General features: G+C 42.6%; 1 protein-coding gene across 6 annotated transcripts; it reads left to right on the top strand.

Moving 5' to 3' along the window:
* Positions 1 to 13,271: 13,271 nt before the first annotated feature.
* On the top strand, positions 13,272 to 70,067 carry STRBP (spermatid perinuclear RNA binding protein). 6 transcript variants are annotated; one of them, XM_086625014.1, is made up of 18 exons: positions 13,272 to 13,297; positions 37,740 to 37,915; positions 41,244 to 41,461; positions 44,731 to 44,896; positions 47,523 to 47,667; positions 53,175 to 53,269; positions 53,682 to 53,777; positions 54,515 to 54,626; positions 55,133 to 55,230; positions 55,318 to 55,429; positions 56,066 to 56,191; positions 57,032 to 57,231; positions 58,941 to 59,099; positions 60,948 to 61,082; positions 61,983 to 62,123; positions 62,531 to 62,654; positions 64,698 to 64,742; positions 69,914 to 70,067. In XM_086625014.1, the coding sequence occupies exons 2-18, from the start codon at positions 37,913 to 37,915 to the stop codon at positions 70,006 to 70,008; spliced, it is 2,070 nt and encodes a 689-aa protein (XP_086481140.1). In that variant the 5' UTR covers positions 13,272 to 13,297; positions 37,740 to 37,912; the 3' UTR covers positions 70,009 to 70,067. The 6 variants fall into 6 exon arrangements, with proteins under 6 accessions (XP_086481140.1, XP_086481145.1, XP_086481141.1 ...); XM_086625019.1 differs by lacking the exon at positions 69,914 to 70,067 and adding an exon at positions 67,306 to 67,716 and having other exon boundaries at positions 13,273 to 13,297; positions 41,317 to 41,461; XM_086625015.1 differs by lacking the exon at positions 69,914 to 70,067 and adding an exon at positions 67,306 to 67,716 and having other exon boundaries at positions 13,273 to 13,297; positions 53,178 to 53,269.
* Positions 70,068 to 71,210: the final 1,143 nt, after the last annotated feature.

Here is a 71,210-nt window from a genome sequence, read left to right as displayed (position 1 = left end):
AGTTCAGGTAAGAACAAAAATTTGCATGCGCGATTTCATAGGAAGCAAATGTTTTAAAATGCTTATTAATCACTTTTATAGCTTTTAGTATCAGAGTATCCAGGCTCTTAAGTAATGATGACAACAGCGTTGACATCTGCATCCATCCAAAGATCCAGCAAAAGTGGCCTTCTGTCAACCTTCCTTTACCCGTTGCTCCAGCTTCTTCCTGTAACAGATCTGTATCCTCACAAAATTTTGGGAAGATCCCTTTATTTCTAAATCACACAAGTCTCGCCGCATCAACGGAACCCCTTTTCCAGTCTCTGCCACACCATTCATGGAACACCTTCTAAGGCAGTACAGCTTAGTTCTGCCCTCTGTATTCCATCTTGCATTCATGCAGTTGGGACCATTTCCTTTATTCAAACCCTGTAGACTCTTCTGCTTTTCAAGCATTTAAGCACTTGAGCTTTGCTAATGCATCTTTTTATTTGCAGTTCTCACATGTTTTTGCTGGACTAGACACATGCAGCATGTTACACAGCTTTAAAAAAAAGCATGTAAATAAATATCCTTGGACTGGCTCAACCAGAACAGCGTTCCCAGGCCGCATGTGGCCCTGGAACAGAGGCCAGGCTCATTGTGCTGCTACCTGCTGAGCACAGCCGCCAGCATTCCGGGGATTAGAGAAAGGGCACGACTGTAACAATGACAAAGACAGCGAGCGCTACTTGCACAGTGTTTAATGAGCAACACAGACCGTGGCATTTGGAGACTGATAGTTTAGGTTTGTTGTGGAGTTTTTTTAACCCCAAATTTTCATCACCTTTCAAATAATAAAGTGCCTGAATTAATCAGAGAGTCAGCTCTGAGAAAGCAGCATACAGGATTTCAAGCCCTTTTGCAAAACGCACACATGGATGCCTTGTAAGGCCAGCACGACAAGTCTTCGGCAAAGAAATTCACAATCACACTATACTTGCTTAGGAGTCATTTTGCCTTTACGGGATCTGAACTGTAATCAGAACACTGATGTCCCGTTACAAGAAGCAGAATTACAAGGAGAGAACAGAACCATTTTCACGATAGGGCATTACTCACAAACTGAAGGAACAGGGCACGACGGACAAAGTTCTAGTATCAGTTCTATTCAAGTTTTAGACTTCTGCAGAAGCAAAATAGAAGACCCAAGAAATAAAAATATTTATGAATTGAAGAAAAAAGAAAACATTTCATGCTTCCACTCTTCCCCTTTAAATTTTCCACAGAACACTGTTTTTGTAGCTGCCAATTCTGTGACCTTGCTGGAAGTCACCAAGCCCGAGATCAATTAGTAAGTACAGAAGAGAGAAGCAGCGCTGACTGCATTCTGCCTGTCCCTTGGGAAGAGCAGCTGTGCTTCAGGGTACAAGCAACATCAGCCTGGAAGATTGTTATCCAGTCGGAGTGCTGATACGCAGGTTGGTTACTAACTGCAAGATGCACAGTGCAGCAGAACTGAAAGGAAACAGGAAAAACTCCTTTTTCCTTTGACTTCCTCATTTAAAATTTTCCAGTAATTTAAAAACATTTTTTGTTTTGCACACAATGAAACCTTATTACACTAAATGATGTCTACAACAAACACACCACGCTGGCTTCAAACATAGAAATTACGAACGTTTGTTAGCATTCTTCCTACTGAAGTGCCCCATAGGAAATTATCCTTTAAAAATACTGCATACTCTTCACATATCCCATTTAATCACTCACCGAAGCTGGGAAAAGTTCGTTTGTACAGATTAACTGGTAATATGCAAAATAAAATAAAAGAAACCTTTACTGAATCTCAGAAAAGTTTTCCTGGCTTTTATTAGCAAAGGAAGAGAAACATCATCAATAATGTTTAAGCAGGATCAAAACGCCTACCATCTTCCACATACTTTGGAAAAGGATGCTGCTTTACCTGGAAAGGGAAGGGCAGTACAGAGGGTGGAATTTCTAGGAGGGGGTGAGAAAAAAAGATAGGAAGTAGTTTGCACCAGCAGTACTGAAGTCCTGAAACGAGATGAATCATTATTCTTCTCTACGACACGGACTGGTTTTGAATATTTTTAAGGAAGCTCCATAAACCCTCAGCAGATCACCATTATCCCCCATTTCACATACAGGACGAATCAAAACACAGAAGAATTTGGAGATTTTACCTGTCTTACACACGAAACTAGAGTGACAGAGAAGGATAATAGTCCCAGTACCTCAACTTCCAGTTGCATATCGGAACTACCACAGGAGTTACCAGAGAGGATAGCGTCCAGAGAAGCAGCAATGTGTACCCTCTGCTGTCCCCAAATGATGCACGACTCTTTCCAATCCACTTCAGACAGAGCTCTTGCACACGCTGCAATCTCCATTTTCTCTTTCACACAGAAGACCAACATAGAGAATTTGGAATTACAAGAGTTAGGTGCCATCTCTGCATCTACCAAAAGCTACTGCTACCTACTTTGTCTGGCTTGTGCTTCTGTGCCAAAGTAAAAGGTGAAATAAAAACATGAGAGAAAAGAGACTTTTACAAGTGTCAGGAGGTAGGGAAAATGGTAGTTGATATTTTGGAAGACGACTGAAATCGTTTATCCCACGCAATGAGGTCTCATCTCTCCCAGATTTTGACTAAATTATTAGTTACTGGTCTCCATTTCACTCCCTGCAGTACAGATTACCTGGATCACAGAGCAGTGACTTGAATAATAAAACTATCAAACTTGTAAGTTCTAATTTAACTTGGCTCTTGGGGACAGACTTTCTTCTGAAGTTGTTTACATCACTTGGTCTAATAGACATCAGGAGCACATTCTTACATATTTCAGTCCCCATTTCCAGTGACCCTCATGGTGTTCAGAAACAAATCAAATTAGCCACTTGTCTCTTATCAAGGAAAGAGGACCTATTTGCAAGTCAGCAGGAACATCCCAATGCTCACTCTCAGTAAAATTGTTTCACACCACCTTATTAGAGACTTGACAGGGGTCGTGCAGCACTACCTGCAAAGGCTGACTGATGACATAAAACACAGAACACTTTGGGGCATGGAGCAGAAAAATTTCAAAGACCAGCCCTACAGAACCAAATATATCTGGTTTTCTTAATTTTAAATACGAGCATTTTAAACGCTATCCTGAAAAAGTTATTGGGAAACACAATGAATGACAATGTGACTACACTAGCACTCCAGGAATGGAAAGCTAAGGACAGTGACTCAGTGGTTCCTAGCAAAGGGCCCTCACTGCAGAATGTCTTTAGAACATAAATGTGGGGCTTTCCACTAGGAAGATTCAACTGCTGACCGAGATATAGTTGTATTCTCAGCACTGCGTGAACTCCAGCTCTGTAGTATTTAAATCAGTACATAAATATTTCACACAGAATTTAGCCTAAAATAAGCCACCTGCCTGCTTACTACAATGTTACAACAGTCTGTGTGCTTGCCTTAATTTGCAGGCAACTATAATGCTGTTTGTGTGATCTACTATTCCGTAAAGCCTCCCAGAAGAAACCCGAGAGATCAATAGGCCTTAAATAAGTAATTAGAAGAGCTGAAATAATTTAGGTCATCAAACACCAAGTGGGATAAATAAAAAGTCATAGCTCCGTGAACACCTGCATTTAATAGAATTTTTACATTTATTTGTTGAATTAAATGATAGAAAGGCAGCACAACAAAGCGTAAGAGGCAGAATTGCTCAATACCATCTATGATAGGAAAGCAAAAAAGGATAACGATACATACTTGCATTAGAATTATTTGGCAGGTTAATAACAGAAAAAAAGAATAAAAGAATAAAAGAAACAAGATAATTTAACAGCCTTCAACTTCTCACTCCTAACGCAAGTGAATTGAGATGAAAAATTTGAAGGGAACCTTCTAATCTAAGGCATGAAGCAAAGACAACACACAGAATGAAAAATTTCTACACTTTAGATGTGTTACACTAGGAGAAAATGTATGCAAAATACACTCTCCCAAAAATAGAGGTACATTTCTGTTCAAATGTCTCAGGTTTAATCTATGTCGCCACATCTACCCTACTCAGTCCAGGATCCTGTCATATCCAGAGCAGTGTCTGTCCCTGCCTCACCCCATGATAAAAACTGCTTGTTTCCATGCTTTAAAATCCTTTACCGAATCTCCTCCAGGAGGCCTCCAACCTGCAGCTCCTTCAGTCTTGGCAGGGAGATCAGTCTTCCAAATTTTCAAATATTTTGTTCATTCTTTCATTTCTAGACTCCTGCTGATCCCTAGCTCCTGCTTCCTCAGAATAGATTATGGGAATAAAGTTTACTACCTTCCTTACCATGTCTGGCTGAAAGACGCTCTAAATTATAGCTGATTACAGTCTGCTGAAACTGACTTCTGAATACAGTACATCATGACAAAAGAGACAGAACAGATTTCAAAGAGCAAGTAGAAACTGTGATCCTGGTTAGAGGGATGTGCCAACAGCCGTTTGTCAGATCCAGGTTTTAGTGTGCTGGACCAAATCTGTTTGTTCTAGAACTTCAACTACTTTGAGTTGAACGGACATCAGAATTACAAACTGCTCCAGCCCCATTTTGAGATACTGGGTTTGGGTACCAGCACATTCAGGAACACACCAGCTTCAAGGTCAGTAATTTATTCCAAGGGTACAGCTTGTGAACTTTTTCAAAATGACACTGAATTCTGGCTGTAGCCTCACAAAATTTGTAATGAAGTTACAAACCTACCTCATTATAACCGAAGTTTTCATTATAGCAAGATTTTTCAACCAGTTTTCTGACCACAGTTCAAAGCATTTTATTTCTATCTAACAATTACTATTATTCCTAAAAGCTCTCCACTTTCTGTTGATGAAAATGAATCTTGGTAAAGCTTTTTAAAAGTTATTATCATTATGACTGTACTGCCAGTTGCACTCCGACAAACTCTGATTCAAGTTCTAGGCTTCAGGGTCATTGACAGACACTCAGCTACTGCTTCCATCAAAAAAACACAGGTCATCACAGACAAAAACAGACATGGGAAGGAGAAAACATGCAGTTAAAAAACTAATGAAAAAAACCAACCACCACTGAAAACAAAAACTTTTTGTACCAGAAACAGATTGAAAACAGAAAGAAAATTAGCATTTAGGAATGAAAAAGCCTATTCACTGTTGATGTTAAATACAACACCCGCAGAGATGGAAGCTGGGTTTATTTTTGATAGCAGCATAAACATTAAAGATAAGCCAAAAGCATTTAGAAAATATGGGTGCAGTACAAAGGCTCGTGTGATGAGAGATATTTTTCTTTTCATCTTGACCTGGAAAACCTCTTGTATGACAGAGACTCTTTTCAGTGGAGTCACAGTCCTGCCTAGTTACTCTGCCTATTAGTGATAAAAAGGCCACCCAAGCTGTTTCTACTTTGGCAGGATGGCAGGTTTTCAATCCTAAACTCCAAAGGAAAAGGAAAAAAAACACCCTAATATACCTAAGGACCTGCACTAAACTCCTGTCTTCCCTTATCTGGTCCAGTCACATGCTACCCTAAAACAATAACCCTTACAACTGTATCATCGTTTTTCTAGAAAGGACATACATATGCCCCCAAACATTTATCTACTTGCCACTGATATATGTGAAGATATTTATCTCATATTGAGATGAGAAAACATGCCTCATATCCTACTCACACAATGGACAAAACCGCTGATTTCCAGATGGGTTTATCATGCCTACAATCCCAGTAATGTCTAACTGCTAACCACATCAACCATAATCATTGTGAGGGTTATGCAATCAAAGGATCAAATCTCAAATGTGTATTATAAAGTACTAAGACTGAAAACTGTGGACACATCTGTGAAGTTTAGTCCTACTTTGGATGTCTGTTCATACAGTGCAGGCTTCTCTAGGGAGGAGAGCTGCAGACTAATGGTCAGTCTTTAGAACTTTATGCCATTAACTTGCAAAGAGAAACCTGCTGCATAAGACACTGCCAACCCCACGTGCTCAGCTACAACATGACTGTAGAACCTTCTTTCTGCCACCTTTCCTTGCACAGACCATACAGGCAGAGGTGCCCTGTAACCAGCTGCACTTCCTCATTCCTACGTGCACAACGGGTAAAAGCACTTCCATTCACAAAAAAATAAAAATGTTAAAAGTCCAGATGATATATCAACACCCCATTTCCCAAGGGAGAGATGTTAAGGATCAGGAGACTTCAGATGATCATTTGGGGCCTGATCTTTACTAGAAATTTTAATTAAATGCTCATTGAAGGCTGGCAATGTTGTTGGTTTCCAGGCCGCCTTATTGCATACGGAACGCTCTGTTGGGTCAGATGAATGCTCCTGTGGAGCCTGGTGGTGTGTCTCTGAAAGCAGCAACAGGAGACACCGCTTGGAAAGGTGTGAGCCTGGCCACTGCCCATGGGCTGCTCTCTCTGCTTTTCCCCAGGGCTCACAATCGTATTAGTGATGTCAGCAGGTATGAAGTCAGTAACTACCACTTCATCTCACTTCCCTTTCTGTGGGGACTGACATTGTACCATCAACAAGAGTTTGTTAGGCTCCACTAACCTGCACAAACACCTTGAGACAGGAGTTAAAACTACTTTATTTCTCCTCCACGCTGACAGCAGTGATCACGTGCCCTCTCCTACGTCAGTGAGGAGCAATATGGCAGCAATCCTGTCAAAGAGTTCATTCTCTTTCCCATTTGGGCAACACAATCCATATTTTGAGAAAAACATGAAATTAACCACAAAGTTTTAATTTCTTAGGAAACACTCCTGGGACACAGTGGCAATGAAATAATCTCAGCAGAAAACATGTCTGCATATGCACACTCACACTCTAAAGAAGCCTGTTTACTGTTGAGTTTTATCATGGCCACTAGTGGAAAAGTTTTAATTCTACATTCAGCAGTTGCCAGACAGGGACGAGAATACAACTACCAGAGACAGCCCAGTTTACAAAACAATTTAGATGCCAGGATGGCCAAGGCTGACTACATTGCATTGTGACCTGAACAGCCTCTATGAAAATAAAAAGACTGAAGCACTTCTGCTCACAAATGGTTGATGAAGCTGCAGGTTCGCTACAGACAACCCCACTTGCTGTGGAAGTAAGGAGGGGATGGACCAACAGGGTCACACCAAAGGGACCGTAATGCTCCGTGTACAGCAACTCACTTGCTCGTGTAAGGAACGCTGTGTACCGTGGCACTCAGCAAAACTAAGACACATCAAACAAAAAAGTGAGATCAGAAGACTAACAAGTAGAGCAGCACATATTCAGATATGCACTTTTTTTTTTTAACCTAGACCTTTGTTGTTTTTAATAATTGATACAAAGTAGCAAATGACTCACTAATTGCACTTCTAAATTGTAACCCAACCTGGAATCAATCACACATGGCATAACTTCTGTTTTATTTGAAGCTAAATCCACCACAGTACATGCAGTAGCCTCTCTAATAATTGCATTAGTCATAACCTGAAAGTATTTCCCACTTACTTGGTTCCAGTTTTGCTTGCTTTTCAAGCTGATCCTCATTCCTATCGCTAAAAAGATCTCTGAAATGTTACCCCACAGAGTCTGCTCTGGGACTTGCAAAGCACTGTAGTACATTTCATGGTGTGATTCCTCCTCTTTTAATGTCTAATTTTCCTCCAGTACCATTTTATCCCCTTTGCTCCAGTCCAAAGTCAAACAACTATCATTCAGGATTGCACCAGCTATTAGCACGTACTCTATAAAACTCTTAGTAACGAGTTAGGTACACAAAGAACTGCCAGATTTATGCATGTCATCTTTTGTTTTGCAGCACAGATTCTAGATTTTTAAGTATCCTCAACACTGGATAGTCATCTGCTCGATTCTCTCCCTTTTGTGCCTGAGATACACTTTTTTTTAAAAAATGAATACAGCTTGCAAGCATTTTTCAGAACAAAAGGCATCATGCCACAGATTAACCAGCTAGTAGCTGTGGGCCAAACAAAAATGAAGGCAGAATGGAACGCAATAAACAATAAAAGCTGGGATCAAGAATACACAAAAGGTAAATTCCAAACATGAACTCAGTTAACCAACTTTACAGGATCCTCACTAGGAAACGGACACGTTAGAGCCCACGTTGAAGTAAAACTCAGCAGCATTTGGACTCCCAGCCATGCAGCGAGAACCCAGGCTGCAGTCCCATCAGTCCCAGCATAAACAGGGTGTACAGAGAGCTGCCTGGTTCCAACTTGGTTATGCCTTCAGAAGATCAATACCCACACACAGTTACACCTACCACAAGCAAGGCTTATCTCCCCTAGCAAAGACTATTCTAGTACTGACACCATCTCACGTTTCTTTTCTCCCACTGTGAATCTTCTGCCCACACCCTGCTGAGAAACAGATTCAACTAAAATCTGCCAAGTTTTCACCGTCGATTTCCCTTCCTGCACCCCCAAAACCACTCCTTGCAATTGGCTCCTCAGAGTTTAGCCTTTGATTTTAATGCAGATTTGCAGAAATATTTTTGTTGACTCTGGGGTTTAATATTTGCACAGTCACCTTGCAAAGATAGGGGATTTTTAAAAAAATGCTTACCCTTTCTGCATGCAGCTTTAATCCACTCAACATCTATTTTTATGCTGCTTATAATATAACCTTTTAACTTTCAACTTCTGCCCTCTATGTTGTTAGGTTTTTTTGCAGAAGCCAGATGACATCATGACTTTCCACTTTGTTTTCAGTACCCTTTGGCATTCTACCTCCCTTCTTTTCTCATGTCTTCTCTCCACATACGGAATTAGAGCATGACAGAAGAGTGGCTCTAGACACTGTTTTATGTTGTATGGAATTGTTTCCGACTTTGTTCCTGTCATTAAAGACGAGTTGCTTTTTCAAACTTCAAGACTTTCTACAAAACACTTTACATTTGCAAGTCATCTTCTTAGCTTATCACCTTTCTAAATCCAGGCCTACTGTGTGGAAAAAGTATTCAAGCACTGCCAAACTTGAAAGTATGTGAACAGCCACATTAAATGTGTGATTGGTCCCACTGAAATTAAAGTTAAGCACATGCAATTATTTGTTTTTATAGATTAAAAAGATGTAAAGTCAAACAAATTCCTTTTCAAATCTCCGATTTTTTGTTATCTTTACGTTCTTGTGAAGCTTATGAGACTAATTTCACATGTAAAGATAGCTTTTTCTATGAAGATTTTGAAAATACGTGCCTCATACAGAGTTATTTTTTTCCAATTCAAAGTCTGTCCTCAGATACCTTTGCACAAATCCCATTCACTTTAGTAAATGTCTAAAGGCAGAATTTGAAACCTGTAAAGAACTGGGTCGCTGGACAATGTTAAGTCTCAAACAGAGATTTCTTTTCTGAGTTATAACAAGAGAGAAATACCTCCTCCCTCAGGCACTGAGTGAATGTTCCCATTTGTCTGTAAACAATACCAAATACTTGAAATTTGATAGGATGCATTTCATCCCTGCTCACTTAGGACTTTTCCCTTTTCTATGGCTAATAGCCAGTTAGTCCTTAATGGAGTATTTGTAGCTGATGCTGGATCATCCCAGTACACCATCCCGTGGGCTGCCTCACTGCAGGTTTCAGTGCCTGCTTCACTCCAAGCTTAAAACCAGTAGCTATCAACAACTTTTTGTAAAGGGCCCCTCTGTTCTTCTGGGGTTTTTTGGTCCCCGTGGAAACTACTTTCACATGCTGGTCATATCTATTAGCTCCTGCCTCGCCTCTATTTTTTATTTAATACTGGTAATAAAATTTCTTTACCACAGTTATAGAATATGGTATAATCAAGTATGAGATCTACAAGCTGGAAAATCAGTTCAGGAACAGAGATTTCTTTTTGCAAACTAATTATATATTTATTGTGTCAGTAAAGATCAGGGAAATAGTCTTAGAAAACTTCAGTCACCACAACTGTTCTTTGGATTAGCATCTCAGAGCCGCACACTGCTCTCATATGATTGGTTTTATTCCGTTACGAACACTTGTTACAGCACAAGACCTACACAGTACTGAAAATCAGACCATCTCAACTAATCTGGCCAGCCAGGAGATACAAAGAGACAGGCCAAGCCACTATGCAGTATTCAGAAGTTAACTATCAATTCCCTTTCCACACTCAATTTTCCTAGAAAGTTTAGATTTCCCAGAATCACTTAGATTATCAATCTCTTTAAAAAAAAAAAAAAAATCCAAGTTACATACTAACAAAATATACTTTGTATTTTCAAAGATATTATCACCCTTTAGATTTGCTTCTGCTCGTGGCTATGAGAATAGCCCACTGGAATGAGCACAAGGCTTGGAATTCTAATCCAGACTATGCTACTTCTTGCGTGTGTGACCTCTGGCAAAGCGTTTCACCTAATTTAGTCTCTGCACCTCTACAGCCTTTGATTCCCTCAGCTGTCTGCGGGATGCTGGTAACATCCAAGAATACATGACAGTGTCTTAAATATTTCTATGAAAAGATCTGCAGGAAACACACATTATTTCCATCATAGTTACATATTTTTTTTTAAAAAATAATCATTTTAGGCCAGTATTTTGTCCCACAAAAGAGTATAATTATTGTTAATTACTTTAACTTTCATCAAGCTAACTCTAATTCCAGGTTGCTTGTGGCACAATTGGAGTCCCCATCTCTTACTGAGTATACTTAGAGCTACAAATTCAATTTTCTTCCTTTTTATTCCATGAAGCCTAAAGACAGATGTTAACTTTTTTTCCAAACCTCAGATGTTCTTTTCCTTGTTAAATTTATATCCTTGTACTGCAGTGCCAAAGCTCTTCCAATCCCCTTGTATTCTAAATTAATCCATCAATCCCCTTTCCTCTGTGTTTTTGCCCTTGGCAAATCATTAGCCCAAGGGAGAACTCGACAGAAAAACTCAAGATTTCACTCAGACCACAGCTGAAAATACCTTTCTTCTGCCTCTGCAAAAGCTTCAATACCTGAGATGCCATCTCTTGCAGATTTTTCTCTCCTTACCGTATTTCCAGCTTTACTACACAGCCACGATTTTCACAGCTGCCCCCTCCCATTCCACTGTTTCCTCCAGCAGCCTTCCTCTGGGCTATATTTGTACTGTGTCTCTGTTTGCTGTAATCAATTTCAAATAAAAATGTTCTCACATTAAGTCCTTGGACCAGTCCTTGATTTTCTAGCTATTATCTTCTCGCCCCTTCTCAAGGCCTACACTAGTATTTTAAGGCCACATAGGAGATTTAGCTAAACTCCTTCATTGCTTTGCAACCTCGTGACTCTAGACTTGAAGGCAGTAATTGAGATTCCTCAGATTTGTTTCTTCTTTCAATCCTTAAACACTGTGAGATAAAAGTTTGTTACAAAAGTAGAGCTGTGTCTGACTGTTCAGAACTAGGGTGACTCTTTAGCCACAGGCTTGCAAAGAAGTATACAAAACGTAGTTTAATTTGGACAAGCTGGACCTCTCATTACATGCAAAGTTAGTCATGCACACGTGTTTTCTGCTTCCACTCTAATGCTGCAAACGGCTCTTTTGAATGGAAGTCACTGTTCCACTTCAACACTGCAAATCTCCTGATCCCACTACCTTTTGCCAAAGTTCCCTCATAGGCCGCTTCAGCCCAGCATGTTGTGTACTGATTATTTTGGCACAGAGCTCCTCTGTCAACCATCTTTCATCTTTACAGCCCACACAAAATTAGCTCTGAAAAGCGTAAAAAGTGATATTAAGTAAGACTGCCATGGACTTGTATGTTGAAAGCAGAGTTTGAGAAAGCACTTCACCTAGAAAACCTGGCAGAAATTCTGAAGCACTCATGCGAAGGTATCAGCCCTTTGAACACTGAGGCAAAACCATAAAGGTTCTATGGAACGCACATCCAAAGGAAAAAACCCAACAGACTCAACCCTTCCTCCTCCTACCTAATGGCTGCGGCACGCAAGCACTTCTCTGGAGAGCCTGTGCACACCGCTCCTCCGAGCGTCCTCTTCAGCTCCACCGCAGCGCCCACCTGCTCTAGAGCAGCCAGGTGTCTGGGATTAGGAAGAATTATCACAGGGCAGCTGACAGATAACTTGGACCCGTTTGTCTTGATGTCTACAAGAGAAAGACGGCGATCATTGTGGAGCCCGACGTGCCTCACCGCGCCACAAAGCCGCCTTGGTGTTCATGTTCTCAGACAACCGCTGAGGGTTCCACATGGAGAACAGCTACTCACACGGAAACACTACTTCTCGGCCCAACGTGGGAAACTGCTCTTTCTGCACCGCTTTGGATTTTGCAGTGGGATATAAAATCCGCCAAGGACGTGCCCTGCCTGGGCAAGGGGTGCCAGGGCCCTGCCTCACACCTCGCCCCCCCTTCCCCTCAGCCTTGCCCCATCCCTCCCTCCGGGCCCAGCGGCCGGGCCCCGTCCGCGCCCGCCCGCCGAGCACCTCCCCGCTCCTCCGGCCGGCGGGGACGAGGCTGCCCGTGGTGAGTATTTACACTCACGGCTCCGGGCCGCTGCAAGCGGCGCCGAGCGACGGCGAAGCCACATGCCGAGGTGCCCTGGCGCGGGGGCAGCGGCTCCTCCTCCCCGCCCCGAGCGGAGATGGGGCAGGGACGAGGCTCCTCACACACCTCCGCCTCCCGCCGCGCCGCCAGGCCCGGCCGCCCCTCGGCCAGAGATGGGGAGGGACCCTACCGCGTCGCTTACGCACTCTGCGCCCGACACGCTAGCACCTACGGCATTTGCGCAACAAGAGCCCTCTCAGGTGCAGCGCCCGCGTTGACGACATTACGGAGAATCCGTAAGAAACACTGACCTCTTTGAGGGGCTTTACGTAAGTGACGCTCCTAGGTGCAGGCTTGGCCGCTCCTAACCCACATAGCCGCAGGAGCTCTCCCGGCTGCAGCGAGCCTTTTCCCGGGGCGGCGGGTGGGATTACGCAGTTTACGCAAGGAGTAGCGGCCCCAGGTAGGAAACCGGGCAGGCCGAGCCGAGAAGCTTTACGTCAATTCCGTAAGGCTGCGCTGGCCTGCCTCGAGCAGGGAGGAAACGGCTGGTTCCGCGCCGCTACGGAACTGGCGCGGCGGCTCGGCATCCCCCTACGCAGTTGGCGTAAGGCGCTCTCTCAGGTGCAGGGAGGGGGCGGGCCCACGTTGCCCGGCAGCCCCAGCCTATGGGGGCGCTGGGCGCTGTCACGTGCCGGAGCCCCGCTCGCCGCTGCGGAGCCGGAGGAGCCGGACGGGGCCACGGAGCCGGGACGGGGCCGGGGGGCTGCGCCGGGGCCGGCGGCGAGCGGGGTGAGGCGGGCGAGCGGCGGGGCTGGCGGTGGGGGGGGGGGTCGGGGCGGCAGACAGCTCTCCCTGCGCGCCCCTGAGGGGAGGCGGGCGCCGGGCGCCGCTCCTCCCACTGCACCGGGCACTGCGGGCAGGAGGCAAGGGCAGGACACGGCGCGGGGGGCGGCGCGGGGGGGATGGGAGGCGGCGCGGAGGGGGGGGGGGGGGGGGTTGGGGGGCGCTGCTGCGCGCGCGGAGGGGCGCGGCGGCCGTTGAGGGCGGGGGGGGGTCGTCTGGGCGCCCTGAGGGGCCGCCAGCCCGCGGGCGGGGGCGGCGATGAGGGGCTCGGCGCCGCGGGGCACGCAGGCGGCCGCCGTTCCGCCGGTTGCGCGGCGCGTACCTGTCCGCGGTCGCGCAGGTGGCTGCGGGCGGGGCGGAACTTGCTCGGTGTGCGCGGGGGTCCCCCGGGTCGCGGGGCGGGCGGTCCCGTCCCTGACAGCCCGCCGCGGCCCGCCCGCGCGGCGCCAGGTGCCGTGAGGGGAGGCGTGCGCGGCGGGCCGGGCTCCCGGCGGGCCGGCTGCGGCTCTCACCGGGAAAAGTTCGCTCTTCCCGGCGCGGTCGGTGCGGTGCGTGGCTCTGCCCCGCTCCGAGCCGCTCCCGGGGCGGCGGTGTCCGCGGGAACGCGGCGGCTGCTGCGCGGTGCTCGGGAAACCCGCGTCGCGCCGGTGCCTGCACGGGCTTCCTGGTTTTGAGGAAAATATCGGTGTGTTGGTTTGGTGTGTTTTGGTTTTTTTTTTTCCTCTTTCATTCTGGGTTTGCTTTGTACTGGGTTTTGTTAATCGTTAACCCGCTGATTTTCCTGGAAGTGAGAACTGGGAAGAGAACTGGGGAGTCGTGCGCAGGGTCCTGAACAGAGCAAAACTTGAGTTTTGAAGCAAAATAGGAATTTGCATTATCTGGCTGAATGTCTTGTTGTTTATTTAAATGAATCTGGAAATGCTGCCGTGCGATTTACAGAAAGGAAGAAGAAAACATCCTGCTCCAGAGAGCATCCATGCACAGAATACGGCAGTAAAAACATTTATAAAATGGAGAGTCCTGGATATGACTGAATTATTTTTTTCCTTAAGCTGTGTGCTGTAGTTTGTTAACATTTCTTAAAAAGTTCTATCATACTTTCTTCCGAAAACTTAGAATTCTAAGTGTGGTTAAAGTAAAGAAAGACCTCAGTGGGCATTGTTGTCAGGAACATAAGGTAGTTCAAATCCCCAGTTCCAAAAAAATGTTTGTACAACTTTAACTTCATTAAAATAGCTGAGCTATTTAACTTAAATTAAAATAGCTGTGTGTTCTAGTAAGCATTTGAGGCCTGGCCTTCTAGGGTAAAGACAGAAGATTAATTTCTGTCATTCATGCAGAATAATTTGACATCCTTGGAAAGAATGGAGAAGGAAGAACTGTTTGCAAAACTTGATCTTGTTTTATTTTTTTTTAAAGACACGTTAACCATTTTTGAGAGACCCAAAGGAAACACCTGTGGAGGCAGAGAGGGCCTAATGTCTGCAGGAAGGAAGGAAGATGGAAAAGTGCTGTCTGTGCTTGGAGAGGAGGCCTTAAAACCAAAACTTTAGGAACGGGAAGGGAGGAAGGCCGGACAGTGTCGCTGTAGAGGTTGTATTGCTGTATTCCTTCATTTGCACAAGGTCGTTGCTCATAGTGTCTGAAAAGCAAGTGTGTTTTCCAAGAATTTAAATAGTCCACCTCTTAGGTGGGTCATCAGAAATCTGTAGAAGATGGATTGTAGTTACTTCCAGCTGGTGAAGCAATGAAGAAGAAATCTGTGTCAGCAGACTGCAGCTGGCTGTAGTTTCTACTAAATTCCTGGTCATTTTTGGGAAGTTGGGCTTGCCTCTGGAAGTTCTTGGCATGTGCTGTGTTTTACTCTCTAGAACTTTCCAGTCAGTTTTCTCTGCTTCATGTTGGTGGAGAATGAAGAGAGAGATGGGGAAAAGAGTGGCTGAGGATTGCTAATAGTAAGTAAGGTTTTAATATTTTTGGTTTCCTGTTTCTCAGAATCCTGTCATTGACTGTGCAAGTCTTGCGCTGCTTTAGCATTCCAAGTAGAGTCATTAATTCTTGCTAATTTTCTTATTCATTTTTATAAAGGGGTTTTATTTGTGTAGGCTGTTCATCCAAACTAATAATTGTTACTGAACTATTGACAGTATTGTCGTCTCTCCATAGAGAAGGTGCTGATGAAGTGCCAGTTCTTGTTCCAAGTGGTTCACAGGCTAAACGCAAGGTAGAAATCTAGGATTTAATTTCTTGGGGAGCTGGAGGGAGGTTCTGTCTAGAAATACTTGTGTGTTGGGGGCTGGGAGGAGTCCCAGGTGATAATTGGTAGGAGTGTTGCTGAAGAAGTGACCAAATCCAGCCTCTTTGTTTGTCCTAGAAGCAGGAATTATAGATGCTATTGATTTCATACCAAAGGTTCAGAAGCAAATGAGAACAAAGAGTAGGCAGATGGAAAGGTACAACAGAAGATGGCAAAGGCCATGCCATGCCTTAACGTTAGAGAAGTGGCTCAAGATTTCAAGGACCGTTGTGGTTTAACCAGGCCAAAACCAGGACGGTGACTCTTGTTTCTGACTTGTGAGCAGTTTTTTATCACGGATGTTCATTCAGTAACATGATGCTTAAGGTTGCAGAGCTTTCTTCTTTTGAAGCCCCTCCATTAATGTTCCTCAAAGGCCTGTGGGTGGGCTGGGATTTTTTTTTTTTTAACTGTGAAATCTTGTTTGGAGATTTTTTTTTTTTTTTTTAAAGTAGTCTAAGAAGCTGCTTTGTGTTGTGAAAAACCTCACTGTAGAATCATAAAACCTGCACTTTTTCCACGTTGCTTTGGAAGCAGCCGAACTTTGTAACTTGGCATGTAAATAGAGCTCTTTGAAGAGTACCTACGTCCAGAGCTGGGATGAGGGGAGAGGGAAATGCCCTGGCAGGTTAACAAGCCTTTGAGTGTGTGAGAAGTCTCTGTGAGCATACTTGTTGAAGTGTCTGTTAAAACAGTGAGAAGTTTGCGGAGTTTTGTCCTTGGTTGTGGTGATGTACGTACACCTACAAGTGGCCAAGGTGTCTAAGCAGAAATATGAAGCAGCAAAAAAAGTGGCAGTTTGTGTATTTCTAGGCTAGGCTGGGTGAAGGAGAGTACTTGTTGAGAGGAGGGCACCCAGGATGTGTTGGTCACCCGAGGGAGATGCTGGGTGAGTGAGAATGCGGAGGCTCAGTTGACACCTCACTAGGCTAACTTCAGCTCCTGGTGAGTCAAGATTTGTGGTAAGTCTGGCCATGCCAACAGAGGACTTTAGCCCAGCATTTTGATTTCTGTAACGTACTTTATATAGAGGCTGGGGGAGGGAGAACTCTTCTGTTCTAGCAACATACACGTGAGGAGCACTTGGCTGATGTGGTGTCCTGGATTTGCTATAAGCTGAGCGGTGTTGGCAAGTAAAGATTGCTTTACTGCTGTATGTGCTGCAGTGGTGAAATCAAAAGGAAAATTCCTGTTTAAAGCAACAGGAAAACCAGTTACAGATTTAAATGGCAGAAAAATACAAGTCTTAAAGTACATTTGTTGTACTTGCAGCATGATTTGACAACTAGAAACTTTGTACTTTGTATTTAAGGAAATAGAAGACTAAGCTGCCCTACCTGAAAATATTTGCTTATGTTTTTTTATTAAAAGTGTTAATTGATACAAGTGGTGAGATTAGAGACAATATTTTTTCAGTTGTACTTCTGCATTTCTTGGCACTTGTGTAGTTTTTCCTTCTTGTGTGCAAGTCTTTGAGCAGTGATGACAGAAAACATAGATAGTGGTGCATACACTGTGTCAATTCACAGAGGGATAGTGTTTCTATTTAACCTTTGAAAACTTTAATCCATGTCCTTGTAAGAAAAAGCAGGAATTATAGACACCATTCAAGTAATAATAACTTACTACCTATTCAAGTAATAAAGGCCATGGGTTGTTAAAAACCATGCCCTTGTTGTTTTACTTCATTGATTTTGCTGTAGCTATGCAAGAACTTTCTAACTCTTTTGTAGTAAAATATTTTCATAACGTGCTGGCAAATTAAAGGTGTAAGTGGATGTTGAAGAGGAATAATCTTGTGAAATCCAATTGCTAACTCATTTTAGGGGATGTCTTGGATTGTGGAAGCTTAAGTGATCCTGCCGCATGGATTGATTTAAATTAGTTCTTTTATGTTGTGCTTTGGCATACTATTTAAGAGCCTCAAGATGCTACTTGTGATTGACATAACAAAATGCAAATTATATGCTGTTTTACTAGACTCTAATTTATCTGTCGTAAGGTTTGTGTACCAATAGTACTAAGCTCTTCTTACAGTGATGTTTCTTTCATGTAATAGTTACATAGGGGAATTAAATTACTCTTAATTGTATGCTTAAAAATAAAATAAAATTGGGGTGTGTCTGGCTATCACAGTAAATTAGATTTTGCTACTTGGTTTTTTTTTTGTGCAATTGAAAAATTGAAAATTTTCAATTTTTCACTATTGAAAATTTGAATGTTTGACTATCTGGTTGGGAAGAACCCTCTTACTAGTGGGTAATCATGAGACGTCATAGAACTTGAAAAAATCTTAGAAAACAACCTATTACGATTTTAGACCTTGAACTTTGATGTAATGAGTGCTGAAGAAGTGAAACAATGATGGAAGCTGAACTTGACATTTATCTTGACAGTAAATGAACTCAATGGTGAGCAACTGATGTTGCCTCTTAAAATTGCCCCGTGGTTGGAGCAGAAAAGGGCAAGTGGATTCGAGAGGCTTTTGCTTCTCTGTTCCCTCTGTTGGGGAGGGAGACACTTTCATTAAACACATTTCTTGTTTGACTTGTAATACAGCAGATTTGAGAGTTAGCATAGTGTTTTAAGTATTGGGCCCTAAGGTGTCTTCAGTCTTCTGCAAGACACAGGTATGATGTTCCATGCGGACACGTTTCTCCCAAGCTATGGGATCAAGTTGATGATGACCCTGAACAAAGTCTTCCCCTAACACGAGTTCTCAGCTGGCGGTACCTGCCTTCCTGGAAAAGCAGAGACTGCAGGTGCGTGTGAAGCCCAGACACCCGGGCTCTTTGGACCTGGTTTGGGAGTAAGTGGTGCCTGTTTCTAGACACGAGCTTTGGCAAAGCAGTCGCTGAGGAGACTTGAGGCTTGGGAGCAGGATCTTGTGCACACAACGCCCAGTGAGATTAAACCATTTTGTGGCAAATCCTAGTGCAGATGGTACTGTGAAACTGATGGACCTTTTTTAATCTATGTTTCAAAGGGGGCTGGTCCTGCAACAGTTGGTTGTGATAAGTCATGGTTAATCTTGGAGGAGGAGTAAAAAATTTCATTACTTGTTGCAGGGCGTTGGGTGGCTCTGGTTTTTGTTATGTAGCAGCCAAAGAATTGTTACCATGAGCCTATTTAACCTCTTCCATAAACATGATATCTCTCTTGAATGTCCTCATATTTGCTTTTTAAAGAGAGTGTTCAAAATTCAGCAAGGAAACAAGCCAGCATGCTGCACCCCACTGAATTCAGTTGCCATTGTGGAAATAGGGGACAGTCTTAAAATTGCTAGCTGGTTTTTACCTGAATAAAGAAGATAGTTAACTTAAATGGTCTTTTTACAGCCTGCTTAGCGAGACATCGAATGGTTGCACTAAACGTGTCACCTGGAGACTGGGTGAAAGCCTGCAGTTAAGATAGTACAAATCAGCCGATTTAAAAAACAGATTACAGCTTGTATTAAAAAAAAAAAAATATACATTTGAGTTCTGTGCTGTATGGGAGTCAGCTGTCAGGAGTGAAGCTGTGCTGCGTTTCTGTTGCGGTGTGCAGCACCATCATAAAGGGTCCAACGGTGTAACCTTTCGGAGATAAGATGAATGGGATTGGGTTGTGGATGTTTTCATTAACCACAGAAACAAATAACATGTTACCAGTGGATCTGAAAGTGCTGACTAACGTGTGTTAACATTTAATCAATTCTGGAGCTGAATTTAAACAACAGCTATTTATGTGGCGTTAATTATCCTGTCCTGGGCATGGCAAGGAGCTGGTGAGAAGTGGTAGCAGTCAGCACAACCCGCGTGGCTGGTTTTTCCAGCTATGCTGTGAGGAAGCTGTGAGATGTTCTGATAGGTGTGTAACTGATGCTGAATCCGGGTGAAGACATCAGTTTTCCAGTACAAAGAAAAGAAGAAAAATTAGTCGTCTATTCCTGTGTTTTGGTACTTCTGTGCTGAAGGGGCAGCTCTTTGCATAGAGAAATTTGCTCTTTCTCGCCGTGGATGCAGTGCTCTAGTTTGCTCTCTGAGCCTCTGTGGGGTTAGTACTTTTCTACTTGTCTACTTTCCTTGATTTCTGCATGTATAATATGGCAATTTTTGAATATTTGCTGGAATGGAAAATACTCTGGAATAGAAGGGGGACCTGTAGGTGTAGAGCGTGTGTCTTCAGGGAGTGAAGTACTAGAGAATATGCGCAGCCACTGGGAAGCTGGGGGCTGTGGTATGATGAGACAAATAGGGAACATGGAGCTCTGAGGAAGGTAGTTGGAAGGAAGGGGTTGCAAGGAATCCTTAAAGGACGGTATGGGAGACTATGAAGTGCTTGTAGAGAAGGGAAAATCAGCTCCGTAATACCGTGTATTGTGGTAGTTGTGCACCCTAGGGCCAAGCCTGGACTGACTTTAGAGTAGGTTCATAAGAGAAATTTCAGGTTGGATCGTACTTTACTATGAAGGTGGATTCTAGAAACCTGAGTAGCTATTTTTTTTTTTTTTATATACAGAGACATAAAAAGTGTGCCTAGGTGGGGTCTTCTGTTAAAGTGAGTTAGCAATAGTTTAGATGAATGTTAGTTATGTAACTCCTCACCCTGAGACAAAGAGAAACAAAAATTTGTATGGCCTCAGTTCTTGGCTTCTGCCGTTCCTTTCCTGAACAGTAAGTGCAGTGAGAACTGGAGATTTTTTTTTTCCCCCCCCATAAGTGAACTACATCAAAATACTACCTGAGAACCTATTGGAGCTGGCAGCTGGACTCTAAAATGAAGGAGCTTGGGCTCATCTTATTTGCCTCACGAAGACTTTTGACATTGCTAGACTGAGAATCGAGACCTGAGATGTGATCTCCAATATCTGCTGGAATTATTTTGTAAACGCAGATGATACAGACACTTAGAAGACTTGGATTTCTACTCCTCTTCCACTTTGAACCCTAGTTTCTTTCCCTTTGCTCTCACAGCTGGTTTTAGCTCTACGGAAGATGAGAGGAAAACATAAATGCCCAAGAACTGATTCTCCCCACCTCTGCTTTGAAGAACGCCTGTTCCATGTCACGGATTCTTGGTGGTTGTCATCTTTTCAGGGAGCTAGAAGTGTTTAGTAAGCAGCTATTCAACGTCCTAATGCTTCATGATCTCTTGATTTGATGTCTAGGTAATTGAACTTAACAAATGGATTAGGGCTGCTTTGGTTGTCTGGTCATGCTGTCCAAGTCTTTAATCATATAGAGACTTAATTTGTTTCTCTAAAGTAATCAGCTGTGCCATTTGGGTGACCTTAAAGAGGGGCGAGTGCATCATTGGGCCTCTGTAGACTTGAAAGGTAGTGCTGTGCTGGGGAACCAGGAATGTTATGTTGTGTGCATCAGAGTACACCTCAGAATAATTGTGAGTGTTCCTTCTAAAACTGCAAACTGGTAAAAAGCCCAGCGAGGAAACTCTTCAGTACCAGGCACAGAGCAACACTGTGATCCAGCGAAGGTCTGATGATCAAACTGAAGATGTTGATTAGGGGAGCATTTGGCCCCTTTTCAGGTTCTGCCACTGATTCACCACACAACTTCATTTCTTGATGTCTGAGGTTCCTCTATAAAGATCTGAAATGTTTCCCTCTTGCAAAAGCTGTTATTTTAAAACCAGTAATAAATGCACTCTGGTAGATATGGTGACAAGTCTTCTAGAAAAGCCAGGAAGAAAGGCAAATACTGGGAAGGCGAGGGGGAGACAAGGCTGATAACTTCTTTGCTTCTGGTGGGTGAGGGTGAAATTGGTGACTGCCAAAAATATGAGCTCAGAGAAGTAGCTTGTTCTGCTCTGAGCCCACATCTGTACACACCTCCTCATCTCTACAGATGGCCAGGAGGCTGGAGAGAGAACACAGTTGTCTAAATTTGTGTAAGAGAAAAGAATCATGACTCCCACCTTGGAGGCAAACAAGAACCTCCTGTGACTGGGATATTTTCCACAATTTAAAAAATTTGGTTGAATTTTCAGTCTTAGCAAATTATGTGAAAACTGACACTGAGCGTAGTTGCTAAATAAATATTTTTTTATATTACTTTGTACTAAAAGATAGTTGGCTGGAACTGCTGTCTTTATTCCTTCCAAACTAGCCTGCTAAGTCTTCTTTGCATGCTTATGCTTTAAGAACTCATAAGATACTTTTCCACTTTAGATTTCACACTGCTTCACATTTTAAAAAAAACAACTATCACCGTCTAAATAGTGATGGTACTATTTGAATCAATCATGACGAAAGGCACAAAAATAAAACCAAAATATTTTCATCTTTGTGTTTCTTTTCTATAACATTAGTGTGGGAATAGGACTGTCTTTTGCGGGTTGATTGTTTCCGTGCAGGCTGCGTTATCTTTTGGGGGAATTCAGTCACTTTCCTTTTGCTAGCCCATGAGATAAAGGATATTGTTTAAAGCAGATAGCTGGGAGTCAGTGTTATGTAAGTGGTGAACTCTTGACCAAAAATCTGTTTTTTGTGGATGTAACCTCATGTAATAAACCAATAGTAAGAGCAGTTTAAAAAGTATATCTTTGACAGTTCTTTAATTAAGGTTCCCTGTTCTTTGCAGACGGGTGGAATACTGAATGTTTCTGAAGTGTGAGTGTATATATTGCTCCTCTCCTCCCCGAACACTGAGGAACCTGAAACTGGAGACTTTCTGACCCTTTTGAAAACAAACAAGCAATGTTGTTTAACTTCTTGCTATGGGTCAGGAGCCTGAGCTTCATGCCAAGTTTCAGTGTGAAACAAAGTCAGACTGCAGAGTTCAGAAAAAAGCTCTTGCAAAGAGCGCTTGTATGGAACTGCTGATAAAGCTGCGACTGTTGAGCCACCGTGACTTACTAAAGCAGATTCTTGAAAGGGAAATGAGGTATGGCCTGCCTTAAACACTCTTTAATAAATTACAGTTCCTGGTTGAAACAATCAGCAAGTGCATAGGTGCAGTAATACGGATTCTCCATTAGTATTAAAATAACCACGTTATAAATGAATCTGCTTTTGCTGTGTAGTTGGGTAGTAACATACCACTGTTTTGGTTCCTGTCGAGATGTTTCCCAGTGTGCTTTTAGTAATGCAACATAAGCATAGTGTCATTGTCATAACAGCATTCCACCCCTGGTGAGTAGTTGCAGGAGCACCATACAAAGATGCAGCTGGTCTCTCCCTTACAGGATGATGTTGGTCATCCTTCCAGCACCATGTCTACAGAACTTTCTGTGATGCCTGTGTCGAGTTCCATGAAATTTTGGAGGGGAACAAGTGTACTGAAATAATATTAAGGGTAAAGAGGATTCAGAAGAGTTTGCAGAGAAACAGGCAAATTCAGAGTTGAGTTAAGCTGATTGGGATCAGTGAGTTGCCCAGCGAGGTAAGAGTCCAAGTGAAGCTGTCAAATGTTCCTTCAGGATTTGGAGTATCCATTTACTGATGCTTCTGCAGTTACTGCAGGGTTTGAATATCATTGTACTGATACTTCTGCAGTTGCTGTAGAAACTTGGCTCAGGCTGTCTCCTTGCAGTTCTCCTTCAGAGGAAGAACTGCTCGAGGAGAGCTTGTCTGGGCATGGGACTCGGTGGTACGTTTATTGTTTTCTTTCACACTGTCATCTGTAATCTTAATATAATTCCCTTGGCTAGCTTCTTTTCTTTTGCTTGTAAATGTTTGATCTGTATGTGGTGCTCGCAGTAAAGGAGTTCTCTTGTGCCAGAAGAACAAAGACTTGCTTTCTGTTTGCACTGGGCACTGCTAATTTGCAGTAGTCGACTGGTTTTACTGCCAGTTTTAGCAGGTGCACCTTGTCTCAATGAGTCCTCTTTACCCTCATCATGCAGTACAGTAGCAAGTCTTGTGCACAGTACGTAGAAGACTGAATTTTGGCTGAGAGCTGAGGAGTACAGGGATTTGCTGTACTTCCACTCGCTTTTTCCTTGCTCTATTTCCGTTATTTGTGCTCCTCTTGTGTTGCAGTTGGACTAGATGATTGTTGTAGATCCCTTCCAACTGAAAATATCCTATTCTAACAAAGTTTGGAGTATCTCCTGAAAAGGCTTTTTGTGCTTTGTGTTGATAGATTGCATGGTAGTTCAAGAATATGCATGCACAAAATATAGTCTTAAGTTTTCTTCATATTTCAGAATGCTGGAAGATCAGAAAACTTGACAGTCTTTATACTGTGAAAGGACTCTGCAGTGTTTGTTCATTCACAGTGTGTAGAGAGAAGGTTGTTGGTGTGGAAAAGATTGAGAAATGGTTTTTGGATGCTCTTGTTGAGAAAGAAAAATACCTTTTAATTTTGTCATGAGGTTGCAAAGTTGCCGTTCTCTTCCTGATCCGTAAAGAATGGGGAGGTTGGAGGGAAGGGGCAGAGCAGGCAAAACTCGTGCAGGGTTAGTTAACAGGGTCTCCTGTGCTGTTCCTCCACGTCGCAGTGCCAGTCTGCAGTAGCACAAAACTAGGTTTGCTCTCGCCAGTCTCTCCATAGCAGTTGGGTGCTGCAGCACGAGAGCAGCTTGCAGATACTCCAGCACAGAAGGGATTACACAGGGTAGCTGTAAAGACTAGTATGGGGGAAGGAGAAGAGCCAGTAGCTTTTAGACTTCTCTCTGTGTTTCTGTGCTCTACAGGAGACAAAACTGCTTGCCCGGAGATCCAATGTCCAGAATGCATGAAGCCCAAGGGGAGCAGTACGTGTTTGTTATGTGTGTGCATTTGCTTTTCTCTTGTTTGTTTCTTAGGCGCCTTAGAGGAGATGGGGTTGGAAGAAGGAAAAGGTAGTATGATCAACAGAGGTGAAAAGTGGCCTTTTGGCAGAGTTGGGCTGGTTGTAGGGATCATCATGTTGAAGCACACGCTCTGTAGTCTCCTTGTCAACAGATCTAGGATCAAAGTAGCCATTCCAAATGAACTCACAGCAACGATAAGCTGCTATTAAATGGCTGGAGCTTAGTGTGGAGAAGATGGAAGAGGTACTGTGTGAGGTGTGTGATTTGGGCACCAGCAGGGGAAGTGATGACTTATGCACTCCTGGTCATCCTGGAGTTGCCAGTTTCTCTTCTGATTTCTAAAAGAGATGCTGCTATCAGACTCTCCATCATTTTCGTTTAGTTTTGGTTGTTTTAGATGGCTACCTAATATCTAGTATGAAGGCTGTTTTTTTTTGTTGTTGTTTTGTTGGTGAGTTTTTTGTTTGTCTTGTTGTTTTGGGTTTTTTTTTTTCCTTTTTAAGAGAGAGAGAAGAATGAACTCCCTTATCCTCTGTAGCCTGCTCCTATGCCATGTATGGCTTTAGAAACGCCAAGCAGCAGAGACAACTGCCTTTGTTTTTTCCTTCAAAACTGAACGATATGCTAGAATTTAATGTCCAGAGTGAGATCCTTGATGCTGAGGAGGGGGCTGCTTTATAGAATGGGGCTGCAAAGCTTCCTCTTATCTTGCAGAACGGTTCAGGTCCCTTGTTAGTGTCCTGAGATGTTCTTATTTTTCTGGCTTCTCTTCTTCCTGAGAACAGACTGTGTGTGTCCTGCTGCCTAACAAAAGAGGGACTCCATTGTCCTCTTTTGAAAAATACAAGAAAGGTTCCTGAGTCCATGTCAGTTTGACTTTCAAAAGTGCTCAAAAAAATTGATGTCCGAAAATAGGACACATTCTGAATTAGATTCCTGAGTTTAATCACACCGTATTCAGATATTGAATTGCTAATTTGAATCTCATGAATCTACAGGTAATTGTAGTGAAGCATTTACCATGCCAGTTTGCCAGGCTGGCCTGCCAAGGGTGGCTGTGGTCCTGTTAGGCAGAGACTGAACAGCAAAAGCAGCCAGCAGTGCAGTGTCTGTTCAAATGAAACTGAAGAAGCCAAAGGAAAGCTAGAAAGGGGGAAAGAGCATGCTCCAGAGCTGGGTGTGTATGGTAAATGAAGAACTTAACTACTTTTCCAAGTCCTGCCACTGACTTACTGTAGCATTGGGCAAGTCACTTAAGCCTTGGGGCAATGGGGTCTCTTCTAAATGCAACCAACATAACATTTACAGCGATTTCAGCAACTGGAGAAATAACATTTATGAAGTGCTTTGAAATTCTTGTGTGTGTAGCCATGGTCTGGTATTTTTTTGCTAATAAAAGCACGTTGAAGCTTGATAACCACAATCAAAATGGAAGAGACTGACTAACATGTTTTAGTCTTTGCTGTTCAAGTCCTGCCTGAAAATTGCCATCTCCCACAGCTTAGCAATGGAGTGTTGGGTAGTACTGTCTGATTACTGGTAGATGGAGAAGGAGTTTCCCAGGTTTCTTTGGTTTGTAACCTCTGAGCTATTTCATTCAATTTATTGTTCGTCGCGTTGCAAAAAACCTTAAGCTCTTGAGTGACTGTAGAGGCAATGTTGGTGAACTTGTAGGGACTTCCACCAAACAGCTTGGTGACACCTGCATGCTTTGGGGAGTATCTAGTTGCAGTATTTAAGAATGAGATCAGAGAGTCTAGAAACGCCGTATATTCTCCCCATGGTAAATGGAGAAAAATAACCACAACTGCTTTGAATTAATACAGTTACATAAGTAGTGTTATTCAGCAAACTTTGCTTATTCTCCAGTGGAGATGACTTTGATTCCTCTGTTAGCTTTTAATATTCCGAGAGGAAAAAACGTTACTTGAGTTTTGTTCTTAGCAGAGATAAATAGAATGTCCCCGTCTCTTGTCTGAAGCCATCTTGTGTTGAAAGGCATGATTTTTTTTTTTCTCCTAACAGTTTTACGGAGTAATAGGTCAGAATATAATTTGGATTACAGAAGACACATGCTGGGTCAGTTTAATGTCTGCCAAGTTCTAGTTTGCAATTTCTAGAAAATTTAGAACAGAAAGATCTGAGTGCCTGCAGAAATCATCATTCTAAATTTAACTTGTGGATTTTGTCTCGATAAAGCATGAAACTGTCTGGTAGTATTTGTCCACTGAATTTCAGGGACAACGTTTTCTTATGGTGAGAGTTCTGCACTGGTCGTTCTGGCATTCTTTTCCTGGTCCTACATTATATGAATTCTAAATGATTTAGAGCAAAATACAAAGTGAAAGTGTGCTAGCTAGGTTTAATTACTTCCTTTTTGTTTCTCTCAGTACAAGCAAAAAGCCTTTGGAGGAGTGTTCTTGCACCTTGTTGCTTTCTTCTTTCATGTATTTCTGTAGTTAATTACTGATGAACTAACTTCTAAACATGATTCTTACTGGCCTTGCTTGCAGTAAGAGTAGGAGTTTCCAGATACCACTGAGAAGGTCCAATCCAGAGACTTTTGTTTCCCCAATAGAGGAGCCATGCAAAGTGAATTGAGCTCCTAAAACAGCAGAAGCAAGTGCTCTTTCAGAGCACAAAGCAACAGATCTAGGTGGAGGGTTTTGTTTTTTTTGTTGTTGTTTTGTTTTTTAAAAGGATTTTTCTCACTAACATGAAAGTTCCAGTTTTTAAGAGTTGAATTTTGTTTGAACTGTGGAATAAACTGAATTGACGGCATTATAATCTGTCCTTCTCTTACCACTGAAAGTATAGTTTTAGGCTGTGAAAACCAAGCGGGCTTTTTGTGCTGACGAGCAGAGTTCAGTGTTGAGGTGCCTTTGGTTCTTGTCCTTGCTGTGGTGTCCTGCAATAATGGTGGTGGTGTGCCATGGGCGCAGATTTACGTAGGTGGCTCAGCAGGCGATAAAAACGTTAAGACTCTCATCTAGCTTTGTGGTGACTTCTCACTGAGGGATGGAAGGTTTTGTATCCTATTACCTAGTTTAGGAGAATACCAGCAATTTCCATAGTAGCTATTTTTTAATTTTTGGTGTTGATCCTGTCCTCTGCGCCTTGAACTGTGCACTCTCCTACCCTGTCAGGTTGTGGCTTTCCAAGTGCACCTTCTTTTGAAAAAGAAAATAAAACAAAACCCATCGACGCCACTTTTAGGAACAGCAGGTTTCCTGTTATTGGAGGAACTGAAGTGGGTAGACACAAAATGCGGTTAATGGCCCAAAATAAACTTAGATTGTTTTTCTCTAGTCGTTCCCCTGATAGTAATTTCCAGTGTTACTTTTAGCAAGTGTAGCGTACGAAGTGAGCTTTGGGGAGAAAGTGAGATTTTTGTTGTTGTGGATCGATGTCCCTGCGAAGCCGAGCGCGCCCTGGACGCTGCTGTTGATGGCACAGTCTGCTCTGCTTCCCTGGGAGGAGAGCGGCTGTGCTCCCTCTTCTCGCCGGAGCTGCTCCGCTCGCTGTCACACTAACCACCTCCAGAGACTCAGTGAAGAGCAGGCTCCTGGACTTGCCTCCAGGACCCTTGTGTTTCACCGTTCAGAGGTGCCTTGCTTGCTGTCGGCAGGGAAAACGAGGTCTGATGTTGATTGCTTGACCGAAAGAAAGCAGCAGGGAATGGCAAGGGCTGAGGAAGCCTTCTAACAACAAGTGCAGAACCACAAGTGTGTCTCATGCTGTTGTGAGTAAAGTGGCAAATGAGGGATGACATTGTTACCTGTGAAGAGAGATTAAACTCATATATAGCCCTGTATGAAATCTAAAGAAAAGAGAGCAAACCACCAAAGTTGTGTTCGTGTTCTTAAAAATGACGTCCAGGTGGGACTGGCAGATTTATACCAATATATAAAGAAGAAGAAGAAGAATAGCTTCTTCTTTTCCTCCTAGATTTTATTTGGAATTCAAAAGATAAAGAAAGATTGAATGTAACTTCTCAAGTTCAAGATCAGTTACTTATGCAGTTGTGTTCTCTAAGACATTGGAGAATATAGTGCTACAGACACCTCAACATAATTTTGCTAACTTTTTTTATTTCAATATTATATTAAAAATAAGGAAGCTAAAAGAGCTGTGGAATTCATTACTCATCTTAGGAAGGAGATTCCTAAGGATGAGACTGACAGAACTTACACGGGGAAGTTAATTTTGTAACCTAGCTTGTGGTCTTCAAACTGAGCATTGCCACCACTGATGGTCCTGCTGAAGTTGTCTTTTTTTCCTTTTACATAGCTGTGCTATGCTTTGCTAACCGGAGAGAAGAATAATAGATGAGTTTTGCAACTGAGGTTGGCAGATCTGACAGCACATGCATGCAGTGTAGATCTGCTGAGGCAAGAAGATGCTGGATTAAGCCAATTTAAAGTATTTTTAGACTCCTATGGTTTTCCAGGGACATAGGATTTTTTTAGTATTAGTTTTGTAAATCTCTAAATATATTTGTGGCTCTTGTTCTTCCTCTTAGCCAAGCTGGGACTTCCTGCTACAAAATCTTGTTCAAGACACAAATAGTGGACTTAAGTCACTAATGTCTCACCGAAAGCTCTTTCTCTGCCGTGTAACGCGTTGGTGAGGTGTTGGTTTTTAGTTTCATTATGGATATCGTTGCTGGCTTTCATGCCTAAATAAACTAATTCAAATCTTTTGGTAGGGTTATCTTGCGTTTGAAGTACATAATTGTGTTCTGAAGCTGAAAATTGATGGCAGCCAGAGTACTCTTCCCTAGAGAGATATCCCCATTGCTTCTGTTGCAGGGGTTCTTGCACTATATTCTGAATCAAATTTTGTAGCTTCTGCCTGGCAGATAGTATTTCTTCCCTTCTTCTTACTCCGAATGCTTCCATTGCTAACACTGATTCCTTGGCTTGGAATACCCTTTTTTTTGGAACATGTGCTTTTCAGAAACAATTCTACTAAAAATCTCCCTTTTCCCTCTTTTCTGTGTGAATGACTTATAAAATCAATTTCAAGTCAGTCTTGTGGAAGAAATTGATTAATTAAACTGCAGGTTCCATGTTGTTGCAGCGGAGGGTGCTGTGCCTGCGGCGAGCCCTTGCAAGGGGATTGAAGACCTGAGCGGTGCAGCAGCCAGCGGACAGGAATCTGCTCCTCTGGGCTGGTGAGACTGTGCAGGTCATATCCGCAGCGTTGTGAAGGAAGAGAAGAGTGTTTCAAAAGAGGCTTTTCTTTCTGAAACAGCCTAACATCGCAGTTAGGGATTTTGTTTCAGGTGCTTCCGTGGCATTACGTGTTGTGACTTTGAGCTTCAGATGTCCCTGGAAACAGTAGTCTAAGTCACAGAAAAATGAGAGAGAAGCAAACTGAAAATAACAGGGTTGGATGGATGAGAGGTGGCAAGAAAAAACCCTTAAAGAAGCTTTAATAACCTAGAACCTTTGGCAAGATGTTCTTTGACAAGGCAGCCATTTATACAGGAAGTACAAAGTTCACCTGAACTTGTTCAGTAGTCATAGTGGAACTAAAACGTGGTAAAAGTCTGATGGAGAATGTGTATTGACTGAGAGCACAAGAGCTCTTTGCACCATACTTGCACAGTCTAGTGGTCTTCTCTTCCAAATCCTTTTAAATCTTCTTTCTGTAATTAAAAAGAAAAAAAAAAAGTCACTGAGACAGCAAGACTGACATACTAGAAAATGCATTTAAGTGGAGAGTCATGAATGTTTAAACTGGCTGAAAGGCAGATGTGCACAATAGCCAGTGTGGATTTGCAATATTGCAAATGCCAGCTTTACATATTGACAGCAGGGAAGAAATTCTAGGGGAGAAACTGTGCATGAATTTCACCATTAAGGGTTGCTGGAATTTTAGTCAGAATGATAGCATTTATTCTTAAAAAATTCTTAATGCTTTGAAATGGAAACTATGTAAACATTAGAAAAAATGTGAATCTCAAATATAGTATTTACATAGTAATTCTTTCTTACCAAATGTGTTTTATTTACAACACAGAGGTTTAAGATCCATGTTTCATCTTACCAAGGTATGTATGAGCATGAGACACAGAACAGGGCACAGCTAGTAGAGCAAACTTGTTGTACTGTTGCCTCATGGAATTGATGAGAAGTGCAAACCACCAATACAAGCAGATCTAGTTCTACTGTAGTACAGTTTGTTCTCCGCTCTCTTTTTTTTTTTAAAAAAAATTATTTTATTCATTACCAACATAGAGAGGGAAGGCTGGGATTTCCAGCCTTTTCCATGTGTACGCCTTTGGCCTCACAGTTCTGTAGGAGGCACGTTCTTCCTGGTGGAAGAGTGACGTCTGAGTGGCCTTTTCCCCATCCTAGTTGTGTGTGTCAAATGGAGTTAGCTGGTCGGCTGCAGCTTAGGTCAACCTGCAGACTATGGGATATGAATCATAGCAGGAAAGAAACTGGGGCACTGCAGCTATTTCAGTTAAGCTGAAGGATGCTGGAGGAGAAATGTCCCTGTTCTTAATCTCTTAAACGTTGTGGCTGCTTCCCACTATGGTTCTGGAGCAAAGAAAGCCTCACAGGTAAGGAAGTGGACCCGAATGATATGGACATGGAAAGTTCTCTAGGAGTTTGAGGGTCTATAAAGCTTTAGTGTTGAGATGTGAGAGCAGGACAAGGCTTGGGTGGTGAGAAGCCCAGCATGGCACTAAGCTGTACTGTGTGGTTGAGGAGGTAGAACTGTGATTCTCTTTTGGAGAATGTGATGTAATTTCAGGCACAGATCCAGAATTACGCTTAAACCAGCTCTGTCTCTGGAAAAATGACATTGCAGATGGTGAGTTTCATTTCGTGTAATGTAATCCTTTTTATTAATTTAGTTAATTCTTCAACTGTAAATGAATGTAGTCTGTGTTATGAATTTCAGATGATTTTGAGTGTGGATGTTTGTGACTGTGTCACAAAAGAGTGCGTACTGCAAAGTAGCATCAGGTTTCCATTGTCCAGTTTAGCCAGAAGAGCAGGAATGCCTCCGTTGGGATGTTGGAACTCAGAAATCTGTTCAGCATTTCACAGACATTGAGAATCCAGTGGTGGTTTCTGACTTGTCTCAAATGAATACTTTGCTATTAATTATTTATGTACTATCTAACCTGTGATTTGTTTTTATTTATTTTTTTTTACTATACCTGCCAAAGAGTTCTCTCTTCAAGATGTTTTGTTTCCTGTAGTGCTCAGTTTTACAGGCAATCCTGTTTTGGATGTTTCTGACTGGTTGAGCAGGAAATACATTAAACTGTATTAATGTTTGTGTGTCAATTTGTTATTTCATTGTCAACAGTCAGTTTTTAATTCTTTTTAGCACATGATATGTCTCTACTCAGTCTTACATCTTGATTCCCACACCAAGAGATGAAGGGATTTTCCAAATTATTTTGTTAGAGAGCCTTTGTAGCAGTAGCTGTGACTGGTGCACTGGGTGCTGTGCAGGTGCCAGGGAACATGAGGCCACATAAAAATCTGGAGGGATGTATGTGTAAAAAAAAAAAAAAACACCTTGAGGGCTTTAACTGGTGTGCTGCTCTGAAGACCACTTGGTGAGTTTGGTGGTGTATCCTCCTGTCCTCAGTAGTGAAGAGTAGCTTCAATGCTAAAGGAGAAGGATTTGTATTCCTTCCAAAACTATTTTTCTTTGTTAGACATCATAATTTGATATCTGCAGTTATTTTTCCTAATGTCTATTTCTTTCTGAGATTGAGTGGTGTGGTTCTATATAAAATACAGCGTTTTCCTCTTCAAATGAGTGTATATATGCTCCCGCTGTGACACTGTGTTCTTTTTTTAGCCTTCCTGCTAGGCTAGTGATGATTTCCCCTTAGACCATCTTTTCTTCACCTTCTTTCCAGGAGCTAAAAATATGAGCTATGCTCAGCACACCCCTGTTTCCTTTTACCTTAACACATTAATCTGGATCAACTGATTGTTTGGCTTTAATTCTTCAACTTCTTTTAATTCCTTTACTGGTGTGATTTATTTTGGCTGCTTTTTCATTCCTTGCTTTACAGTCTGGAGGGGAATCCATGTGTTCACCCGATTTCAGTTGAGTGTGCTTTGTTGCATCTTCGAACCGAGGGTCGCCCAGTTCTCTGTCCGTGCCCATCCTCCACGGTGCAGCTGAATTCTCTCCAGCAGCTCTTTCAGCAGCTTCCCGTGTGCCGAGAAGTGGGCACTGTGAGCGTGGTCAGAGCTCCGGGAGGTGACTCGGATTCCTCCGTTCCAGTGGGCACAGGTGCTGTGATTCCAGATCTGTTTATCAAGTGTGTGCCTACCCTGTGTTTGGCACTTGTTAGAGCTGGGTGTTGGGGGTACCTGACAGAGGCCATTCCTAAGAGATTTCTGAGCACAGGAGCTTTTTCTCAAAAATGTTGAGAGAACTGAACAGGCAGGAGTATTACGAGAATCAGGTGCTTGTTGTGTGAAGTTTAAGAATTTGTGAGAGGAATTACCTTTCCAGCTTTTAACTGTAGTGTTGCTTTGTAATTATTCATTTGGCTGGAAGATTCCAGGCTTCTAAAGGCTAACCCAGATGCAACTTTGCCAGGAATTGCATTACTTAGAAAACAGTAAAACTCCTGTGAATAGACAGTCTCCAGGTGAAATCGAATGCTGAGCGTCTTGTTGGAAGCAGTCTGAGTCTTATTAAATATGTATCCCAGTGCTACAATTGCAGTCCTTTACGGAATGCTTATATGACTGTGAGTGGTAAGGATTTCTCTTCAGATGGTGGTGAAGAATGAAGAAACCAGTTCTCTACACACACAGGGAGTTTGGATTTAAAATACTAAGTATCTGCACAAGTAGAAGGTCAGTCATACTTTGCAGGTTTCTCTGCCCCGTGCTCCTCACCAAATCCTCATGAATTGTATTTCTTATCTGTTCCCCTCGCTTCGTTGATACTTTTAACATGAGGGAGAACTATTTTGATATTTCTCTGTCAGTTATTTTGACATTAATCAACACTGCAGATCTTGTTTTGTTTGGTGTCTGGGTACATCATAAAAAGAGTTGCTGAAAGAGTTCAATTATAATATCAGCGTCTCTGCCAAATGTATTGAGCTGTTCTGAAAAGCGGCTTGTCTTTTCTGACCCAGATACACAGTTTCCAACTGTGGGAGATGCTGCCAGAAAGGCTCTTGGCAGAAGGCCAGCAATAAAATAATACTGCAGAAAAACACAACATATTTTCGGCAGCGCTTTGTGCGGCGTGACGAAAAATTACCTGTCTCCTGAATGCAAAGCAGAAGTTAAAAATAAACTTGCAATTTCAAGTTGCAAGCCTCTTGTTCTGACTTTTTAAAGGTAGCCAAAAAGGACAGAAGTTCCAGTTCTTTGCTGTTACTGTGTCTGATACACCTCAGGCTGCGTTGGATACTCACTGGTTTGTTATTAGCAACCTTTGCTGTCCTTGCTGCTCTGCTAACAACACAAACTTCCAGCGATCTTAGGGTGGTGTGCACTGTAAACTGTAGCTCTCATGGGCAGATACTGGTGTAAGGGTAGATTAGGAGGGTGGAGGGTGTTTTTAATGCGTCAGCTGAATGTTGTTGCCATTTGCCTTCTTGATGTAGCATTTAAAACCAATTCTCATGGTGTTCCACTTGGCCTGGCCAGGCACCTAGCAGCAGATCGTTGAAGTGAGGGTTTGGAGGGCTGCAGGCTGGCGACCCTGGTTTCCTCTTCTCTCTTGCACCAGTAGCGTTTCTGTGCAAGGTACCGCTTCGTGCTGCCAGGGGGTACCAAGGTGCCAAATGTAGTTTGTGCCTCCTTTCTAGGGGCTTATAGCTCCCGATGCCCACGTTACGTTTCAGTCCCCATGGAGTGAACGTACCTGTTTCTCCTGCTTTTTCACTTTTCTGTTCACAAGCACTCCGAGGCAGCTAAGCATATTCATTATTTCTGGCTGTTTAAACGTCTGTCTCTTGGGAACACAACTGCCAGATGCAGGAATATATCCTACTGCGAAGGCCTCATCTGAAATTCTTTTCCTTGTTTGTCTTGTGCCAAAGCATAAACTTCCTCTGTGAAGGATGGGATGTTTAATGGAAACATTGTTAGACTGTCGTGGTGTTTTAATAACGTTTCTAATGTGTCAAATCCCCAGTGACTGTAAACCCCATTGCGGGCTCTGCTCAGCTCCTCTGTGACCTGGTTTGGAGACAGCAAATATTTACTCTTGTTTTACACTTTAGGGCCACATGATGCAGAGGTAAAGTGATTTTCTCAAGGTCACCAAGGGCTTGGTAGTGCTGTAGCTTTTTCCTAGAAATTTTCTTGCAAGTGTGGGTGGCAGCCCCTGGGTAAGGTAACCGTGCATTTTAATATTGTGCCTTTTAGTCTGGGCGTCAGCTGTTACTTCCCTGAGGATGCAGGGACAAATATCCTGCTACAGCCTGGTAGTGAAATGAGGCTGTTGGATTTATGGAATTGCTGCTGACTTCCCATAATGCTTTCTGATGTGTTTGGTGCTGAGCTATGTTCTGCTGCCTTAGTCCATATGGTTGGGGCAGACTTGATTTTAGTTTTCCTTAATTTAATTCTGCACGCTGTCAAATGCACTTTGTTCTTTATATTGTGTCTGCGCTTTTATAGTAAACTCCCTCCTCTTTAGTGCTTTTATTGAGAATTTTCTCTCCAAGTCTGAACTGTATTGGGTTTCCACTCCTGTGTGCGTTTCTGTGAAATGTCCTTAGGGTGTTAATGACTTGAAAGACATTGTATGTCGGCTTCAATTCAACTTTCAAGATTTTTTTTACCCAGCTTTCTGAGTTTTATAATAAAGATCTTTTGTAATTCAACTGTGTATGCCCTGACCTCAGCCATTCACCGCTGAGAAAAAGGGCAGGTAGAATTGAACTCGTAAATACCTTCATCCAACAACTTTTACTTGTCACTGCAACTTGAACCTGTTTTGAAAACAAGGTGGTTACTACCTGCTTAAGGCAGAGTATTGAGAGGTGTTGGTGCTTTTGCTTCATCTGTCCAGTAGAAGATTATCCTCATCATAGTTGTGAAAGGTTTATTTTCAGTCTGTTTCGGGTTTTCAAAGAACACAAAAAAGCACTCAGCACCTCCAGAATTGCACCCTGAGGTAGTACCTCTGTTTCCAGAGCTTGTGAGCCAGTTTGCAGACTTGCCCTCTAAACAACAGTCTGCTCAGCCATTTACCGGAGCACTAGAATTTGCTCAGCCATCTTTGTCCATCTGCTTTCAATACACTGTACACACTGATAAGCAACAGCTTGCAGTCATCTTCGGAGGGCGGCCAGGCTGGAGTGTTGCTTGGAGTCTGGAGACATTGGACTGGGCATATGCTGAAGTCAGCAACACATTCCAGTGCCCTTCTCTCTGCCTGGAATTGCCAAGTTAAAGTTAGCAGAGAAGATAGCAAACTGAAAATGTGAAATGTAGGAGTCACAGGGAAGAAGAGGCTGTGAAGATAGCTGGAATTTAGTTTGAAGAGAAAACTAATTTGAAATAGGAGATGTATTTTCAGATCATCTTATCTAAAAGTCTCTCTAGCTTGCCATCTGCTGACTCAGAAAGCATATTATTATTATTATTATTATTATTATTATTATTATTATTATTATTATTATTATTATGGAAAAGCAAAACAAAAAGACCACGTAAAGAGTCAGTTGCTTCCGGAGATGGTGAAAGGTTATTAAGTGTGGAAGAGCTTATGACTAGCTTATAGAATAAATAGTGCCAAAGCAGTAATCTTTGCTTATTTTTCCTCCCAGCTGCCCCTTCTTGGCTTTCCGGATCTCTTGAGAGAAGAATCTGGTCCTATGAAAAAACATCCCCTTCGCTGACCACTTCTGGGAAGCAATTTATAACGGTGTTCATACACCTTGGTTGGGTATCTAGCCATCGTGATAAGAAGTGAGGTCCTTCAGGGTTTTCATTAGCTTGCTGTTCCCAAGTATTTGTAGTATGACTGCATCTGGCTCTCTTGGGGTTTCTTCCTTGGCAGTCTTTAGCTGCTGGAGCCGACAGGCCCCTGCACAGTGTTCTTGTCTGGATGCTTTTTGTTTTACCCAATTCTACGTCCTAAATTCAGTGGTGTGAGAACAAACAACTATTAGGCAGTTGCTGCCAAAGCTGTTGGTCCTGTAAACCTGCTTCATTTCTTCTTAACTAGCAAAATAGCGAAGCAGGATTTGTTGTTACCTTTCCCCTGGCATGTTCAAGTCTCTACGGGACACAGCATTTTAATTATTCCCTGTCACACCCCTGAGGTTTAAGCATCTACTCGGCTTTCAAGTCATTTCGCCCATCCCTCTACTGTTGCCAAACATGCTTTTAATCTCTAACAATGTCAGGATTCTCCGACAGGCAATAAGCAACATATTGCTAGAGAAGGAGGATTGACATGTAGGAGAAGAGGAAAGCATTTGAGTGTGTGTGTCAGTCTGCAGAAATTTACTGACTGGGTTTCCAATTGCTTCAAAACGTTGCTGAAAAGCTGATGCAACAATATGTGCGGTGAAAGGAAAACAGGAATTTTCTGCAAGGAGTAGGGTGTCTTTCTTGCCATGCAATGAGCTTATGCTTTCCTCTCACGTTACCTGCTCCGTTATTCTGCTCCGCTCTTGTCTTGCAGAGCGTTTATTCGCAGTTCCTTCTGCTGCCAGTGCTGGTGTTTGTTTCCCAGTTTAGTACAAGAGGACTGCTCTTGCAGAGGCTTTGAAATGTGATGTGCTGTAAAAAGCAGTGCAAGGGCAGAAGAGACGATGTGGATGATTGTAGCCGAATGGTCTCATAAGTCTTAGGTCTTCAGTTTGTTGTAATGCCCTTGTCTTTTTTAAAATAACAACAATTATTGCCACCTGAAGTTTTAGTTCTTGTTGTACAGCATCTGACACATGCAGGATCCAGGGCTGCACTGGGGATTTCAACGGATAATTACTTTTTGGTAATTAAATATAGTGTGTTTGATTCCTAATGCGCATGCGACATAAAAATAAGGCTTCTTGAGCTGGTTTCGTGTAGAGCACGTTTGAGATGTTGGATTTCTCATCTTCCTCCTATCGGCAGCTTAGATTGCCAGGTGGCTGGCAAACCACACTGAGATAAGCTCTAACTGGCATGGGAAAGACGTTATATACGTGTGGGCACATTACAAGAAGTTGCTTTCCACAGTGACATCTGCTCGCTCAGGAATAAACGGTTCAGTGACTGCCTCCCCATCTTGCAGCCTGTTTGCTTTAACCAGTGGTTTGACTCAGTGTGCTACGTTGAACACGTGTTGGAATTAACATGCCATTTCTTCTGGTTTCAAGTTGTTTCTCTCTTTTCGCAGGTGAATTACAGAAAGTGACTCCCAGAGCATCTTGGCCTTATGAACTCTTGAGCTGTCAAGGGACTGAGAGGCTTATGAAGAGGTTCTGTCAGGCAAAACAGTGCTTAGCAAAAACACCAAGGAGGAGGGAAAAGGAGAAAGGGAGGGAGAGAGAGCTGAAACACTAACAAACCATGGTAGGTGTTTCTCATCTTTCACAGGGTTGCATTAAAAATTTTCTCTGCTGACAGTCTTGCGTGGGGCCTGACAAAACCAGAGTAAAGGGATTTTCTGACCTTGCACTAAATTAGAGGTGGTACTGCATGCTTTGAGCAAGGCAAATGAGGTTTGATATATTGTCAGCCTCTTAAAACCAGAGAGTTGTCTGGTGAGCCTGCATTACATGAATTATTAAATATGAACAAAGGGGATGCTCATAAGGTTTTCTAATAAAACTGGCATTAGCAGGCTGGAGCAAACAGCATGGGTGACCTTGAACTTGCAGATTGCATAACCAAATGCTGATACTCCCCTTCCACCTCTTCCTCACAAAAGCAAGTGTGGATTATTCATGTTTGTGTGTGTGAAAAGCTGGTTGATTGTGGTTCTATGCACACTTTGTTACCGGTGGAGATGCGATGTGTATAGTCAAATATACTTGGTGTATGTTGTTTAAGTGAGGAGTCATTTCTAATTTCTAATTTGCCTGGTATTGTTTGCAAATTGGGAATGCCTGAGATGTTGAATTTGTAAAGCTGTGCAAGTATGAAGCATTGTGATGGTAAGATTCTGAAGATGTGTTCACAAAAAGGCAGAAAAACCCTACCCAGTTCCTGAAAAATATCTGCGGAGAGCAGTTGAAGCGTATTTGTATGTCTTTAGGTCCTCTAGTGTTATTACTGAGAGAAAGAAAATGAGAATAAACGCAATAAATTTTAAATACAGTTCTCTAACGTTTGTGTAGCTGATTGCTGCTACTAGGCTGTGTGTATATATTAAAAAAAAAAAAGAGACTTTTACCTGTTATAGGGCACAAAGGGAGGAAGAACGCTTGAGAAAGCAGAGTTGTCAATGTATTTTAAACAGCGTCTCATTTCGTTATTATTTTTGGCCTGAATTGTAATGAAGAATTGATCTTGTCTTTTAATTTAGGAGTTACTAATTTGTTCTATTTGACTGTTTTTCCTAATTGATATTTTGTGAGATAATAGGTGGTGGGGGTGAATTAATAACTCTGGCTTGTCAGTTCTCGCTGCTGAACTGCAGCTTCTTTCTGTATCCGTGTTGTGGATAAGCCACAAGAGGGACCTCCTGGAAGCATTTTGCAGCCTGTGAAAGTACTGGGGATGATGCTGGACTGATGAGTTTCTTTTGCCACCTGAACTTGCCACACGAAAGTTAGTGAAGGAATGATGTCCCTTCAGTTCAGCCTTTGATGGAAAGGACCTGGTGAATGCAACAAGCCAGGAAATCACGACCAGTTCATTAACAGGGATTCAACTCAGAGGCCTTTGAGATCCTTCGGAGGCCCTTTTTGTCCCTAAGAGTGCATGCTGTTACAAACCCATGAAGTAGGGGTGAAAATGAAACCTGCTTGAGGTATTTAATGTGTAGGAGGAGCAGAGGTTTCTGGTGGATGATTCCAGGTTCTGGGAGGCTTCCAGTAGTGATGTGTCAGTAGAGAATGAGATTTAGAGCTGCTCTTGCCAGAGGTCTGCGCTGTGCTCACAGCTGGACCAGGTCAATGTTTAGATCAAGTAAGTCTCATCTGGATGGTGTGTGGCAAACCGTAAGCTTCCTAGCACAAGTTACCCAACTGCTTAAGTTTACTTTCCTCAAAAGTGCCACCCAGGACTTTGAGTTTCACTGCAAACTTTTTTAATTAGCACTCTAATCCCTTCCTATTATTTCAGGTTTTTTTAGAAATTATTTTGGTCTTTTTTTACCAATTTATCTCTGTCCTCATCTTCATTCATGCCTTTGTAGATCCCTGTGCAGTTTGCTAAGCTGCTTGCAGCAGTATCCGTTGCCTATGACTTCATCTGCAGCAGTAACAAAACCATAAGGGAATGGCTATTTAATTATCTTGTTCTAAGGTGTGTTGCCATTGTCTCTGGCATAAATTGAGGAGAGATGGCTGCACTCAGCACTTTCAGAAGATGCAAAGTTCTATTTGGAGAGTATAAATGCCTTTTACAAAATAGGAATCTTCTGTGTTCTGCTTGTCTGCCCTCCTTTCCGCATGGTTTACTCGGTCTGCTCTCACCCTGGAATACTTATGTTCTAAATTTCCCTACCTGGAAATGAGGTTACCTTTTGGGATAAGGACCCTGGCTTTTTGCTCTGCTCTGAGCTATCCAGCTGCTGAAGGTTGAGACAAGCCAACAAAGACCGCTGAAATTCAGGAACTCCTTAATTTCCTGCAAGCATTCCAGGGTAGGAAAACCCCTCTTTTTTTTCAGCAGTAGCGCTCACAGCTTGTATCTCCATGAGATGTAGGCCCTTCAGGCAAGATCAGGGCCTAAGTGATTTCTCGCCAACTTTGAAAACTTAATCTTAAGTAAACAATCTAGTCAGGGGATGATGGAAATCAGAGATGCTTCGTAGTGAATTGAGTTGCCCAAGGTCCTGGATTGTCTGTTGCAAAGCTGGGAATGAAACTCAGGGTTTTTTTGGTCCCCTGCTTCAGCATTCTAGCCTTATGCTTAGCCAGCCAGACCATGCCCTCTTCTCAAAGAAAACTGAGAAAAACAGTGAAAATGAGAAAAAAGTAAATGGAGGGGGGGAAATTATGAAAGGACAAGATGCAGAAGCTCCATTTCTAGCCGTTACAGACAGAGTAATGCACACTACAGGTCCTGACCCTGTTTTGTATCCACCGTGGCTGTATGTGGGAGTACAGAGACGTGTCTAGTCCTAGACCTCAGTTCACCCTTTCTCTGATTTGTGACTAGTGCACGTAGTGTCACAACTCCCACTTACAATGGACGTACCAAACAGAAGACGAAATGCAGCTTGCTTAATTTTCAGATGTCTGTAGCAGCTAATCTGACATGTAGGCTAGACTCCGTAGCCACATGTGGGTGGGCGGGGAAATGCACCTCTAAAGCACGATTTATCCCATCCTAAAGTAGGCAGAAACGTGATCTCTGCTCCAGATGTGCCTGGTAGACATACACATGAGCTGCACTCCACGTGTGCCTATTCCTCTTAGTCACCAGTAAAAAGATGCTGGAATAGTTGAATTTAGGTATCAAATATTAGGTGCTATAAAACCCACCCAAAGTCTTACATGTTTTACCAGCTTAATGCCAATTTTTGCCCTGGTGTTTGTTTTCTCTCATTTTCTTGTTTAAATTTATTTAACTAAAGACAAGAAGTCACTCCTGCAGGATTGTAAGCAATGGTCATCATAAAATGCTTTCCTGCGTCTGTCAGGGAGGATTCCTGTTCAGGCAATGTTCTTCTATCGATAATCCAATAACTTTGTTCTTTTTTTCCCCCCTGTTTCCCACTTCATAACAGAGATCTATCCGATCTTTTGCTAATGATGACCGCCATGTTATGGTGAAACATTCAACCATTTATCCATCTCCAGAGGAACTTGAAGCTGTCCAGAACATGGTGTCAACAGTAGAATGTGCCCTTAAACATGTCTCTGACTGGATGGATGAAAAGAACAAGTCTACAAAATGTGAGGGTGATGTGGAAGCAAAGGAGGAAGCTGCTGAAAGCAATGCCAAGTGAGTTGAGCCTCATAACGTGCTACTGTGCTGCTCTGAACTGGGCTCCTTTTCTTCTAAATAACAGTCCTAGTGTTCCCTGATTCTGTTGCATATGGATGTTCGTAGAAGGAAGTGGACATATTTGGACTTCTTGAGGTGGGAGCATGCAGGGTGACTGTATCAGGTTTTAAACTGAAAATACAGTTTATTGGCTTAAAATGAAGAGATCGTGATTACCATTGTATTTATCAGTTGCTCCTAAATGCACGATAACATATGTCTGCAAATTCAAAAGGGAAATATCGCTTCCTAATTTATAATAATAATGTGGTTCTTAATTATTTCAAAATCTCTCACAAATTTTGAGAGTAGCATTCAGGAAATACGGTGTGCAGCCCTGCTGTACCTCACTGTCTGAATGTGCTTTAGAAACAAAAGTGTGCTGTTATGTTAACTGAGGAAATCTGTATGGGTGGGAGGAGCAGAAAGCATTCATGACTGATCTTGATTCCCAACAGTGTTGTGAATTCTACAGAAAATTCTTCATGTATTAGTGGTGTGTTTTCCACAGGTTTCTTTCTGAATGTTTAAGCTTGTCTTTGATTATCTCTAGGATAAGGTGGTGGGCTTGGGAGCTATTGAGAGAGACCGCTTGCTCTGCGTGAAGTTTAAATGCAGCACCCCCACCTACTCAGAATACACTGCTCCACATAGGAAATGTTCAGCAGCATGAAGACCATTGTATGAGAGCCTTGGAAAAGTAAATATCCAAATGGCCCTCACTTTGGTGCCTGTGGCTTTCTGTGTTCCCTAAGAAATATTTAAGACACAAGTCGGATCACTGGCAATTTTGTGTAAGGCTGAGCTGTGATATGTCACTTTTTCTGGTGTGAAGTGTATTCAAATAGAAATAGCAAAACACTTAAACTTATGAATATTTTTAAATAAATTAACGTATAAACGGTTTTAAGACAGTGTGATTATATTGACACCAGGGAATAATTGTAGTGGATTGATAAGCTGCTTCTCCACAGATGGACAGTGAAGTTTTGTCATCTTCTCACGGGAGGTATTTAAGCTCAGTGTTTTGCTGAAGAGCAGTCTTTCTTGGTATGCAGTGTGCTGTATGTTTTGTTGGTGACTTCCTAGCATTACTGGCAGTGCTTTTAGGTGTCTTCTGATGTGGGTAAAATAGGTGCAAAATGGATTCTTCAAAAAAAAAAAAAAAATTCCAAGCCTGCTTTTAAGACTATAAACTAGCCTTGCTTTCACACGTGTGTGTGCAGGATTTTTCATGCTTGTGGTCTGTTACAAATTTAGGAGTACAGTTTTTGTGAGCATCAGTGTAGTATTTATATATAAAAAACAGTTCGTTTATTTATCACAGAATGGTTTGGGTTGGAAGGAACCTTAAAGATCATCTAGTTTCAACCCCCTGCCATGGGCAGGGAAACCCTCCACTGCACCAGGTTGCCCCAAGCCTAATCCAACCTGGTCTTGAACACTGCCAGGGATGGGGCATCTACAGCTTCTCTGGGCAACCTGTTCCAGTGCCTCACCACCCTCAGTGTAAAAAATTTCTTCTTTATATCCAATCTAAATCTGCCCTCTTTCAGTTCAAAGTCATTGCCCCTTGTCCTGTCACTACATGCCCTTGTAAAAAGTCCCTCTCCAGCTTTCTTGTAGCCCCTTTAGGTACTGGAAGGCTGCTAGAAGGTCTCCTTAGAGCCTTCTCTTCTCCAGGCTGAACAACCCCAACTCTCTCAGCCTGTCTCCGTAGAAGAGGTGTTCCAGCCCTCGGATCATCTTGGTGGCCTCCTCTGGACCCACTCCAACACATCCATGCCCTTCTTATGTTGGGGGCCTCAGAGCTAAACGCAGCACTGCAGGTGGGGTCCCATGAGAGCAGAGCAGAGGGGCACCAATTATTTTACTACTCTCTTCACAAGCTAAAAGGGGCTTACACTGTAGAAAAATACATAACAAAATACCTTTATGCTAGTTACAAACCGTACTTCAAGGAGCTGCGTGTTTTTGTGCCTTTGCATCCAGATGCTGTTAAAGTAGCATAGTTCCAGGGTGGAAGCTGAGATGTTGTTTATTAGTTTGCTCTTGGCTATTCCAAGGATAGTGACTGGTTTGGGATTACCACTTTTTCTGTGTCATTCCTCCTTTTCTTCTGTCTGTTGTTTAAGCACCTGTCCCTGCCTTTCTGTTTAAAATACATAAATAAAGACAGTACAATTATGAAGATACTTCTGAGTGAAGCTGAGGATCTATGTGATGACCCTCAATCACAGAGTGCCTGGTTTTTGGGTTTGGTTTATTTGTGGTTTGGGGTTTTTTTGCTTTCTATCCAGTCCGTGCCTCTGGACGGTAAGAACGCTGCGAACGGGGCGCTGCCCCTCTGGCTGAGGTGTCTGCTGCCTTCGCTGGTGATGTGCTGTCTGGGGTTTCACAGTGGTGCTGTGCCACAGAGTGTGAAGTGCAGCACGTGGCAGTAGCTGGTGCTGAGCTGTCAAAGATGCATTTCTTGCATTTTTCTTGATGTTTTTAATAATCCTTGCCTACTGTACTGGTTTTGTTGGAGTCTTTCCCTCCGTACTCAGAATGAAAGTATTCTTATGTTGCTTTGAAAGTTGTTTACTCTGGCTCTTAAATGTTCCCCTAAACTCTAGCTGGAGAGTAAAAATTCGTAGTCGAACCTCTATTCCTGTAGGTTTTAGTGGTGAGACTTGTTGAAGGAATTGTGCCTGGAAGACTTTTTGAAATCAGAAGCTTTCCTGAAATGTCAGTCTGTAGTGTGGACTAAAACTTCAGAAGTTGACTGTATAATTTAAAGGTAAAGGTTTGAACATACGGATCAACTAAAAGAAATGTTGAAAGGGCGTGTGGCCGTGTTTAAAGTTGGAGTGTCGCTAAAAGACAATTCAGATCACGTCTGAAACCAGGACTTTTGTCAGAGAGCTCTTCCAGATTAATTATTCTCCTGTCTTGGTAGATCTGCAGATAGTGACTTGGGGCTTTTTTGAGCTTTGTGAAGCTTTGTGACTTGAGCTAGGCAACTTCTGCATTTGTTTGAATTTCAAATCAATGCTTCAATTAATTTTTTCGTAGGAGCTACTTGCATAAAAGGAGCCTATGCTTTTCGTTTTCTGATCAGTGATACACCACTTCAGCCCAGTCATCAGTCCCATCCATTTATCTCCTCACTGTGACAGGATAATGCAAGTATTTTGAATATGTGAAAATACCATTTTAATTACTCCAAATTGTTTCATTTCCAGGGATCAAGGTGGTCGGACCTTGTGTGGTGTTATGAGAATTGGCTTGGTTGCAAAGGGCTTGCTGATAAAAGATGATATGGACCTGGAGCTGGTTCTCATGTGCAAAGAAAAGCCCACAAAGACCTTGTTATGTATAGTTAAAGACAATCTTCCAGCTCAAATTCAGGTGAGTTAATTTAGGGTAGTCCTCTAACAATGGCTGATAGCGCTGCAAGGTGGGTTTCAGTAAAGGCTGGAATTTGTTCTGGGAAAAAAGGTGATAGAGATTAAAGAAATACTTTGAATCTAGGATGACATCGACGGAGTGTGACATGTTTAATGTGGTGACATGAAGCAGCTACTCACAAAATTTAACATCTTATTCCTGTTACTGCCTAATCCCCGTTTGTGATGTCAGTTTTCCTATGATGGCAGCTGACCTTTCCATTTGGTAACTAACCCAGCTGATTTTTGCTTTCTGGTCCAACCACTAATATGAGCTAAACTGCAGTCCCAGAAATCTTCCCATCTCAAGCATGTGAGTCGGTCTGTGGCGTTGTCCCTTGTCCCCCTGCCTGAACCTGCAGTTCTATGTTGCAGCTGCTTTGCTTCGCCTGGGCTGTCCCAAGATAAACACCTCTGCACTTGTGAAGTGAGAACAGGTCACTTCAGGTGCTCACTCCTTTTAGCTCACGTTAATCATGAGCTCATGATTCTTTTTATTGATGGCTGTTTAATTCTGGTGTTGATATCCAGTAGGCAGCGCTTGTGGCTAATGTCTGTCTCTTCAAAGCAGCTGGGGATAATACCTTTTTGACAGGGTTCTGAGTCCGAATGATCAGTCCAGCAGCCAGACTGACATACCCTGTTGCTGAGACACTGTGCCCTGAAGTGTTCCCCTGCAAGCACCCTTCCCCAAACTATGTCCAAACTTGATCTGCTTTTCTGCCTTGTGTTTATTTCCACATAGACAGTATGTTCTTGACAGCTGCTCTCACTGTTCATTTGTTCACATAAAGGGCTTAACGCGATAATGTGCCTGCGGATGTGGCCCTGTCCATAACTGAACATGCTAAGGGAACTATTGAGTAGTAAAGAGTGTATTTTGCTTCTTTGAAAACGATAGGGATGTATTGAGTAGTAAAGAGTAAATTTTACTTGTTTGTAGTGAGGCGTGAGATGAGAAGGGTTGAAAGTGATAAGAAAAGTTAGCATATGCTTCAAAAAAAGAGAGAACGGCATAACAGACGTAATTAAGAGATGTGAAGACTTCAATAAATTCAAGGGACAAGTAGGTAAGATCCATGGGGAAGCATTGTGCGGGAAGGGATTACAGAAGAGATGAGGTAAGAGGAATCTGACTTGTGAAACAAGCTACAACTGTCGTGGGTGTAAAAGGCAGTGAGGTTCTGCAGAGGCTCAGGTACAGGAGGGGGAAGGAAGGTGTAGGGCCACCAGTGGACAAAGAGAGCAAACGAGGTACAGAGATGTTAACAGCTTCTGCTTTGCTTCTGTGAAGGCTAGTAGTGAGCAGATGCTTAAACGTTTTCATCCCAACAACAAAGGAGCTGGAGGAGTGCAGATCACAACAGGGAAAGAAGTTAGAATATATATTAGATATGTTCTAACCGTGTGGTCTTGCTGAAACAAACTCACAAACACAAGGAGCAGCTTTAGGGCTCGGAACCATCTGGTTATCTTTGCACTCTTGGAGGGTGAGCTCCCAAAGGTAGAGATCGCTTGAGATGACTCTGATACAATGCACGTTAGTGGAACAAATTATAAGGCAGTTTGTAGTATTATCTACAAAAGAAATCTAAGCAAGAAATGAAAAGTTTACTGAAAACAATTTAAGAAGCCCCTCTGTTTATTGGTGTGCTGTCAAGAGAGGAAGATCAGTTTTTTTCAGGCGTTGTCAGAGATGTCTCCTGAGGCTGGTGTTAACGAATGAAGTGGGTGACAGTGGGGTCTTGTGTCCAGTGTCAAGTGCTGTGTGGAAAGGGAGGGAAAGAGATGGATGGACAAGTTGGAGAAAATCAGATGCATGAGAATGAGCACCTAGAAGACCAGTAATTAAAATTATCTGGTTTGGAAAAAGTCGAGACTAAATGCAGGTCTAAGTTTTAAGACATTAATGGTTATTTATAAAGGGACAGTGATTCAGTGTCTCACATGGCTACCAAAGGTAGGATGAGAAGGAACAGTAGCAAGGGGCAATTTTGTTACAAAATAGGTTATCTAAATTCTATGTGTGACTATGAATCAGAACAGACTCTTTGGAGAGGTGGTGGAATCTCTGTTGCTAGGGCATCGAAGAGTATCTTGGGGGGTAAGAGATGGCCAAGGTGTGTTTGATCATACTTCATGGCCGGTCCATGCACTAGGCAGCTGGTGCAGCTCCTGCACTGTGATCTCTCACCCATTTCCACCGACAGTTACGGCTGTGTTGGTCACAGTGCTTTTACGTTTAGAGGCAGCATTACTGGAGAAGTGTGTACTTACTGGGAAAAAAAGTTGCTGGTGGTATTTTGCACACTAGCAGCTGTGAAAGTCAGCTTCTATCTTCATTAAAAAAAAAAGTGTGATAATGTAGTGGGACTACTTAGTATTCTCATTAAATTTGCTGCAGACCTTTTTTCTGAAGCATGTTACTGGGATTTTCCTGTTTGTTTTTAATGAGGGAGGCAAGGCTGTACTTGTTATTGCGCTGTCTTGTAGGCCTCTCGTTAGCTGAGAGGTGTATGCACACGCAGAGATTCTGCAGTTTTTCAGTTGATTGGGAGATTCTTGAAATCTTTCTTGGTGACTTTCAGAAACTTACAGAAGAAAAGTATCTGGTGGAGGAGCATGTAAATGAGGCAGCTATTATTATTCGTAACACAAAGGAGCCCAAGCTAACTTTGAAGGTGATACTTACATCCCCTCTCATTCGAGATGAAGCAGAGAAGAAGGAAGGAGGTACACAGAGTGTTTTAACTTGTTTTCAAGACTGTTCTGTCTAAATGCCCTGACTGTGCAGCACAGGGTTAATTGGGAAGTAGGCTTTTAATTGTGCATCATGTACTAACTGGATTGGCTTTTGCCACAATAGATTACATTATTTGTGCCTTAAAAAGACAACAATCACTAAATTTTCCTGTAAATATGCATAGCTTTCATTTACAAGCAGTATTGCTACAGTGTTAACTTTGACATACAATTAGATCTTAGTCCTCCTTTCTTTCAGACTTGCTAGTTAATTCTTGAGCACCCCAGTGCTGCACAGTCTTGTTTTCAATTTAAGTCAGTCAAGTGGGATTGGTTCATAGTATCTCGAAATACTCATAAAATCGTTTCTCTTTTTACATAACAAAATCTCTCCTGCAAAGCTCGCAAGTATGTCGTCCTGGCCCTCAATTTTTGTTAACTGATGATACATATGTGTATGTTTCTAGCTTTAAGAATTTCCTAAGTGGGATACAGTTGAAGTTACAGTGCTATAATACAGCTTTTGCTTCTGAATTGAACGTTGTACCTCATGTCCTTAGAGCAAAATAGATATAGAAAACTGTACCTTAGTTTCTTTCTGTTCCTTCTCCCCAACTGCGCGACGTCCAGTATAGTTGTACGCCCCTTGTTAAAGGAGTGTCGACTGGTAGGAGGCTGGAAACAAACCAAGAGAAATAGAGAAGAGCAAATGTAGCCATACTTTGTTTTATTTTGAAAATCCTGTCAGTAACTCCTGCTTCCGCTTCCCAACCTATCCTACAAACTTTGCCACTGGATGATGTCAGACCTTTGACCAACTGGCCACTCTCTGTCATGACAACTGAGGCAGCTGGGCCCGCGTGGGCTAGGGAACTCCCTCGTGCTCTTTTCCCATTTCTAGACTTGCCACAAGTCCTTTGCTTCTCCCTTCTCCCACGTGAAATACCGACACAATGAGAAATGTTGGTCAGTTTGTCGGCGTTTTGAGGCAAGGGCAGGAAGGGTCCCTTTTCAAATGGAATGTAACACTTGGGCAGCACTTGGATGCAGAAAAATCTTACAAAACAGATGAACGGCAAAGATTTCCTAACTGCAATGTCTGTTGATTCTCAAATTAGTAACCATGCTCTTTTGCAAGACCATTAGAAATAAATGGCATATTACTTCAGTTTTCTCCCATAAGATGCTGAGATCAGCCCTGTGGTTGTCGCAGCTGGTACATGTTTGTGAGAAAGAGCACAAAGTGCAGAGCAAACTGTAACGCTGAAGGATTTGAAGGGTTCTCACAAGGGGATACAGTTTTGCACAAAGGCTTCTGTCCAAGTATTTTCTTGCAAAAAGTGATGCCGTTGTGGCAGTAAACACTGGGGACTCCTGAGTTCATCTCAAACTGAATGAGGATTTGAATTTTTATACTTTCCTATAATTAAAATGTAGGTGTTCTATTTTGTTTTCAGTATCTTAAAATATTTTCAAAATTCTATACTCATATTTTTAAATTTAAGATGGTTTTACTACCTCTCAGAGTGGCGTTATGCTCTCATTTCTGAGCAGCCGATGAGGATAGTTAGTAGGGTAATGGATCTTGGTTTAAAGCCTGGGTTCTTTGACTTTGATTCATCACAAATGAACAGAGACATTTATCATATTCCCTTTTCAGAGGTATGTGAAGCATTATGCAGATGTCACTAAGTAAATTGAAAGGTGGGAGGGATACTTTTGTCCACAATATTTCCAAATCGCTTTCACTTAGATTCAGACCAAAACAAGTTTCATATCCAGTATCAGGGGAAAAATACTCAGAGCAACTGTCAAGTGAAAATCCCTCGATCCCCAAAGAAAGTACTGCCGTGTTCAGTACTCCTGAATAACGCCAGCCAAACGTAAGCACACTTCCTAGGCAGTTTTAACAACTGTTTTGAGTTTATTCCGAACATTCTCTTGAATGAGGGAGCTCAAAACGTGTGTCCACTTGCCTTTCATCTCACGTGTAAGACAGGCCGTGGGGTTCCAGGCGCTGCGGCGGGTTTGCCGCGGAGCCGCTCCCGGAGCAAAACTGACCAAGGTTTCCGCGTGCGGTGTGAGCAGCACTAATCTGTCCTCTAACCCGACGGCGAGGTTGGGTGCAACGGGCCTCGTCACCAGTGCTCCCATCTGTTCTGTAGGAATGCTGTGTGTGCCTTCATGCCCTGGTGTCAGAATGTATCGAAAAACATTCCCGGATCTCTCTTCAGTCCCCACCTCTCTGGAAAAGTGTTCATGTTTAAGATGTGGTGTTTGTCCTATTTGTTTTTGCTGCTCGTTAGCAAAAATAAATAGCGGGCCAGTGTGTGTGTGCATTTCAGTGTGTCTCACAAACGGCTGTCCATAAAGCTCTGCTTTCTCATGTCGAGTTGAGAAGTCAAGCATCTAAAATTCCTGCGTTTTGCATCAGTTGAAAATTTAAACTTCTTAAGAACCTGAATTTTTAGTCATAGCATCAAATATAAATTGGGCTTTCCAGACCAGAACCTCGTAGCTTGCTAATCAGTTGTTACTACTGAGCGTACAGTAACAGCAAGCTTATCTAAAAACGAGCAAGGTCATTTACCAAAGTGGGGCTGAATCAGCTTCGCTGCTCGAGCAGCTACTGCGTGAACAGCCTGCTCTGCTGCTGCCTTTGCTGGGCAGGTGCAGCCAGTGATGCCCCAAAGGTGCCAAGTGCCTTTGAAGGGGCAAGGAGCCACAGATTTACTTTGCCTCTGCGGAGAAGACCACGCTCCTCCTATGGCTGGCTGCAAATGAGTGAAGTTGGCAGCTACTGTGGGAAGAGAAACCATACAGCAAGTGGGGAGAGAACTACTGAAGGGTTGGTTCTGTGTGCCATAGTGTGAGCTAGTGTCAGGGCTTTATTATTAACTGTTTATTAAACTCCTCGTATCAATGCCCTTGTCAAAACCACAAGGAAAAAAGTAAAGCTTTGCGATCGCATTTGAAAATTCCGATTGGGTCTCACTTTCCTGACTGGCAGAGCATGAAGAAACATGCCGTTCTCCTGAGGGTGTCCAAAGGGAGCCTGCTGCAAGCTGCTCGCCCTCCTCACTGCCTCTTCTCGTCATCTTTCTGTTTAATAGAATCTTGCACCTCAAAGTTGGCTGACTGCAACATCTGCGAAAGGTGCTCGGGGCACTAGTACTGAATTTGCAATTGGCAAAATTCTTCAAGAATTTTATTTGTAATTTAGACCTTTGGAAATAGCCTCAATCCTGTAGGAAGAAGTGAGATTCTAACTTGCTGGAAACAAATTAAGTCGTATGAGAATAGAAAAGCCTTTTCATTCCCCTGAATGACAGATGACAAGTATTCTATTTGTTTTGTAGTTTAAAGGGAAAAATAATTTACTGTGTCAATGGCTTCAACACGCTTTAGCAAAGCCTCGTACAGTACTGAGTAAAATCTCTAGGTGTAAAAAGATCCAGTTCATTGCCAAAAATTAATGATTTTGCAATCAGTCACCTTTGCCATTTCTAATGTTTTAAAATAAGATTCTGATCATTCATTGACAGTAGTTGTTTCTACAATACATGAGCTTTAAGCAGATGTTTATATTGTCCACAATAAAGTTCTCTTGCAGAACTACGTAGATGTATATTTAGGAACGTTTCGTGGCACACAATTGCTCCTAAAAATAACGAAACTGCAGAGGAAATTTAGAAGCAAATCCTGTGTTCCAAAGTGACCTTTGTGCTCATAGAAATCCAGTGCCTGGAGATTTTGCAGCTTTTATTTGGAAAAGAGGCAAAAGGAGCGATTAATCCCAATGTTGTAACACTGTTGATGGGGCGATAAGGAACAATGCAAATATCTGCTGCGAAGTTCATTGGGGTTAGAAAATAAGCTTATAGCACTTAAGGCTTCTGCTGCCAGCAGAGCCAGCCCGTGTGAACTGCAACCATGAACTGTCAGACAAGATACCTGGTTCTGTTCAGTTTTACACTGTTTGGGTTTTTTTTTTGGCTTTGGGCTCTTTTATCCACCAGAACATAATGTGCTTTTACCAGAGTAACCTCCCCATTGAATAGGAGGTGAAGCAACTTCAACAATAAAGATGCAATTGCACATGCAGCCAATATTATCCAAAGTAACCTATGAAAATGTACCTTGAGATGTTACTAATTGTACATACAAACTGATGGTACTTTTTCCTCCTCAATTCTTCTCATATTTTACACGTATTGCTGGATTTTGCTTATCTAGCGTAGTCTTCAATTTGGAAAGGATATTGTGTTTCATTCAGCCCTGCATAGGTCTCACAAGACCTGGAGAGTTGACCATTATGAATAATGAAAAGACTGTATTTCCAAAGTAATTATTTTGAAATAAAGAGTAATTGTCTATTCATAGGAAAATAGCATATTCAAGGTTTTAGTTGAGCCATGGATTCATTTAGTTCTTCCGATATGTTCTTCTCATGTCAGATAAAAACTGAAGTATTTTTAATCTGATTTCACAGATATGCAAAATCTGTCATTTGTAAGAGTTTCCAGAGAATCTGGATGCTAATAACTCCTAGTTAAAAAAAAATAAATTGGGAAGAAAGGACTGATGCATAATGTCCCTCTATAGAATCAGATGTGGCTGCTAAAAGCAGTTTGTTGCATGCTGGATAAAAAAAGAGGGGGAGAAAAAAAGAAAAGAAGCGTAAACCTGCACAGAAGATACCAGTGTCTTGTCTCTCAAATCCATCTTTGAATTTCTTCTGTGGATTTCAGTTGCTGTTGGGAAGATTTTTACCAGAGGGGACTACCTCTCTGATGTGTTAATCTGGGAGTTACCAAACTTACTCACTTCTTCCATATGCTCTGGTTATATGGAAGACTAATCAAACCGTAAAATATCTCACTAGCATTTCTTGTCTGTTTCTTTCATTGAATTATATTGGCTAGTGCTGTTCATGCAACAGTATTTCAAATATATTCAATATTTTTCTTTGGAATTCTCAACAATTGCATGGACATAACTTCACGTTCTACCTATTAAAATATTTTTTATACCCCTCCGAGAATAGCTTCCTCTTGTCAAAAGAAGCTTGTCTCTTTGAAATTCTGTGCCACTTTTGTGGAATAAAAGTCACAAAGAAGGGAAAGAAGAGGTGGGGGGGGCGAAAAAAAGCCCAATGCAACTCAAAAAAAAAAAAAAAAAAAAAAAAAAAAAGGAAAAAGTGCTATATAGCTATTTTCTGCCCTGAAATGTGTTCTACATTTTTAATAAGATCCCAGATTGTCTGTAGCAGTGGCCATCTTTATTATGACTATTATTTTACAAGGAGTGAATGCCTTTGCTTCTGTTGCACATGTGCACATTTACTACCTTTTAATGGCTTGTTGAAATTAAATAACACAGTGCACTTAAATTCTGGGAGTCTTATTATCTCATTGAGATGCTGCCGCTCTTTTTGTATTGTGACAGAAACCCCTTGGTCAAATTGTATCTGTCTCTTTTTATCCCATTTTTACCAGTAGATAATGTTGCGATGAAAGATCCTCCGGACTTATTGGACAGGCAGAAATGCCTGGAGGCCTTGGCGTCTCTGCGGCACGCCAAATGGTTTCAGGTTGGCTCTTTGTTCTTACCTTGTTGTTATTGTAGCCTTACGAGGTTTAATTTGAGATAGTTTTAATTTTAATGCCTCTTTAATCTCTGACTAGTCCCTCGTAGAGCAGAGGTGTAGCATTCCGAATTCAGTGCTGTACTGTGCAAGGGCAGACGTGGCAGGGAGGCGGCCAACTGGTCTAGAGTTGTCATGAGGCTACAAAAGCAATCTTGACGTTTTGCTTCCTTTTTTAGATGTGTCTCTAAATTAAATTATTTTACTTATATATAGCTGCTTTTATTTTGCATGAAGCTGATTAAGTAATAATAATGAAAAAAAAAAATCTATCCCAGGACTCTGTGCATTTAAAAAGAAAAGCAAAATTGAAGGCCAGGTTTTTGCAGGTGTATTGGAATCATTTTGTTTGTTTTAGGCCAGGGCAAATGGACTAAAATCATGTGTAATTGTCCTCCGTATTCTGCGGGATTTGTGCAACAGAGTCCCCACGTGGGCACCACTGAAAGGCTGGGTAAGTACAGAAAGAAGGGAAGGCCACACGGTCAGGTCTGGGATCTCCTGAGAATTGTAGCAGTGTCTGGATTGGAGAGGACAGTGCGTTGTGTGAAACCCCTCCTCAAAAAAACCCTCCTCAAACCCCCTTCCTTTTAGTCCCCACTAACTGTTACCTGTGTAGAAAAGCACTTATAGGAAGGAAAAAAAGACCAAGAGTATTTCTTCAGTCTGTAAGGTGTACCAGTACCATGGAAAGGGGCATAATGTCGTGGGGCCTTGCACATCCTCATGGATTCGCAGTAGAACCCTACTTGTTGCCCCCAAGTTTACCTTTTCAAAATGCCCTGCTGCCACGACAATGCCACTGCAACCAGAGGACACCGTTTCACGTTAGCAGGTTTGGGGATCCAGAGAGGAATGCTTTGTAGGTCGGTGGAGGCAGAGTTCTCTCATGTAGAACTGATAACCCCTTGAGAGGAGAACATTCATGTGATTCGGCTTTAGGAGGCTCCTCCTTTTAGACTTCCTGGGCAGTTACTGGAGAGCAGTTGGTTTCTTCAGACTGGGAGCAGGGGACAAATATATGTGCCGTGAACTGCTCTCTGGGATGGCTGTCTCTGTCAGTTAGACCTGTAGCGGATTAAAAGCGGAGGAAATTGATGTCAATAATTTTCTTCCCCTCTATCCCTCCATATTTAACTGCAGTCACAGTTACCCTTGTGTCCATACTAATTGTAATTTAATGTCTTCTAGCCACTCGAGCTTATATGTGAAAAATCTATAGGTACTTGTAATAGACCTTTGGGCGCTGGGGAAGCATTGCGACGAGTGATGGAGTGTTTGGCATCTGGAATTCTGCTGCCTGGTAAGGGGCCACATTCACTTCAGGAACACAAAAGGTTGACCAGGCAGCCTTAACGTTTTGCTGTTGCTGTATGATTAGATGAAAAACACTTCGACTTCTGATGTAGAAGTTAATGGGGAATGTTAGGTTTGTTTATAAGTTAACCCCTATCTCATGAGGGGGTTGCAAACAAATAAATACACCTGATGACCATCTGCTTTGTATAGATTTCATCAAAATCTACGTATCTGTCCACATTATTGTTGTTTTTTTTTAAACCTGCTGCTTTTAGCTCACGCTATTATACATGTGCCGCGTTAACCCTGATAAGTTCTGTGGCCGTTGCTGCAAGGGAGTAAAAGCTTGGGGTTAGCCTGCTGTGTGTGATGCTTGAATCCCTTACTGGAAAAGGTGCGTGTCCCGCTCTGCTGAAGACTGGGACCGGCTGTTGCAGTATTCCTCAGTCCCTGTTTTCCTGTTGCTTTTCATTTACTCTCAGTGATCTGCTTTGCCTCTTTCCCTCCCAGGAGGCCCTGGTCTGCACGACCCCTGTGAACGGGAGCCAACGGATGCTCTGTCCTACATGACAGTTCAACAAAAAGAAGCCATTACACACAGTGCTCAGGTAGAAAACTCCTACTTCTGAGGAGCTAGAGACCACCGCAGAGAGCAGTGCTGTGATGTAACTTACGTTTCTGCTGTCACCTTATAGCATGCCCTCAGATTATCAGCCTTTGGTCAGATCTATAAGGTTTTGGAAATGGATCCCCTCCCATCAAATAAGTCATTTCAGAAATATTCCTGGTCAGTAACTGACAAAGAAGGTAGGTATTGTTTGCTCCAAAAATCACTAATTGGGCAGTAAGCTAGGGGTTAATTTAGAATGAGTGAAATTTCTAAGTTATGTGCTGTGAAGGCTTTTCTTTGTTAAATGTGGGGCTTTGTAAAAACATTTCATTGTTAGGAGAAAATCTGGAAGTTCTGTTCTCTTAGAAGTAGGAACAGAAGAGCAGTGGTACAGTGAGAGTAAAGCTGATGATTTTCTTTAAGCACAGAGTCGGGGTCTGAAGAGTAAAAGTAGAGTTTATGATTCTTATGCTGGTGAAGGAGAGACTTTTAACGGGTCAAAAAGCATATAATGAGTGTCTGTAATAAGAATTACTCAAGAGTTCTTCCTAGAAAACAATATACATCTAATAAAAATAGATTTCCATGTATATTTTTTGTAAAAACAATACTATTATAGCTCTTGCCTTAGACTAATTTTAAAAAACAGCACTGCAGAATTACACTATTTGTATCACACATGATATTGGAATCAGTGAGTAATAAGCTAATGTTGGTTTACATGGAACAATAAGAAAGCTTTGACTGATGGTTGAGTTCTTTTCATTTTAAACATGCAAGGAACAGTGTGGGACTAATCAGACTCCTGCTATGGAATTTTGTTTTTCTAATAGCATATCCATATTACAAGGAAATTTATACCCTAGGTACAGGCTCATCTGCTCTTAAGAGACCGTTTGAAGACAGTGTCGGGGATGATAAAGACCCAAATAAAAAGATGAAGCGTAATCTGAGGAAAAGTAAGTGCAGCACTTTTCTGTTCTGTTTTCAAAGATCCATTGTAGAGTGGGAGCTGGTTTAAAAGCTTCTCTGTGTTGGTGTGGAATAGCATGTGAAAAGTCTTTGGAACGAAAAACATTGTCTCTATCACCCCACATTCAGAATGTCAAACACATCTCTTGCTGTGCATCTGAGTTTCCCCCAGCATGTTTTACTAACTGAATGATTTGCCTTTTTAAATGGGATTACCCATCAAATTACAGTAAAATTTATGTTGCCCAAGCAGCTGAGATATTTTATTGATAATGTCCCTGTACTGTGGGTTTTTTTTGAAGTATTGCAGTGACTTTGCTGTGTGAAGATTTGCCTTTTTGCACTCTTCCCCTTCTTGAGCTAGTTGTTGGTCTCTCAAGACCTCCTGCAAGGAAAATAAAATCCTTAACTACAAAACATCGACCTTGCGTACGTGCACAGACCAGGAGTCTCAGCACTGCCGGGATCCAGCCCCTTCTGGGGGCTGTTTTCATTGTGCTGCTTTGGTGCCAGTTCTGGATCTGGTTCCTATAGAACTTGTTAGTCCTTTTATAGCAGCCAGCAATAATATAGCTAACTGCAAAAGAATCGTGTTAACAATATTAAAAAAAATGAGTAATTAGAGTTGTTACCCAAAAGTAGAATGGCTTATTAAAGACTTCACAGCCTTACGGCTGTCCTCAACCTCTGAGTGGCTGAGGGGTGGTTTGCTCCTTTATACAGACTGAATGCACTGAAATGCAAACGGTTTCATTTTGCTGTTCATCTCCCCTCTTTTTTTTTTCTCTCCCCTCCACCCCACCCCGCTTTCTACTATCTCGTACTAGTACTAGATAGTAAAGCAATAGATCTCATGAATGCTCTGATGAGGCTGAACCAAATCAGGCCAGGGCTTCAGTATAAGCTGCTGTCACAGTCTGGTCCGGTCCATGCCCCAGTCTTCACAATGTCTGTAGATGTTGACGGTACGACATACGAAGCATCAGGACCTTCTAAGAAAACAGCCAAGCTCCATGTGGCAGTGAAGGTAAGGCAGCCTGAAGTAATGTGCTAAACCCAGATCTTGGAACAAAGAGTATGAAATATGGTTAAAAGTAGTAACATGCAACCCCAAAATTAAAAAAAAATAATTGGATGAAGCTGAGCTACCACCTATGTACTGTAACACAGCTGGCCACGGTTCAAAGAGCATCACAGATTTTATACTAGTAGAGGAGAGGGACAGTGTGGAGGCAGAACTTTCCAGGGCTCTGCAGGTCGGATTGGATTCAATGTGGTGCTTAAGTTCTGTTTGTCCTGTCCTCCTTCCTCCTGTTCGTTTGAAAATGGCATGTTGGTGACTCCCTCTTTTTCCCCTCCCTTCTCTGTGTCCATTCCTGGGTTGTGAGCTCCTGGAAACATGGAGTTGTTTCCTGTCTTCAGTGTCCAAAGAGGACCTTTGCACACCGGGTTAAACAGTGTACAGAAACAATTGGTCCCCAGTCAGTTTTTTGTAAGAGACTGGTGCCATTCAGGTACCGGTTACCCTGGCAGGTCACTCTGGAGGTTGGTCTCCACGTCAGAGCTTAGGTCTGCAAAGCTGTGATAGACTGAACGCCCCACATGAACGTCCTTGTGTTGCACGAGGACAGTTCAGACTGGTAAAGCAGACCAAGCCTGCTGGGTTTCTGGGAAGAAATGAAAGTTTCCTACAGACAATTCCTGTGAAAGAGAACCTCTCCATAGAACTGCACTTGATAGGAACAAGCCCATCTGTCATTCCGTGCTTCATTTTTTGAACAAGAGTTTCCTTTTTAGAAGCTTCATCTGACAACTTTCTGCTTTCCTTTGATTTCAGTTTTGAAAATCCCATTGTCCTCTGTGCTTTCAAGTTCAAAGTGTCCAGAAGTATCTGTGGGAATGTGTTGTTCCTCCAGGAAAAGTAGCTCTCTGCATGTGTGTGCTTACAGACCTTCTGCCTCGTTCTTTTATTTTGCCTCCCTCCCTGCAGTCATTTTAAAAAAAGCAACAAAATACCAAAACTTGCCCTGAAAAGCTGTGACTTCTCTGCCCTTGAACCTCTCTGCGTCAGCCAGATCTGTGCTGGTGCCTACTCAGCTGTTTTCTCTGAATTTATATATATACAAATCCTGGGCTACACTTCAAAACATCCCTGATTCCAGCCAAGAGGAAATGGGTGTTGTGGCAGAGACTAGCTTTTCTTTTTGTTTTTTTCCCTAGCAAATCCGGGCCCTGCTTTCTGAGACTTACAAGAGGGAATAATGTGACCATTTCAGTTTCTAGATCTGACCTTTTTGAAGTCAGAAGCCCTGAAAATGCAGCCAAATGTACCTCAGTTGTACGGGAGTCCTGATCTGCCCATATACCTGGAGAGAGGGGGAAAGGGTGTGCAAAACCATCTCCTGATGGTGCTGTTCAGCGGTGTCATGCAGCGGATGCACTTCTGAATTTTAATCTCTTATTTTACAAGGAATTTTCAAGATGGTGAATGATGCTCAAGAGTAACTGCTGTCTTTCAGACTAAAATTTCTGTTTGTGTTGATGCCACTTTTGGAAACCTGGAACTATTTTCCCCTTTGCTATTGTGTTTTTCTCCATTTCAGCACAGGAGAAAACACATTTCTAAGCAACCTGCCTTTGCTAAGTGTGTGCTGGACGTTCTGTTGTGTTGTCATCAGCTTTGTGTTTCTGTGCTGCTGCCTATTTTACAGATAATTTCATGTGGGTTGGTTGTAGGTTTTACAAGCAATGGGGTATCCAACTGGTTTTGATGCAGATGTGGAGTGCGTGAGCTCTGATGAAAAATCAGATACTGAAGGTAAAAATGAAACAACGTCTTCAATCTCAAGCAATAATACTGGAAATTCCACAGCTGACACCTCCGCTACCCTAGAGGTGAGTATTGCATTAAAAAGTAGAAGTGGTGGAGAGGTGTGGGCTTTGGGTTTTTGTTTTCTGGTGTGTGGTTTTTTTTTTATTTTCCTCCCAGAAGAGGATGGCATTTTAGTTCAAGTGGTGGATGAGGAATGAAGAGCGAGTTTCCAGTCTCAGATTTGCCACAGACTTCTTGTCACTGTGGACAAGTAACTGAGCTTTGTGCCTCCTTTCCTCAAGGTTAAGGTGGGGCAGCGATGTTGTCCTCCTGAGGCCATAAACTCTTTGGGACAGGTATTGCCAACTTTGGCACTTGCAGCTGAAGTCAGGTGCTGTAAGGACCATGCTGTGCTTGTTTTCTCACTGAACTTGTGGGAAATAGTCTTCCTCAAAGGACAGAATTTCAGTAACTTTAGGAACTTTGGCTGAATGTCCTCAGGAATCAAGCTGTGATGGGTCTGTAGTACTGATTAGATATTTTCTTAAAAGTATTTCCAGAATTTTTTTTTTTCCACCATTGAGAAACCAGGAGACTTTAAAATTATGCTTAGGTGTCGCTCCTGAGATCCTCGACCACTGTTTGTAATTATTACCAGGGATTTTGGAGAAGAATCCTGTGTAAAGACTGAGTAACAGCTCTAATTTGTGTATTGGTTTGCCTGCCTGATAGCTCTGTGGCAAGTTCTCTGGGGGCTGTACCGATAACTCACTGTAGATCCCTGCTTTATTTTTTGTCAAAACGCTTTTTTCCAGGACTGCGGGGGGTCGGTGCTGTCGATAAAAGTCGTTGTTCTGTTCTTCAAATGTTTGTCAACGAGTTAAAACTTGGGTTTCTTCAGTCGGAAGCCACTTAATTTCCAGAGAGTGCAGAATCACATGTATTTAGTCCACTGAGACATTTCGAGGGAAAGGAAATGGGGGTATTTCATACTCAACAAACTGACCTGTTAATTTTCCTTTAAAATACACGTTTATTATATTTTATCACAGAAGTGGGCAATATTTTGAGATGACCAATGTATTTCCCAAGCTGCAGGACTTTGAGTTTCTGTGTTTACACTTGAGACACTTGCTTTCAAAGGGCAGGTCCTGATACTACGACTCCTGGTCTTTATCCCAAATAAGACGTTGCTTTTGAAAACTTTGTTTTGATCCCTTAATCATCTTTTTCTTCATTAGCGAGCAGTCATTGGTGTCTGTAGCTGAGCGCGCTCTGACGCAGGCGGATCTGCTGGTGTGCCGAGATCTCCGCTTTGCCTTCCCTGCGTCCCGCACAGTTACAGATATTTCTGCTGAAACACATGACCCGGGATATGAGACTTCTTCCGTCAGAGCTCAGTAGTGCCAGGACGTAATTAGATCGAGCAGCAGAGATGTGTGCAGGGTTGGGAGGCTAATCTCTCCTGTCAGTGATAAAGCCCTCGATTTCAAGGAACGCGACACCACGGCCTCAGCTTCAGCTTTGGATACCTTCAGGGCTGAAATTCCAAGTGCAGCTGGTGTAACGTTCGGTGTTGTGTAGACACCAGGCCAGTAGCTCTCACCAACAGAAATAAAGAGGTGTGACTTGTTTTACAGACTGTTTGCCCACTGCTGTTCTCCAGAGCAGAGGCATTCCATGGGCTGTTCTCGTGCGGCATGTTGCGCCGAAGCCCAGGCAGTGCCCCCTTTGTACAGGTCGCTCCCGGGAAGGCTGCCGAGAGGCGTGGTGTTGGGAAGAGCAGGGTGTTGCAGGGGCTTGGCTCAGGGATAACGCCGGCGTTCCCTAAGCAGCCGTCCACGTGGCACCGTAAGCCACAAAGCTGCAGATGTTTGTCTGCCTTTTGAAGAGAGAAGGGCTCTAAAGCAACGCCGTAAATGTCTCCCTAGGTAAGAACTCAGGGTCCCATACTCACAGCAAGTGGCAAAAACCCAGTGATGGAGCTCAATGAAAAACGAAGAGGTCTCAAGTACGAGCTCATCTCGGAGACAGGTGGCAGCCACGACAAGCGCTTTGTGATGGAGGTGAGTGAAGCGGAGTCAGAGCTGGCAGGTGGTTTCAGTAACAGTGCTTCGTCTTTGGAGTTGCTTGCTGCTGCAGTTCAGACTTTTTGTATTGCTTTTTGCAATGGTGGGGATGTTTTCAGGTTTTCCTCTCTCTTACTGCTGCTGTGATGATTGGACTGGGGAGAGGAATGTCTTTTATGCTTTAGGAAAATACAGTGAGAATTAAAAATGGATTCTGACAGCCCCAAACTACATCATGTCTTGACGTGAGGAGGAGGAGGGAAGTCGAAGAGCCACAATTGACAAAAATACCTGATTTGCAAATTTTGAAAACATACTCGGTAACGCCATGTCAGTGACTCGATTTGAATCTGCTCTTGCCAACTTGCCAGGGGTATTTGGAGTGACTGTAGCAGAGGGTAAACTCATTTAATGATTTCTCTTCTTCATCTGCTTGTGCTGCCTCTGAAGTCACTGGGCTCTAAAATGGTGTGAGGTACCCTTCCAGTTAAACAGAGTACATATAGTGTGGGCAAAGATGTTCGTATATAAGGTGTCGATAAAGATGAGGGGAGCCTCAAGTGATTCCTAAACCCCTTGTTTCCCAGCAGTATCATTTATGTGTTGAGAAGCTCAAGCATCTTGGTTAAATTCATATCAAATAGATATACTGGTCCTCTTCGAATTGCACTTGTTTCCAGATTCTTAATATCTGGGATATAATGGTTCACAGGATCACTTAGGTATCCCTTATCAACTTCATAATCTAGAAGCAATAGAAATTTGTCACATAAAACACTGAGGATTTACTTTTTTACACTACTGAAGTTCTTTGCAGATGGCACATGACGATGAGCGGGTGCAGCACGGCATTCCTAAGGATAAATACTAGGCATAACCTCATGTCTTAATTTTCAGGTAGAAGTAGATGGGCAGAAGTTCAGAGGTGCAGGCCCAAATAAGAAAGTAGCAAAAGCAAGTGCTGCATTAGCAGCACTTGAAAAACTGTTTTCTGGGCCTAATGCAGCAAACAACAAGAAAAAGAAGATCCTTCCTCAGGTAAGAATTGTTATTTGCTTCTCAGACCACTCTGTTATCGCAGTTCTGGGTTGTTTTACGATACAGGAACTTCTGCAGGAAGCAAGTGATCTCAGTCTCTTGTTTTATGCACACCTGTAAGGTTTCTGGTTTTATTCTTCTATAGTCAGTATTGTAGAATAACAGTGTAATCTGATAGTTGGGCCCATATTGGGGGAATACAGCAGAAAAGGAGGCACAAAGAGAGGTGCTGGTCCGTCAGGTCCGTGAGGACAGCACTTCTCCAGGCTGTGCTCCGCCTGCAACACGACTGGCGCATCAAGCATGTTTAAAGGGATTTTTAAAAGGTGGTGATTTAATGCAGATGGCCTTGTATTTCCAGCAACACTTTCACTTTCTGAATTGCTCTTTTTTGTTACTCTGGGCAGACTAAAGGGGTTGTCAATACAGCTGTTTCTGCAGCAGTGCAGGCTGTTCGAGGCAGAGGACGAGGTGCTTTAACACGAGGGGCGTTTGTCGGGGCAGCTGCTGCTACTGGATACATAACACCGGGTAAGGCACGACTCTCATAGCACAGCTTAGTTTCTGTCTGCTGGGGTGTGTCAGTCTGTGCTAAAGGCTTCTTCAGCTTTGATCGTCTGAGCCGAAGCAGAAGGGAGAGTTCATGGGCCTTAAATAAATCAAAGAGCTGAAAAACTGGCGGTACCTGTCCTTACGAGCGTACAGCTTGAAGCTCAGTGTGCACAGAGCAGACAGTTATGGGCATAATGGCTTTCCTGGCTTTATTATATGTCATCTTCATAGTTCACTGCCATGGCACAATTCCCAAAACTCTCTTCCTAGCTAAGAACCTCCTGGATCACGTGCCCTTGAGCGTTAGGAGTGGTTTTCCCAGGAAGCCCTTGTGGAGATGAGGTTGGCAGCTCAGGAGTCGCTGTGCAGCACCGTTAGTAGCTTCTGTGGTGGCCAAAAAAAAAAAAACCACAGAAGAATTTCCATTCAGGCTCTGGCTGATGTTCTTTCCTCATCCCTGCTGCACCGTTCTGATTAGAAGAAACATCTTTTTGAAATCCAGGGGCCTTCTGGCTCACGTTTCTCCTTGGTGCTTGCCACGCAGAGCAGGTGAGTCACTAGTCAGGGTGGCTCATTGCTGATTCCTTAGGGCACGTTTGCAGCCATCGGAAGCAAAACTGTTCCAGCCTGGAGAACTGAAGTGCTCAGCTCCTACTGGCTGATACAAAATACTGTCAGGTTGTTGTTTCTGGTATGACAGGCATAGAGAGCGCAAGGTGTCAAAATGTAAACACAAGATTTTAACAAAAACGTTCACTTTCTCATTCCCCTAACTTTGCATTGTTCTTTGCAACTCTCCACAGCATGTCAGGGGCTTGCAGGTGACGTGAAGGGAATCTGGACATTGTTTTTACTGAGAGTAAGAATCAGAAATTTGTAAGCATGAGATGCTGGAGATTCCTCAGTCAAAGCAAATCCAACAGCTTCCAAAAATTAAAACTTCTATTCCTCGTGCTCAGGTTTTCAGATTGCAGCGTGAGCTGTAATTACACCCTTCAGCAGCTCCCACACGCTAACAGCATAACCCTGTTGGTTGGTAGACTCGCTTCCTGGCACAGCTGACAGTGTGTCGTCTTCATTGTTCCTGTGTGTTGATGTAATTATAAATATTAAAACCTGGTAATTCATTTTTAATGGCTGTTAACATTGTTTTTGGAACTGTCTTTCTGCCTGAGGAGTCATTTATGAGACACTTTAACCTGCCAGGGGCGTGCTTCTTGCCAGCATGGAATTACTCCAGAAATGGGTTTAATTTCCCAGTTGCTGTAGTTGTTAAGCTTTTATTGGCCTTGGCCTTCACAGATTATTTCTCTCCATCCCATTCTTCTCAGAAATCTATTTGTGATGGACACAAGTGATCCCACCAGGAAAAAAAAAAGAACATAAAGCCTTCAGGAACCACTGAGATGTAGTAACCAGGACTGGTATTACCACTGTTGCTTTTTATCTCACTCCAGAGTCATGCTTCAGCTCTCTGGAAAGAAAGAAACTGCTCCGTGTGCCTCTAAGTGTTCAGAGGTGCATTGTGAAACTTCATGTCTGTAGAAATGGCTGAGAAAGCAGAATTTGCAGGAGCTTCACTGATGGTGATGTGTTATCTGCCACAGGCACACGGCATTCCCCTCCTCATAATGGAAGCTAAGGAGAATGACTGTTCTCTGCCTTGGACTGTATTTTAGGAAGAACATAGTGAATATGGGATGTCCGACTGGATCAGGCCAGCTCCGTGCTCTGACAGTACAGGCTCGAGGGCTTCAGCTGAAAGAAAGTGATAAGGAAATGAAATACGGACTTTGACTCCTTGTTGCTGAGGCTTCAGAAAGTCATTGGGTTGCTCGTGCTTCAAGCCACCATGTAGAGGATTTTAGTGTTTTCAGCAACATTTATGTGTATTGGTGTGAATTTGGTTTTTTTCTGTGCTTCATGTACCAGAAAGGGTCCCTCCCTGCGTGTTGGTGTGCAAACGCTGTCTGTCTTCAGGTGCTGTAGGAAATGAAACCCTTCCCTTTGTCTCTGTTGCAGGCTATGGAGCACCGTACGGATACAGTACAGCCGCGCCGGCTTACGGTATGTATAGCCCAATACTTAACAAGTTAGAAATTATGTAGAAACTGTTGTGGCAGCCCAAATGTGGCAGTCCAAGGAGAAATTCAAAGAGATTAAAGCTCTTAAACCATGACAACAACACTTTTATGCCATAACCTTGTGGTTCTTTTTTGGTTGGAGTAGCTTTTTTGCCTATGCTTTGCCTGATCTGTGGAAGGACCGCTTGTTCTAATTGCCTGTTCCCTTTCATACTGAAACCCAACGGAAGTAGTTTTCTTACTCTTTACAGCCAATCTGTGCTCCATTCAAAGACTACCGAAGGGCCTATTTCAGCATCTCTGACCAACAGTTAATAAATGGCATTGCAGTCACGTTGGCAAAATGTTTGTCCCCAAGTGTAACTGGCTCGTGGACAAAGCTCCCTTAATGCTGCCAACCCTGTGAAACCTCCATACAGTAAAAGTCTCTGTGCACATACGGCCACCCCGACCCCGCAGACTCAACCACTGCTGCCTGGGACAAGCAGCACGGTGTGTGCGTAGCCGATTCTGTTAGCAGACAGACTGCAAGGAAGCTTAGGACGTGGTCACTTGCCACATGGCTCTTTACTAAGAAACATAGTGGTATTAGGCTGGCAAAGCACTGGTTCCATGAAGATTGTAAAATAAACTAATAATTGGAGAGCTATGATGGAAGGGTTTTTCTTAACGCAGCTTCTCCCTACCCACCGGCTTCTGTTCCGCTGGACTAACAATGCATACCTCTAACCGGCCCTTTTGGTTACTTTGAATGAGGTTTATGTGGCAATGGGAGCAAAGCGCTTTGGAGTCAGTGATATGTCCTGGTGCTCACAGGGGAGCCCACCAGCACCAGTCCCAGCGGCCTCTCCCACCGCAGGCTGAAAGCTGCTGCTCAGGCGATAAGTGCCGGACGTTTCACGGGCTGCAGTTTGGCACGTGGGCAACTCAGCCTGGGATTTTCTATTACTTTTCTAGCTTTTGTAGCATTTGTAATACTCGTTCCTCTCAAACGTGTGTAGCTTGGGAAGTACCAACTCCCCTGACAGCATTATGAAAGTTAAAATTTATCTTTTGAAACACTGATTTCATGACTTTGCTTTAGAGGTACGAGCTGTTAACAGCGGCAGAACGCTGCTGCTGTACTGGAAACGTTCCCTTTGCTTGGCTGGGACCCACTGGTCCTGCAGCGGAAAGGGGAGGGAGAACGTGCCCGCGGGCCGCTCTCAGCCTGCAGAATTCTCCCTTGGAACTCCTGCCCCATCCGCTGCCCGGGTGTTGTGACGGGCGGCAGCTGGCAGCAGCGCCGTCCCGTTGAGCGTACTCAGTCCCAGCCTTTGCGCTGCGTTACACGAGCAGCAGCTCCGTGTTTTCTCAAGGGAAAGCAAAAGGAAGTTTGGTTTGGGTAGGGCTTGCTTCATCCCACGGATCTGTAAAAAATCCCTTTGGTTGTCTCCGAGCAGTGGCCACTGACTGTAACCACGGTGAGCGGCGCCTGCGTGTCGGTATCTCACAGGCAGGGACACGCGGTGACGCCAGGGAACCCTTTCCCTGCTGACGGACAGGATGGTTGTTACCAACTTTCCGTGCAGCTTTTCTTGCGCTTCTCATCCATCCCCTCCGTTTGGTGGTTTTTCTCACGATGCCTCCTTCAGGTGCTGGATTTTAATCACTTAGCCATGAATTTGTGACCTATCACTGACTTCAAAGCATTGTGCAATCGAGTGCCCCCATTTTTCACATAAAGAGTTTCTGTTTTTAATGTCTTATGATTGTGATGCCAAGTACTGGGATAATGCTTTTTGGCTGTAAGGTAAACATGTCTCTCTGCCTTTGTAAGCTGTTGCATGTTGGGAAACTTCACTTTGATCATCTGGTGCTCTGGAATACCTGCTGTTGCTGCTTTGTGATTTCTAAATGGATACATAGGTTCAATACTAGAATTTAAATAGGCAAGATTAAAAACAACCAACCAACCAAACATTTAATTGTGCAGAAGTTTGCGAGGCCACAAGAACTCTGTAATAATCATGGAATCGGGCAGATATTAATCTTTCCAGATTTGCCACTTCAATACAGGAGAGGAAATGCAGAATAAAGAAGCAGGTGCAGAATTTACTGTAGGTGCCTGATTTTTGGCTGACCTACCTGGATGCTTATCAGAACTGCTGAAGAGTTTCCCTGTGAGCTCTCTCATGCACAGCAGTGCCTGCCTAGAACATCTGCAGTTGTCACTGGCCTGTGAAATTAACTCAGAACACACAAGGACGTAGTAGAGATTAATTATCATAAACATTATGAAGCAGAGCTTCAAGTCCAAATACTTCTGAGACTATTGCTTACCCTAATTTTACCAACCAGGACAAAAATAAAAGCAAACTTTAAGCTGACCATGTTTGAAATAGTGCAAAGTGTTGAAGTTTTACTGTTGATGGGACTCTGCACCCTAAAATCACATTGATTGACTGATCTGGAAAAGGTTAATGAGAACACGACTGTAAGCTCTTATCTGACTTTCTTGGAACACCGAACTTATTTGGAGTCCTCTCCCTTTCTTCTCTCTGTAGGTTTACCCAAGAGAATGGTTCTGTTACCAGTTATGAAATTCCCAACTTATCCTGTTCCCCACTACTCATTCTTTTAGCAAATGGCAGAAGCTAATTCCTATTGATTGAACACCACAGTACAGTACAGAATGTTAGAAGAAAAAAAAGCCTTTTTATCCTGTTTTCTTTGAACACATACTTGAGCAAAGTCATTTGTAAAGAAACATCTTTTTCCTACTTTTTGATTTTAACAAAATGCAAATTTAGTTCTCTAAAACTTGAAAAAAATGTTCTGTGAATTGTTACCTCATTTTCAAATAACTTATACCAGCCTTCTGTTATAGGGAAGAACTAGAAGCTTAAATCTTACGTTTTAAATGAAGTATCCGATTATGTAAAATTAAATTTGTGAAGGATGTATAGAGTATAAAACACTGATCACAAATAAACTGTTTTGTTGTAACACAAGAGTACTGCCTGTTTCCTAATGCAGTCACACAGATCCAGCTAATGACCTGTACTTGTCGTAGGGTTATTAAACGCAGGGCGTAGTTCTTTAAAAAATAAAAATTAAAAATTAAAAAAAAAAACAAAACACCAAACCCACACAATAGAAACTTTACAGTTAACATTTAACTTTGTAAATATTATGGTGTGTAATAAACTTAGTACAATATGGGTTAAAATATTGTTTTAGCTTATTTTTTTATAGTTAAGCATCAGTACCCGAATTTCCTTATAATCTTTAAGATCAGCACACTGTAACTGTGATTTTAGACACAGTCGTAGTTATCCAAAAGGCTTTTCACTTGTACACAAAATACTGAAAACCAAGCGAAACAAAGGGAATTAATCTTAGACTGTCTCTCTGTAGTAGGTTCCATTCTGTGAATTAAGTGTTAAACAAAAGCTCCCACAGAAGGACTCGTTACGCAGTCACAGGGATACACAGTTGAGTCCGTATTGCCCAGAGAAAGGACGACAGTAACAACGTCACAGTCAGATTCTGTACAACTCAAAAGCTGCTTGTTTTCCTTTCTTTTCTGTTTTTACCAAAAAAAAAAAAAACAAACCAAAACAAAAAACTAATTGCACTTGTTCTTGTGGCCTTCTTCACTTTTAAGATTGTCTGCCCACCCTTGATTTTCCATCCACTGTTTCTCCAGAAAGCATTTCAGTTGTCGATCTCGTATCAAACCAAAGGCTTCTCCTTTTCCCCCGGACATTTCCAAGAATCTAAAGCAGCAACAAGGTCCCCATGAAAACTCGCTATTTAATTGTCCCCGTTCTTGTTGAGTGCTGCTGTGAACAGTGACACACTTCAGCCATAGGCCAGTACTTCTCTCAGAGGGTGCTTGAACCCCAGGCTCCTCTTTCCGCTCAGGAGTGGGTGCTCCTGTCCGGAATTCCAGGACAGGCCCCAGCTCCGCGCTGTAGACTTCTGCGTAAAGCTGCTGTGGGCTCTCCGGAGGGGTTCCAGGAGCCTTTATTAAGGCATCAGCAGCGTTGTTGGCTGCACCGCTCTGCTCAGGCCTCCCCGGTGCTTTCCAGGGTGTTCGCTGTAGTTCCTGCTCTGTGCCCGGACGGATGCTGCTGCGGCAGCGGGAGCTTTACGTCTGAAGAGGGTGTAAGCCCAGCGCCTAAAGCCACGTAAAGCTCCTCCTCCCCCCCGTTACAGGGACAGAAATATCAGAAAAGCATCATAAGGGGCGGCTTATGTCACAAGCTGCTTTTCTTGGAATTATGGCAGCTGTTTTCTTAAGCGAAGTATTTGTGCTTAGGAACGTGTTTGTATCTGAAACGGTTTCCCTCTGCCATAGCTCCTGCTTTTGTTTGGTGCTGGTGGTACTTTAATAAACCCACGGATGTGGGGAGGAGGGGTGGTGAGCCTGTCGTCATCCGTGCACTAGTGTGGAAACAAAGAGCAGGGTCTTGGGGACGCACTCAAACTGAGCGGGGCTCGTAAATCACTGATGTTTTGCTGGCCTATGGATGAAAGGAAGCCATCACGGAGCAGAAAAAGCATGGCTGATGAAAGCCCATTTTTGTTAATCAAATATTCATTAAAGGAATCTTTCCTCTGCACACCTTTCCGCTCCCCCCCCCCCGCCTTTTGGAGTTCCCCTGATTGGCAACTGTTTGTAGTTTGTTTTTTTTTTTTAATCCCCAGCTTTGTAAAATTTCAATCAAAATGTTCTCTGAACCAATTCTATACAATGAACATTCCCAAGCCAAGTGACTTGTTCGTATTTCAGAAACAAGGAGGGCGCTATGCTCTTTTCCAACATGATGGCAGTCATTTCAGATGATTTATAGAAGTCATTTTTTATTTTTTTTGTCATTTGTTGGGAGTTACTAACCACATTGTAAACTTGCCCCCTTGCTGCATATTTTACATTTCTCTGCTTTACTGAAAATATGAATGAGCTGTCAGTTCTTTGTTTAGAAAGTGGTAACCTTGGAAGTGTTAGATGTTTCAATACCGTCCAAGAATTAAAAGTGCCCATTTTACAATGAAAATTCCACTTGCAGCTGAAAGAGCAGAGAAATTTAAATGGAGCTTTACCTTCAGCCGGTCTCGCTGAAATTAACACGGAGTTTTTGCTTCTCTGCTCTTTTCCCACTGTAGGTGGTTTTTTCATTGACAGTCCCTATTGCCAGCCTCTCAGCATCGCACCTTTTGTTATTCACTTGGGCCCTCAAGATTTCTTCTCTGACTTCTAGAACCATCAGGTTGTGTGGCTCCAAATGGCATTTTGTACATGTCTTAAAAGCAAGAACAAACGTGGCTCGTTTTGAGGTTTCTCAACTTCAGACATGGAATCTGAGCTTTTTACCTTTTTTTTTTTCTTTTTAAAGTGTTTTTCTCACTTCTTGAACTTTGTTCCACTTAATGAAAAGCAATACTTATCCAAGCCACAGTCCCTTCTTTGGGTGCACAGCAATAGATGTGTATATACTTCTGGTTATTTCTTGACGCTGGAAGGGAAAGGCGGGTGTGTTGGGGGGGAGCCAAACACCACAGCAAGGAGCAGGACCCAGCGCAGTGCCTGCTTTAAGCAGGGACTCCCGTGCTCACTGTTGCTATTTAAGTACTTCAGAATTTTCATACTATGACTGTATTTGCATGTTTCCTATAAAAATTGCTACAAAGACTTGCAATGGTCGCTCTTGAAGCAGTAGTGCTTTGTGCCATTGTGCATGTCAGCAGACATGAAATGTAGCAAAAAGGCAGAAGAAAAAACAGAATATGTATTTTTCCCAAATCTAACTAAGTTATATATTCCCTCTCTCTCTCTCTTCCCCACATCGTTAATATGAGGCACAAAAAGGGTAGGCCTGAACTTGACTTTCAAATGGATTGCTTTTGTGTCTCTTAAAATCACCACCAAGTGATAGGAAATAGAAAACAGTGTTTGGGAAACAACCAGTTCAAAAAACATTGCTGCTCTAAGTTACTGAGTTTTCTTCCTCTTAAATATTTGTATGTTGATATCTTGAGATTGTGAATCAGCAATAACTGAAAGGTGAATGTTTTTTTTTAAATGGTATTGGAACATCTGTATGTTGCAGCTTAAGACTTTTAAGCAGTTTTCAGCAGGTTAATGCCACTTTATTCTCATTCTCTCCGGACCTTCATAGCCATATGCACTTGTATAAAAATAAGCAGAAATGTAGTGACTGTAAGCTGAGATCGTGATATAAAAGGTAAGAGATTTTATTTTCAGCTTAAAGAATATTTTTATTGCTTTTTTTCTAAAAATCTCATATACTTGTGACAATCTTGTATACGGCACATTTTTATTATGTCTTGTTTAACTGAACATTTGAACAGGTAATACACAGGCCTGAATGCCAACTTTGTATTTTTCAAGGCCACTTCAAATACTCCAGTTTCAGTTAAAAAAGAAAATATTGCTTAACGC

This window comes from Tauraco erythrolophus, chromosome 22 (genome assembly GCF_009769465.1).
Source record: "Tauraco erythrolophus isolate bTauEry1 chromosome 22, bTauEry1.pri, whole genome shotgun sequence".
Taxonomy (NCBI): Eukaryota; Metazoa; Chordata; class Aves; order Musophagiformes; family Musophagidae; genus Tauraco; species Tauraco erythrolophus.
The sequence above is the reverse complement of the archived record's forward strand: the minus strand, read 5'-3'. Positions and strand labels throughout refer to the sequence as shown.

What these genes read in the sequence shown, in the direction of transcription:
- STRBP (XM_086625014.1), top strand. An exon ending in CCATTACACACAGTGCTCAG is followed by an intron (nt 55,231 to 55,317) that starts GTAGAAAACTCC and finishes GTCACCTTATAG; the next exon opens with CATGCCCTCAGATTATCAGC. An exon ending in AAAAGAAGATCCTTCCTCAG is followed by an intron (nt 62,124 to 62,530) that starts GTAAGAATTGTT and finishes TACTCTGGGCAG; the next exon opens with ACTAAAGGGGTTGTCAATAC.